The 72,089-nt window shown below is 45.1% G+C and overlaps 1 protein-coding gene across 1 annotated transcript; it reads right to left on the bottom strand.

The window, feature by feature from the left end:
- Positions 1-35,460: 35,460 nt before the first annotated feature.
- Positions 35,461-65,498, bottom strand: RRM1 (ribonucleotide reductase catalytic subunit M1). The gene is made up of 19 exons (XM_086933772.1): positions 65,185-65,498; positions 61,667-61,755; positions 60,234-60,411; positions 59,200-59,300; positions 54,513-54,572; positions 51,031-51,070; positions 50,213-50,375; positions 49,429-49,570; positions 49,237-49,320; positions 45,628-45,789; positions 45,453-45,532; positions 44,358-44,559; positions 43,466-43,615; positions 42,570-42,791; positions 41,114-41,190; positions 40,770-40,905; positions 37,827-37,922; positions 37,076-37,264; positions 35,461-35,981 (listed from the first exon to the last, which is right to left on the bottom strand). Exons 1-19 carry the CDS (start codon positions 65,201-65,203, stop codon positions 35,796-35,798), a joined length of 2,376 nt encoding a protein of 791 aa, XP_086789898.1. The 5' UTR covers positions 65,204-65,498; the 3' UTR covers positions 35,461-35,795.
- Between the last annotated feature and the right edge of the window lie 6,591 nt (positions 65,499-72,089).

Raw genomic sequence — 72,089 nt, 5'->3', positions numbered from 1 at the left:
GCAGGCACAGACTCCGTGGGATTCGTAATCAAGGGTCTTTATTAACAAGAAAGACGACTATATATATATATCTGTCGACTGCTGTTTGGTTACATTAAAACATCTTGCCTGAGATCAGAAGTGGTTCGTGTCTCTTTCTTCGCCGCCGAGGTTGTCTGGTGGAAGTGGAAGGAGAAATCTGTTCGTAACATATATATATATATATATATATATATATATATACCAGCAATCGTTAAAAAAAACGCACTCCCAAACACAGGAATCTTTCTTTGAAGCTTGTTTTAATTCGTAGAAACCGCCACTATCACCCACCAACGTTTCGAACAAGAAATGTTCTTTATCATGGTATCGTGAGTCCTTTTTTTGTTTTTCCTTTTTATAGTGTTCATTAAAAAACCAGAGTGATGCATTCTGGTAACAGTAGTTTCTTCAAGTTACACAGTTCTTTAATTGTCGATTTTTCTTTGTAAATAGAGTGGCCGTTAATTATTGCTAGCTATATGATTGAATAGCTATCTGGACAAGATGTATATTGTTTTGTAACGTTGTCTTCTTTGATTATCTATTGAACGCCTAGTACTCTTGGTATAGTACCCTTAACCCCTTGGGTGCTCATGACGAGGTCAGCTCGTCATGAGCTACGGCGCTCCAGTGCTCATGACGAGCTGAGCTCGTCATGACCTCGCCCGTTCCGTGGAATGCTCGCATGCTGGGCTGATTCCCCTGCTGTGCTGAACGATCCATTGAAACGGGTGTGGCCATGACGAGCTCAGCTCGTCATGAGCACCGGAGTGCCGTAGCTCATGACGAGCTGACCTCGTCATGAGCACCGGGGCGCTGTACGCGCCCCCCATCCCCCAGCTCAGCTGGGGAAACAGCCCCGCACGGAAGGGGTTAAGTCCCGGGTTCATATGGTCATCAAATTCATGATTATTGTGAAGAGTCACAATTGGTATAGTACCGTCACTTTGAATTTTTCTATTTTTCTCTATTTTCCAGAAATCAGATGGTTATAGCTAAGCTTTTTCTTTATTGTCCAATAATTACGTTGTATCATTGCCACTTAAAATTATAGATGGACATGCATTTCTTCGTCCCCATTTGAGCCCATATGGGGTCTTTGTTTTAAATCGAATGATCAGACGCTGTGAGAAGTTGGCCTGGTATATAATGCTCACTAATTCTAGTGATCACTTTGTACCATGCCAAGCAACCCTTATGATGATGGTTGTAATTCAACCTTGTAGACCAGTTATCCTAGTGGTAACGTGGACAAAGCAGTCTTAGGCTAAACTCTGAAAGGCATGTGAAGCCAGCTGTTATACCATACACAACCCCCTTGAATACCAAATGAAAGGGACACCACACAGATATATATTGAAAATATATATTGATTTATTAACTATAAAATCCCCTGGACTCTTTATGAGCACAGAAGCACAAGCGTAAAATCACAAGACAGTTTAAAATACACAAAAGTTGCACAATATGGATGAGCCCTAGGGGCCACCTAAACCATATACTAAATAAGTGGTATAAGAGATACCAGGAGGAAAGTGAAGAGGCCTAGGGCCTTGGGAATCGCTGGAGCTATTCGAGACTGGAAATAACTAAGTCGGGAAAGGCCCACGGGACTCGGGTGCAGTGTTCAAAGTGCACGCACTTCTCAATACAAAGTCTATGGTGCGTAAAAAGCACAAAGTTAGAAAGTTAGGAACCTTCCGAGTGACCTACGGAGCTGAAACTTAAAACACAGGCCCTTGGGATGTGTACCAGTGCAGGAGCACCGGCGGAGCTGAGTTACCTCACCCACAGGAAGCGGGTGCACAGGGTCGAAGATGTGTCGGGTTTCGTCACGCTGGTCGATGGTGCTTGGAGCAGGAGATGCTGCAGGCGGCTCGATGAGAAGAGTTCCGGTGGATCCAAGGGTGGATCTGTAGATGTGAAGACCTGAAAGCAGAGGGGACAGTGTTCAAAGTCACTAGCCAGTGACTGCCGTGGAACCAGAGTGGAACCAGGTGATGTCGGGTGCAAACAGGCGTTGTCGGGTAGCTTCTTTCTGCAGCCACGTGGATACCCGGGGTCGAGGACGTCCAGGAGTCGGTCACGAGCTGTCCCACGTAGGCTTCTCGCTGTTGGCGGTGTCGGCGACCTGATCGGAGCAAACAGGCCTTGGCAAATGCAAGCCACGCAGAAGTTGAAAGATGCTGTTCACTCGGACCAGCAAGGTCAGAGCGGGTGCTCCTTTTCACAGGAGCTTGGGTAGGTCTGGAGCAACCAGACCTGCTGTTTAAATCTTCGGGTTCGTCGCCAAGATGGCCGCTGGCCGCGTGGCTAGTGGCCGGGATGGCGCGTCGAGTGGCACAATGCAAAAGGGCCCCACGCAGATCGTGGAGATGCTGGAGGGCTGATCTTCGGTGCAAGGGCTGCTCGGTGGTGGGGGTTCTCAATCCCCAAAGCACAACGTCGAGGATGCCTCAGAAGCTGCGCAGTCAGCTTTACGAGTGTCTTCCAAGAGGTCCGGTCCCACGTCACTCGGTGCCTCCACGGGTCCCTTCTTTGCAGGGACTGTGGATCGGGCTCTGAGAGGTCTGGGAATCTGGTTCTTGTCGGGCTCTGGGCTCGGGCTCCGGCGGGAGGCGGCGGCAAAGCAGACGTCGAGTTGCTGGTTGGTACCTGTGTTCACAGGGTGGTCACTCCTTGGCCACAAGGGAGATTCTTCTTCAGTCTTCTGTGCAGCAGAATGTCGAAGTCCAGTCTTCTTCTTAGTTTAAGTTGATTTCGGGATGATCTGCTGTGCAATGGCACTGCTCCCCCTCTTATTCCAATCTAGGGGGTGGATCACCTACTAGGTCCCTCCTCTGGGAGGAACCAGGAAGGGGGGCGGTTACACCCCCTTTCCTTTGTCCAGCTCCGCGCCAGGACTGGGGCTGGAAGGCCCCAGAACCGGTTTGGGCTGGCCTATGCACGGGGACACCTTGTGTGCCCCGGGCATGTCTGATTCTTTTCAGCCCTGTCCTACCTAATACACAAAATCCTGTCTGGGGTGGTGCTCGCACCTCCCAAGGCAGGAAACCCTTTGTCCAGGCCACCATCTGCCGAGTTTCGGTCAGCAGCAGGAGGCCAGACTTGTGTCTGTGGTGGCAGCGTCCATTTTGTGGAGCTGAGGCTCTGTTTAACTTTAACCGGGGTTAAGGCTACACACATGTCGTGTCCCTCTAGAAGGGTGGAATGCTATCCCCGTCGCCAGAACTGGCGAGGGGATAGTATTCCAATTCGTATGACACCTTACTCGACATGTTTTGATAAAGCCAAACCAAAGATAGCATTTAACCGCGAGGATTATAATGCACTTAAGAGTATATGGTATGGCAATATCCCGGAACAGCTTAGGGAGTGGTTCCCGACAGCTGCAGACAGGCTCAGCTCATGCTAGAGCACCATCTCACATATTTCCAAGCACTCTGCCTCCAGGATTGATGAGGCCTTCCATAGGAGTGGCTGATAGGAACATATGTGTCCAGTTTAGGGTTAGGCACAGGCATACTGTACCTAAGTAAGAGGTGGTTACACCGACTTACCCCAGCTGAGTGTTCAGCCAGTTGTGTCAAAGATGGAGGCCAGGCCAGGGGTGGCACAATACGTGCTGCAGCCCCTGGTAGGCCTTGGATACACCTATGCCCTGGGCACCTAGGGTGCACTATTACAGGGGCTCATAAGGTGAACCAGTTCCAATTCGTAATGCACCTAGAGTGCATTGGCATCAATTTAGAGAGAGAACAGCAGGCTGTGGGTCTGATTAGCAGGCCCACAGCCACATTAAGTCAGAAACCAGTGAAGCAAAAAGCAAAAATTTGGGGTGACCATAGGATAGCAGACCCTACTCTCCTACATAACCCCCCCCCAAACGCAGGGACATTAGACTAACCTTGACCAGTTGTGTCTTCATGTTCTAAGTGGAAGTACCTGGAGAGACCATCTGCGTTGCCATGGTCAGTCCCTGGGCGGTGCTCCACTGTAAAGTCCATCCCCTGTAGGGAAATGGACCACCTGAGTAGTTTGGGGTTTTCACCCTTCATCTGATTAAGCCATAGGAGGGGCTTATGGTCGGTCTGAATCTTGAAGTGAGTGCCAAATAAGTATGGTCTCAACTTCTTCAGGGCCCACACCACAGCAAAGGCCTCCCTCTCTATAGCTGACCAACGTTTCTCTCTGGGGGTCAGCCTTCTGCTAATGAAAGCAATGGGCTGGTCCTGGCCATCTACATTAAGCTGTGAAAGCACTGCTCCCACTCCCAACTCAGAAGCATCTGTTTGGACAATGAACTCTCTTGAGTAGTCAGGACTCTTCAGGATAGGTGCAGAGCACATGGCCTTCTTCAGGTCATCAAATGCCTTTTGACAGATTTCTGTCCACTGAACCTTTTTGGGCATCTTCTTGGATGTCAGATCATTAAGAGGAGTCACAATGGACCCATAGTTCTTAACAAACTTCCTGTAGTACCCAGTCAGGCCCAAGAAAGCTCTGACCTGAGTCTGGGTAGTTGGAGGGGACCAGTCCTTGATGGTCTGGATCTTACTCTCCAGTGGTTGAACTTGGCCTCCACCTACAAGGTGGCCCAGGTATACAACCTTGCTCTGCCCTATCTGGCACTTTGTTGCCTTGATAGTGAGGCCTGCCTTCTGCAGAGCCTCAAGCACTTCCTTCAGGTGGATCAGGTGATCCTCCCAGGTGGAGCTAAAGACAGCAATATCGTCCAGATAAGCTGCACAAAAGTCATCCAACCCAGTGAGGACTTGGTTCACCAACCTTTGGAAGGTGGCAGGTGCATTTTTCAAACCAAAGGGCATCACCACAAACTGATAATGCCCACTAGGGGTAGAAAATGCTGTCTTGGCTTTAGACTCCTCAGCTAACCTGATTTGCCAGTAGCCAGCTGTTAAGTCAAATGTGCTCAAATATTTGGCAGAAGCCAACTTGTCAATGAGCTCATCTGCCCTTGGAATAGGGTGTGCATCTGTCCTGGTGACAGCATTGAGTCCTCTGTAATCCACACAGAACCTCATCTCTCTCTTGCCATCTTTGGTGTGAGGTTTGGGGACCAGAACCACTGGGCTAGCCCAGGGGCTCTCTGAAGGCTCAATGACACCTAATTCCAGCATCTTTTGCACCTCAGTCTTTATACAGTCCCTGACGTGGTCAGGTTGCCTGTAAATCTTGCTCTTTACAGGAAGACTGTCACCAGTGTCCACCACATGGGTACACCAGTTAGTCTGACTGGGGGTCAAGGAGAACATATGCCTGTATGCCTGTAGAACTTGTCTGCAGTCATGTTGCTGATGTTCAGTGAGGCTGCCACCTAAGGCCACACCATCAACTGAGCCATCCTCAGGGTTCTGAGTGAGCAGGTCTGGGAGAGGGTCACTCTCTTCCTCCTGTCCCTCATCTGTAGCCATGAGCAAGCCCATGTCTGCCCTGCTGACATATGCCTTCAATCTGTTCACATGGAGCACCCTGTGGGGGCTCCTGGGAGTTCCTAGGTCCACCAAGTAGGTAACCTCTCCCTTCTTTTCCAGAATTGTATGGGGTCCAGACCATTTGTCTTGGAGTGCTGCTGGGGCCACTGGCTCCAACACCCATACCTTCTGTCCAGGCTGAAATTCAACAAGGACAGCCTTTTGGTCATGCCAAGCTTTTTGTAATTCTTGGCTAGCCTCAAGGTTTTTGGATGCCTTTTCCATGTACTCTGCCATCCTGGAGCGGAGACCAAGTACATAGTCCACTATGTCCTGTTTAGGCTTTTTGAGAGGTAACTCCCATCCTTCCTTCACAAGACACAGGGGTCCTCTTACAGGGTGCCCAAACAACAATTCAAAGGGGCTGAATCCAACCCCCTTTTGAGGGACCTCTCTGTAAGCGAACAAAAGGCAGGGCAGAAGGATGTCCCATCTTCGCCTGAGCTTTTCAGGTAATCCTTTAATCATGCCCTTTAGGGTCTTGTTAAATCTCTCAACAAGCCCATTGCATTGTGGGTGATAAGGAGTGGTGAACTTGTAGTTTACACCACATTCCTTCCACATAGCTGTCAAATATCCAGACATGAAGTTGGTACCTCTATCTGATATTACCTCCTTAGGAAACCCCACTCTGGAGAAAACTCCAAGTAAGGCCCTGGCCACAACAGGAGCTGTTGTGGTCCTAAGGGGAATTGCCTCTGGGTACCTGGTGGCATGATCCACTACCACCAGTATGAATCTGTGCCCAGATGCTGTAGGGGGATCCATTGGACCAACAATATCAATCCCCACTCTCTCAAAGGGAACCCCCACCACAGGTAGTGGTATCAGGGGGGCCTTTGTTGTTCCACCTGCTTTACCACTGGCTTGGCAGGTTTCACAGGAGCGACAAAACTCCTTGGTGTCTTCAGACATGTGAGGCCAGTGAAAGTGAGGGACAAGCCTGTCCCAAGTCTTGTTCTGGCCTAGGTGTCCTGCTAAAGGAATATCATGGGCCAAGGTGAGTAGGAAGCCCCTAAATTGCAGAGGTATAACCAACCTCCTGGTAGCACCAGGCTTGGGGTCTCTAGCCTCTGAATAAAGGAGTCCATCGTCCCAATATACTTTATGGGCACCTTGAGCATTCCCAGCAGCCTCAGCAGCAGCCTGCTGTCTGAGGGGTTCAAGAGAAGGACAGGTTAACTGAGCCTGCCCCAAGTCTGCCCTAGAAGGTCCCCCTGTCCCCAGAAACTCAACCTGATCAGGTTCAAGTTCTTCAGGGACAGTTCCTTCAGGGGTCTCTAGATCAGTTTCCTGTGAAGCCTGATCCTCACTTGTAGGCAGTTGGGAAGGCACAGCCTTAACCCTCCTGTTCTTCTTCTTGGGAGGTACTTGGTCCATTGTTCCAGGATCCAAGACCTGAGGTTCAGAGAGGCACTTTTTGGCCTGTGACCTGGTCACAGCAAGGACATGTGATGATATCCCTAACATCTCTGCATGAGTCCTGTACTCAACTTCTGACCATAGAGAGTTCTCCAGGTCATTGCCCAACAAACATTCTACTGGGAGATCAGCACTAACCACAACTTTCTTTAGGCCAGTTACCCCTCCCCAGGAAAAGTTAACAAGTGCCACACTATGTGTAGTAGTGACATTGCTGGCATTGGTCACCAGGTAATCATCGCCTGGCATGTATTGTCCAGGGTCCACAAAGTTAGGTGTCACCATAGTGACACTGGCACATGTGTCCCTGTAAGCTTGAGCCACTTTGTTGTTAATCAAAGGTGTCTGTCTGTATTTGCCCAGGTTACTGGGACTTATGTCAGGGGTCAAATCTATGTCCCCTTCACAAACCAGAACAGCCTGTGTAAGGGTTCTGACTAGGTCAGAATCTCCTTCAGTTCCCAAAGTGATTCCCACTAAACCCTTGGCTTGAGGACCAACACTGCTAACTGTACTAGTGGGTGCAGGTGCCTTAGGGGCTGCAGTGTTGGGGGCTCCACCCTTTTTACACTCACTTGTCCAGTGAGAGGTGTTCTTACAAGTTTTACACCAGGGTTTCTTCTGACCTTCTTTCTTCTTCTTCTTGGAAGTTTGGGACCCACCCTCTGTCTCAGTTTGGGGCCCTGTTGAAGACTTCTGGTCTTTAGCTTTCTGCTCCCCACCCTTCTGGTCTGTTTTCTTCTGGTCACCACCCTGGTTCTGGTTCTGGTTCTTTTGCTTAACTCTGGTTCTTACCCATTTATCTGCCCTCTTTCCCAATTCTTGGGGAGAGGTCAAATCTGAGTCAACCAAATGTTGATGCAACTGCTGGTTCTGACAATTATTTAAAATTTGTTCTCTCATCAGCAAATTGTACAATCCTTCATAGTCTGTAACCTTGCTTCCCAGCAACCATCCCTCCAGAGCCTTAGTGGCACACTCAACAAATTCAGACCAGTCCTGAGTCTGTGTCTTCTGGGTATCTCTGAACATTAACCTGTACTGTTCAGTGGTTAAGCCTAACCCATCAATCAGAGCACTCTTCAGGACCAGGTAGTTTCTAGAATCCCCATCACTAACTGTGAGGAGTCTGTCTCGGCCTCTACCTTCAAAGGAGAGCCACAAGATTGCTGCCCACTGCTCCTGAGGGATCTGCTGTACTCTGCAGGCTCTCTCCATTGCAGTAATCCATTTATGGATGTCATCCCCAGCTTTGTAGGGGGGCACAATCTTACTCAGGTTTCTATTATCAAAAGACCTGTCTTTATCCTTGTGGATATTGCTGCCACCAGTGGGTTCTATTACCCCACTCTCTCTAGGCTGTCTTGCTCTAGCAAGTTTCTCCTTAGCCAGGGCAACCTCTAACTCTTGCCTCTGGATCCTAAGCTCAGCCTCTCTCATCTTGGCCTCATGTTCCCTTCTCTGAGGGCTAGTCATCTCCTTTCTGGAGTGACCATGAGAGCCTCTAGAGACATGGGAGGTATTGGATTCACCTGAGTGATGCCTTCTCCTCCTATGGCCCTGGTTAAGTCCACCTGAGGGTCTGAATGGGTTGTTACCTGATTCATTCCCAAGTTGACTTAAGTTAGCCTGGTTCAGTCTACTGACCAGCACCTGACTATCTCTGTCATCATCTGACTCACTGCTTTCCACCTCCTCCTCCTCTTCTTCTTCTTCCTCTTCATCTACCTGAGGAGCTCCAGTGGTGGAGGCTTCCTCATCTACTAGGATGATAGGGGTAGGGGTGTCTACAGTGTCATCCTCTGAAGGATGGCCTCCTTCAGCATTCCCTGTGGGGTTTGCTTTAGAGGTCTTTAGAGCCTCAGACTGATCCAAGAGCTCTCTTAGGTGGTCTGTAGTAGGGGTAGGCCCTGTCTTCAGACCCCTTAAGACACAAAGCTGTCTTAATTCCTTAAAGGGAAAAATAGCAAACTGGGATGGTGCCCTTGGAGGGTCACTCTCAACAGGAGTAAGTCCACTGGACCCCTCTGTTCCAGACATTGCTCTAGTGTGGGTGGATGTGTTGCAATCTACCTATACTGGTGTTTACCTACTGAACCTATCTAGTAGTTGTAGCTAGGGTGTGCTACTCCCTTTGCTCTACAACAACTAAGTTCAGTAGAACTTAAGTATACTAGTCTTGTTTTATATGTACCTAGCAGGTACCTGTATGATCTTTCAAATGATAATCTCAAAGATTGTAATGGTAAAACAACAGCAAGCTCAGATCCCACCGCTGCCACCAATGTGAGAAGTTGGCCTGGTATATAATGCTCACTAATTCTAGTGATCACTTTGTACCATGCCAAGCAACCCTTATGATGATGGTTGTAATTCAACCTTGTAGACCAGTTATCCTAGTGGTAACGTGGACAAAGCAGTCTTAGGCTAAACTCTGAAAGGCATGTGAAGCCAGCTGTTATACCATACACAACCCCCTTGAATACCAAATGAAAGGGACACCACACAGATATATATTGAAAATATATATTGATTTATTAACTATAAAATCCCCTGGACTCTTTATGAGCACAGAAGCACAAGCGTAAAATCACAAGACAGTTTAAAATACACAAAAGTTGCACAATATGGATGAGCCCTAGGGGCCACCTAAACCATATACTAAATAAGTGGTATAAGAGATACCAGGAGGAAAGTGAAGAGGCCTAGGGCCTTGGGAATCGCTGGAGCTATTCGAGACTGGAAATAACTAAGTCGGGAAAGGCCCACGGGACTCGGGTGCAGTGTTCAAAGTGCACGCACTTCTCAATACAAAGTCTATGGTGCGTAAAAAGCACAAAGTTAGAAAGTTAGGAACCTTCCGAGTGACCTACGGAGCTGAAACTTAAAACACAGGCCCTTGGGATGTGTACCAGTGCAGGAGCACCGGCGGAGCTGAGTTACCTCACCCACAGGAAGCGGGTGCACAGGGTCGAAGATGTGTCGGGTTTCGTCACGCTGGTCGATGGTGCTTGGAGCAGGAGATGCTGCAGGCGGCTCGATGAGAAGAGTTCCGGTGGATCCAAGGGTGGATCTGTAGATGTGAAGACCTGAAAGCAGAGGGGACAGTGTTCAAAGTCACTAGCCAGTGACTGCCGTGGAACCAGAGTGGAACCAGGTGATGTCGGGTGCAAACAGGCGTTGTCGGGTAGCTTCTTTCTGCAGCCACGTGGATACCCGGGGTCGAGGACGTCCAGGAGTCGGTCACGAGCTGTCCCACGTAGGCTTCTCGCTGTTGGCGGTGTCGGCGACCTGATCGGAGCAAACAGGCCTTGGCAAATGCAAGCCACGCAGAAGTTGAAAGATGCTGTTCACTCGGACCAGCAAGGTCAGAGCGGGTGCTCCTTTTCACAGGAGCTTGGGTAGGTCTGGAGCAACCAGACCTGCTGTTTAAATCTTCGGGTTCGTCGCCAAGATGGCCGCTGGCCGCGTGGCTAGTGGCCGGGATGGCGCGTCGAGTGGCACAATGCAAAAGGGCCCCACGCAGATCGTGGAGATGCTGGAGGGCTGATCTTCGGTGCAAGGGCTGCTCGGTGGTGGGGGTTCTCAATCCCCAAAGCACAACGTCGAGGATGCCTCAGAAGCTGCGCAGTCAGCTTTACGAGTGTCTTCCAAGAGGTCCGGTCCCACGTCACTCGGTGCCTCCACGGGTCCCTTCTTTGCAGGGACTGTGGATCGGGCTCTGAGAGGTCTGGGAATCTGGTTCTTGTCGGGCTCTGGGCTCGGGCTCCGGCGGGAGGCGGCGGCAAAGCAGACGTCGAGTTGCTGGTTGGTACCTGTGTTCACAGGGTGGTCACTCCTTGGCCACAAGGGAGATTCTTCTTCAGTCTTCTGTGCAGCAGAATGTCGAAGTCCAGTCTTCTTCTTAGTTTAAGTTGATTTCGGGATGATCTGCTGTGCAATGGCACTGCTCCCCCTCTTATTCCAATCTAGGGGGTGGATCACCTACTAGGTCCCTCCTCTGGGAGGAACCAGGAAGGGGGGCGGTTACACCCCCTTTCCTTTGTCCAGCTCCGCGCCAGGACTGGGGCTGGAAGGCCCCAGAACCGGTTTGGGCTGGCCTATGCACGGGGACACCTTGTGTGCCCCGGGCATGTCTGATTCTTTTCAGCCCTGTCCTACCTAATACACAAAATCCTGTCTGGGGTGGTGCTCGCACCTCCCAAGGCAGGAAACCCTTTGTCCAGGCCACCATCTGCCGAGTTTCGGTCAGCAGCAGGAGGCCAGACTTGTGTCTGTGGTGGCAGCGTCCATTTTGTGGAGCTGAGGCTCTGTTTAACTTTAACCGGGGTTAAGGCTACACACATGTCGTGTCCCTCTAGAAGGGTGGAATGCTATCCCCGTCGCCAGAACTGGCGAGGGGATAGTATTCCAATTCGTATGACACCTTACTCGACATGTTTTGATAAAGCCAAACCAAAGATAGCATTTAACCGCGAGGATTATAATGCACTTAAGAGTATATGGTATGGCAATATCCCGGAACAGCTTAGGGAGTGGTTCCCGACAGCTGCAGACAGGCTCAGCTCATGCTAGAGCACCATCTCACATATTTCCAAGCACTCTGCCTCCAGGATTGATGAGGCCTTCCATAGGAGTGGCTGATAGGAACATATGTGTCCAGTTTAGGGTTAGGCACAGGCATACTGTACCTAAGTAAGAGGTGGTTACACCGACTTACCCCAGCTGAGTGTTCAGCCAGTTGTGTCAAAGATGGAGGCCAGGCCAGGGGTGGCACAATACGTGCTGCAGCCCCTGGTAGGCCTTGGATACACCTATGCCCTGGGCACCTAGGGTGCACTATTACAGGGGCTCATAAGGTGAACCAGTTCCAATTCGTAATGCACCTAGAGTGCATTGGCATCAATTTAGAGAGAGAACAGCAGGCTGTGGGTCTGATTAGCAGGCCCACAGCCACATTAAGTCAGAAACCAGTGAAGCAAAAAGCAAAAATTTGGGGTGACCATAGGATAGCAGACCCTACTCTCCTACAGACGCGATTCCAGCTTTCTCAATTTTAAGGTGCGGTTGCCACCTCTTTCATTCGCAGGTACAGTTGCAATACCAAAATAACGTATATCTTCCCAGTTTGTTTGATGTTGTAAATGAAGATGCTTGGAGATTGCATATGACATGTCTTTGTTATGGATTGACCTTAGATGTTCTAGAATGTGCTTTTTCAGCGGGCAGATTGTGCTGCCAATATAGCACAATCCGCATGTGCACTCCAACATATAGACTACATATGATGTATCACATGTGATTTTTTCTGAAATTTCTAAGACTTTCCCTCTTGCATCTTTTGTTTTTGATATGGCTTTACCGATTTTACAGGCTTTACACTCATTGCAATATGTAAATCCCATTAGTTTTTGTGTTAGCCATGTAGTTTTCTTTGGTGGTAAAAAGTGGCTTCTCACAAGTTTCTCCTTTAATGAGGGAGCTTTTCGATATGTGATCTGTGGATAATTTCCAATCATTGTCCCAATGTCAGGATCCTTTTCCAAGACTTTCCAATATTTGTTTAAGATTTTCCTGATCTTATAACTTTCTTTACTGTATGTCAAAATTAGTCTTGTAGTGTCTTCATTGGTTGGTTTAGTTTTATTGATCAAAGTTTCTTCCCTGGGAATTTGTTTAGCTCGTGACAAGCTTGTTTCCACATCACTATGTTTGTATCCTCTTTTCAGAAAACAACTTTAACTGTCCGCAAGGCTTTTTTGCATCATTACATCAGTAGAACAATTTCTTCGCATCCTAATGAATTCACCGTATGGAATACTTTTGATTAATTTCGATGGATAGAAGCTTGATCCGTGGAGGATACTGTTGGTCGATGTTTGTTTTCGATAAAGTTTTGTTTGTATTTGTTCGTCTTCTATGTATACCTCGACGTCCAGATATTGTACTCTTTTTTGGCTGATGCTGTAGGTGAATTTTAATCCTACTTCATTGTTATTCAGAATTTCAAAATATTCTTTGAAGTCACTTTGGCTCCCATTCCAGATTATAAAAAAAGATAGTCGATGTATCTCAACCAGAGTTCTATTTTGGTTGTATATCTTTCATTTGTTTCTTGCCATGCCACAAACTTTTCCCACCATCCCATAGTAATATTCGCATAGCTAGGCGAAAATGATATTCCCATGGCTGTGCCACGTTTCTGATTGTAAATTTTGTGGTTGAAAAGGAAAATGTTGTTCTGCAGGCAAATCTTTATCATTTCTAACAGCATTTAAGAATGTTTCAGTTCATGAATGCTTAGTTGACGAAGAAAGTATTCTACAGCTTTGAGGCCAAATTCGTGCTCTATCGATGTATAGAGGGATATAACATCGATGGTTATCAAATGGAAGCCTTTTTGCCATCCCGCGTTGGCCAATATCCTTACAAAGTCTCCAGTATCCTTGATGTAGGAGCCGAGATTTAGCACTATAGGTGCCAAGTACTTGTCTACATATATGGAGACGTTTTCATACAGTGATTCACAACTTGAGACGATTGGTCTTCCTGGTGGATTTATCAATGTTTTGTGTATTTTAAGGAGGAAGTAGATAGTTGGTATCACAGGACTTTCATTTAACAGGAATAGTGCTCCATTGTCATTTAGGAGGCCATCTTGTTTCCATAGTTTGATCTTTCTCGCTAAATCTAAGGTTAGATCATTAATTGGATTTTCTTGCAGTTGAATATAATTGTCTTTGAGCCTCTTCTATGCAGTCCATCGTGTTCATTATTACTACATTTCCCCCTTTGTGAGCAGGCTTAATAGTAATTTTTTCATTTTTTGTCAACTTTGATAGTGCTAAACGTTAATTTTTCATAAGATTCTCTTTTCTGTTAGATGTGGTATTTTCCATTTTATCCAATTCTGTCATCATAAGTTCATGAAACTGATCAATTCTATTGCCAGGGCTCAAGATTGGACAGAATTTAGACTTTGGTTTTAAATCCGATGGTACAGGTTTGTCTGTTCATATGTCTAAATCTGCCAAAATTAAGTTTTTTTTATATATATATATATATATATATATATATAATAATAATAAAAAGCAAATGCAGCCTAACACACCAGAGCTGAATAATGTTGTTAGGACTCCCCATTATATAAGTATAAGAAACCATTAGAAACGGGAAAAACAGCAGTACATGTTTTAAAACTGTTTTAATGCTTAGCAGTCAGCACAAACTCTCACATAGGACTGAAAGCATATACAGCTCCCAGGCTGCATTGCAGAAACATAGCCTAAAATGGCTGAAAAGCTAACTCATAGAGAAACTGGCACCCTGCCTTTAAGGAAGTCATGATCCCCAGCTTCCCATCATGCCTATGGGGTGACAGTTCGGTCAGTTCTTTGCGGGGACTCGAAAAGCCATAACACAAAGAGTTGACATTACCTTTTTCTTAAAAATAGTGCTCCATTGCCCGGGGGGTTGCCTACGACTGAGGAGGATATCCCTAGAAGAGAACTAGGATTACAGATAAGTAACTAATCGTTCTCTTCCAGGGGATCCTCATCAATAGTCATAAGCACTAGAATTGAAAAGCAAGCCTCACCTCATCCCCCTGCGGGCAAAGGAAACAGAACGGTAACTTATCCAACCAGCTCAGATAACTAAGCCTGGATAGGTACATTGCTATCCTAATAGATTCCTCAAGGAGGCCAGGCCCACTTGAGTATCTGACCTGGAATCGGATTCTAGACAATAATGCCTTGTGAAAGTGTGAACAGATCTCCAGGTTGCTGCCTTGCACATTTCTGACAGGAACATCATGCAAGAAAGCTACTGTGGCTGCCTTTCCCCTAGTAGAATGTGCTTTAGGAGACAACAAAAGGGATTTATGTGCCAACTGGTAGGCCAATTTTATACAGGACACTATCCAACTTGAAATTGATCTTGGAGGCTGGGAAACCTGTTCTCACGGCACCATCATTCAGAAACAATTGATCTGATTTCCTTATGATCTTTGTACACTCCAAACAGAATTTGAGCACTCTTAATGTCCAAAGAGTGGAGCGACCTCTCTGCAGGAATTGCGGGATTGGGAAAAAAGGACAGTAGGGGGATTGACTGGTTAATATGGAAATCAGATATAACCTTTGGCAAAAAAGCAGGGTGAGCCCTTAACAGTACCCTGTTGTGGTGAAACACAGTAAATGGTTTTTTTGTACACAGCGCCTGGATTTCACTTACTCTGCACGCTGATGTTATTGCTACCAGAAACGCTGTTTTCCACATCAGGTGTTGCAATGTGGCTTTATGAATGGGCTCAAAAGGAGGACCCATTAATCTAGACAGCACCAGATTCAATTCCCAAGAAGGAGAAGGACTTTTAACCGGGGATACACTTTCTTCAACCCCTGTAGGAAATCCTTGACCACCTGCATGTGGAAAAAAGGTTGACTGGTTGATTTTCCATATGCCGTAATGGCTGACAAATGAACCCTGATCGAGGCATATGTCAAACCCGCTTTAGCCAAATAAAGTAGGTATGGAAGAATCACATCCTCCTGCCCCTTTGTAGGGTCAAAATGATTCGCAACACACCATAGGAAGAATCTTTTCCACTTGAAAGTGAACGACTCTTGTGGAAGGCCTCTTAGCCTCTTTCAGAATGTGCATGCAGTCCTGCGGCAGATTCAAGTGTCCGTAATGTAGGACCTCAGGAGCCATGCTGCCAAGTTCAGAGAAGGAAGGTTGGGATGGAGAATCTTCCCGTCCATCTTGGTCAGCAGGTCCGCTCTGTAAGGTAGTCTTGTGTGGGGAAGTACCGACATCTGCAGAAGGTCCGGGTACCACCACGGACGTGGCCAGTCCGGAGCTATCAGAATCATCCTCATGTTAGATCTGATGAGCTTGGACACCACCTTCGGGATAAGAGGCAGAGGAGGAAAGGCGTTTGCAAATGTCTGACCAATCCATCAAAAGCGCATTCCCCCTTCTCCCTGGATGGTGGAATCTGGATGCGAAGGCGCTGCATTTTTTGTTTGTCGTCTGAACAAATTTATTGACGGAAGACCCCACTGTTGGAAAATATCCGCCACCACCTCGTCGTGCAGCACACAGTCTGGCTGATCTTCGAAGTGCCGACTGAGCGAGTCTGCTCTCGCCTCTATGGCAAGTGGTTCTGAGCCAGCAGCCAGATAGCTTGAGCCTCCAGGGAGAGAGGGCGAGAGCGCGTACCACCCTGTTTAGATAATACATGGTGGTCGTGTTGTCTGTTTGGATCAGGATCGAGTTGGACGTGATCAAGGGCCAAAAAGCCTTCAGAGCAAGATGGAGTGCCCGTAACCCCAACATGTTTATGTGGTAGATCTGCTCTTTTGTGGTCCAGCGGCCTTGCATTTGAAAGCACCCCATGTGTGCTCCCCATCCTTGCAGAGATGCATCAGTTATCAACAATTGCACTGGAACTGGCTGATGGAAAGGGACTCCCACCAACAGGTTTTGCTGTAGAGTTCACCACATGGACGATTTTGCTGCTTGGGAGAGAACAATCCGGTACTCTCAGCGACCCGTTGCTTGGTCCCATTTGTTTTCAAGATCTTGCTGCAACAGTCTCATTCCGAGCCTGGCGGGAGTGAGAAATATGCAGGAGGCCATAGACCCCAGCAGAGAAGACGCCCGTCGGACTGCTGGGCGATCGGTCTGAAGCAGAGCTCTGAATTTCTGCTGCATTGAGGAAGAAGGAAATGCTCTTTGTTTGAATCCAGAGTCTCTCCCAAATAATGTATTATCTGGGTAGGCTGTTGGACTGATTTCTCCATGTCCACATGAAGACCCAGTCTGTGGAGCAAATGTAGACAGACTTGGAAATCCTTCCTTCCTTTGAGGTGCACCACTGCCATGCACTTGGTAAAGACTCGTAAGGCAGATTTCAGTCCGAAGGGTAAGACCTTGTACTGATCGTGTTTGCTGCCGACCACGAATCGAAGGTATCTGCGATGACGTGGAATGATAGGTATGTGGAAGTGCACATCTTGGAGGTCCACCGAACACATCCAATCTCCTGCTTGTAGATGTGGACATATTTGATTAAGGGCCAACATGCAAAACTTCTCCTTGACAATGACTTTGATCAGCAAGCGAAGGTCCAGGATCAGTCTGAACTTGTGCTCCTGATCTTTTTGGGGCACAAGAAGGTACCTGGAGTAGACTCCCTTCCCTCGCTGCGCGGAAGGAACCTCTTCTATAGCCTTTTCTCGCAGAAGTGTTATCACTTCCTGCTGAAGCAACTTTAACTGGTGAGGACGAGATCTTTTCGGAGGGATGTCCTCTGGAAGCACAAGAAAACGTAGTGCGTATCCATTGCGCAGTATACTTAGCACCCAACGATCTTTTGTGATGTTGCACCACTCTTCCAGATGATGTGAAGCACTTCCTCCCACTGGAGTGGGCAACGGCGTTAGGGGAAGCTGCTGCTGCTCATGGCTTCCGTGCCGATCTGGCCGCGTTAGACTGCTGCTGCTGGTGACCTCCTCTACCTCTGTTGGATTTACGGCCTTGATACGGAGAGTTGCCTTGGCCTTTACTCTGGGACCATTGAGGGGTTTGAACCCTCTGTTGGTAGCCCTTGCGATGGTTGTGTCTGTTGCGACGCTTAAACTCCTTTTCCAATCCAACGGCTTTGAGGGTGTCAAGCTCCGCCTTCATCCTACCAATCTCCTCATCGGTATGAGTGCCAAACAGGGAGGAACCGGAAAAAGGGAGTCAGGATTCTCTGTTGGGCATCTGGTTTGAGAGCTGTCAGCCTCAAGCAGGAAGATCTCCTGGCGCAAATCCCACAGGCATAAGAGTGCGCCAACAGTGTAGCACCACCCGCTGCCGTGCTGATCACTTGGTTGGCCACAAGCAACCCTTCCGTGATGACCTCCTCAAAGTCTCGGATCCTCTTTTGGCAACTTCTCTTTGAAGCGGTCCAAGGAGTCCCACAAGGCCCAGTCATAGCGACCTAATAAGGCTGCTGCACAGGAGACTTTCAGTGACGATGCCGCAGAACCGCACACTTTCTGTCCCCAAGAGTCCTGGGACCAACTTTCTTTATTGGGTGGGACCGATGAAGATGCAGCCACAGCATGAGTTTTCCTCGCTGCCGTAATTATAACAGAATCCGCAGGCGGATCGGTCTTCAAGAACACAGAGTCAGTGGAGTCAGGCTTTTACTTCTGAATCCTAGCCGGAGCGGCTTTAATCGCAGCTGGAGTCAGGAAAAGGTCCATTACGGGCTACAGGAACCAGGGGAAGTGACGGACGAGAGGCTGCTCTCTGATGCAGTCTCAAAGATAACCGTTGCTGCCACCTGAGGTTTTGACATCTCAATGTTTAGCTTCTGAGCCCTGTTGGAAATGGGATTTCCGGTTGGCTAAGGCTTGCACCAGAGCCAGGCAGAAACCACCATTCCCAAGGTAGGGTAAGGAAGTCACCCGCCAAGACAACCCCTGCTCACCCCCTTAGTAGCTTGGCACGAGCAGTCAGGCCTATCTCGGAGGCATGTGTAAAGCATTTGCGCACACACCCCCAGCAACAACCTCCAGGGCCTCCCACAAAAGGAACTCCACACAAGGTATATATGAAAATAGCCTTTGTATTAAAAATAACATTAGATAGGATCACACACTTTACAAGATGCCAGAGGCACAGGCAGAATTTACAGGGGACTATGTACAGGATAGGGCCAGGGCACCACTGCCAGGAATATGCACTTGGTGGAATTGGCATTAGAACATATAACAACTGGGAGCTTCATAGAACTAGCATTAGAACTCACTCTAACCAGAAGCAACATACATGAGGCCTCGGATATTCAGGAGGGAAGAAATGACAAGGCACATAACACAACAGGAGCACCTTCCGAGGTGCAACACATAAGAACTCTCAGGGAATCATTAACATTAGCTCGTAACTTTCAACAGGCCAACTGGCCTTTCTGGGGCTAGGATGCCAAAAGTCACAATGTCAGGACAGGCTGCAGATAGCCATGAACAAACCTACACGTGGCAGCTGCCCACGTTGTGCTGGGCAGCCGTAGATGATGCGGCCAACTTTGGAGTCCTGTAGGACTCGATTTTACTAGGGGACATCTTGGAGCCGTGGGGCTCCGTGGACAATTAGCGCTTTGAGCCCCTCGTGGCTCTTCAAATAATTGCAGCGCTGCTGAGCCTATTGGGGCTCACTCAAAATACGGGGGCATCGTTGGAGTCCTTCCCGTACTCGAGAACAAAGGTGGGGGCCCTCGGGAACCTCGCCGGCACACGGCACTTCCCTGCGCAGAGGAGCGACCCCGAGCCCGCCCGCACTCACCGGCTGACGGAGGCGGCAGCCCCTTGTGACATCCGCTCCTTTCTGCTGGGCTCCTTTGCGTGGTGGTGGCGGGGCTCTCTCCTCGGGGGAGCCTCGCCGGAGGACAGTTCTTTCTTCACGGCAGGCAGTGCAGGGCTCCGACGAGACGGCAGAGCTCCCAGGACTTCCGGGTGCGCGTGGGGAAGCCCTCAGGGTCGGGCCAATCCCTGCGCGGCCCAGGAATGATGCAATAGGAGTCCCGGCGGCCGGGGCCAATGAAACTGCGGCAATGCTTTCTCCGGGGCCACCAATAGCAGCGCGGCCCTGGATAGGGAGGCGGGCGCAGCGCGTCTCCAGCTGACACCGGGCTGCGGCGTGACGGGGACAATCTCAGGGCAATGCCGGGTGGGCACAGGTTGGTTTTGAAGTGACCATAAATCGAGGTGGGCACTCAATGGGAATCCGCAACAGAGCAGGGTAGGCACCTGTCAGGGGATGTTACGATCGGCAAGCAGCAGCGTGGGCAGCCACGAGAGGGAAAATAAAGCGCTTCCCAAGCGCTAGGCAGAAAGTAAAGCGCTTCCCAAGCGCTAGGCAAAAAGTAAAGCGCTAGGCAGAAAGTAAAGCGCTAGGCAGAAAGTAAAGCGCTTGCAGGCGCTAGGGTCTCAAAAAGCAGCAGAGTCTTGGTAGAGTCCAGGACAGCAGTGGTTCAGGGGCTGGGCAGGGCCCAGGGAGGCAAGCCATACCCCGGGCCCAAGCAGCACGCCCCTGGTAGATTCGAGTTGAGAACAAGAAAATTTTTAGAGTGTCACAGCACCCTTTTTATACCCAAAATCCTTGGTCTAAAGGGGCAGGCAGTGGGAGAACCAGCTAGAACCGGTTAAAGGGAATTACTTTCACTGGCCAGGCTAGGGACATCAGGCACACCCCAGGGGGTGGAGCCAGCATTGTGTGGGGAAAACCCAGCCTCATTCAGGACCCTCAAACCAGACAGTCAATCCACAAGCAGGCCCAGGCTCACTCCTCCCCTCACATCTGCATGCTAAACACTCCATTCACCACCGGGGCAGACCCTCCCAGACTCTTGGAGCTAGGCTCACCAGCCAGCCTCAGCCAATCACACGCCAGACACAAATTACACAAATATGCCACCTTCTAAAAGTGGCGCTTCTACACTAGACACAATCATACCGCACATACCATTGCACAGCATTCAATCGCACGAGTTCGCACATACTAGACTCGACCCTGCACACCCCACGCATCAGGAACTACCAGGGACACATACATTCCCCATGCATTCCTATGGGAGGGCAGGCCTCTCACCACACGCACTCAGAGTGGGAATCACTATCCCCAGGTTACATATAACAAGCAAAAACTTCAGGGATGAACCTGCCAGAAGGGCCAAGTCCAACAAGCCCCTCTCTGAAGCACATCTTAGTAGGTGTTGATGTCATGTATCGGAGACACTCTAGACAGAGGGCTGTCCAAAAGGGTGGAGAATAGTCCCTCTTCGAGGATCAAGTTGAGGAAGACCACATAGGTGACCGCCTTCTCTTGCGATGGGAACTATGTCTGCGCTCCCAGGAACTATGTCTGCGCTCCCGTGATCTGCCCCTTCGCGCCTCACGCCAGGGCAAATGCGATCTGTCCACTTCCTGTACCAGTCTCTGTAGAGGTGACCTATGAAGAGGACTGGCGTACTCTTGCATCTGCTGTGTTGCTCCTGTATCCTTACTCAAGTGATGCAGGGGAAAGAGAAAACTTTGAGACAAGCGCCCAGCAGGGGAAGCTTCCCTGCGCTGTGAAGGAGACCTACGAGTCGGTATGTTTGAACGCCTTTCTGGAGAGGCAGATCTTGCTGAAGGATGTCCAGATGAATGAGAGGAAGAATGGCGTGATGCTGGTTCTATTACAGGAACCACCGATCCTCCTCCAGACCTTACTGAAGCAGGTCTTTACGTCTGGCGTGTGCCTCTAGACGCTGACCTGGACCTACTTCTCAATGTCGACCTCCGGTCTGTTGGACCCCGGTCTCGACGACGTTTCCCTATTCCTCGACGTAGAGTGCCTCGCAGACTACGCCTGAACATCCCTTCGTCTCGACATCGAACTGCGATGAGCCAGCGGAGGGGTTCCGCTCCTCGACTTCGATAGTCGCCGTGTTGACGCCAGCGGAGGGCTCTTCCTCATCGCCAATAGTCATTGAGACGGCAGAGGGCTGCGAATCCTCGACGCAGAGTCGTCGAGACGACTGCAGAGGGGTCCAGATTCTAGACGTCAATCCTCGAAGAGTCGACGATGGCGGAGGACTCCTGACCCTCGACATTGATCGACTGACTACGACGGATGGGTACCTGTCCTAGACACCAAACGTCGAGCCGACGGCGGGGGGACTTCTACTCGGACACCGATCGTCGCCGAGTTGACGACAGCGGAGAGCTGACACTCCTCGACGCAGAGTTGACGATGGCGGAGGGCTTCTGCTACTCAACGCAGATGGTCGCCGGGTTGAAGACGGCAGAGGATCACGATTCTACTATGTACCCGAATGTTGATGCCTTCGACGGCGAGCCCGCAGTCTATGGCCTTTTCTTGGACAAATGGCCCACCAGTGGTAAATTTTTCAGCGCTAAGCCTGACGATGTAGTAGAAGGGCGAGAGACCTTGCTTCTGGATGTAGATCTCGGCCTCTAGGAGCACTTCTTAGCCGGTGACTTGTCTATGGAAGTCTTTTCTGCCCGCCCATGAAGATGGATCCTTTCTCTGTCCTTTAAAGTTCTTTTGGACAGGGTCTGGCAATGAGAACAAGCCTTAGGGTCATGCTCCTGCTCATTCCCCACTTGACCAGGGCGCATTCACGCTCATAACTTCACCGCGCAGCGGTGTTTATCGCTGTCGCAGGACCTGGACATTGCTGCCATCAGTGATGCCCACACAGGCCACGCCCCTCGCTTGACAGGCCACGCCCCCCACCGTAACTATATCTGGCGCTGAATACAAGCGCTCAGTCGATAGTGATTTCCTCCTGAGGCGGAAGCCGGGAGTAGGCCTGTCTGTTTTAATATTGGAGTGTCACTTACTTACAAATCTGCTTTTTTTAACTGCTCATTCCCCACTTGACCAGGGCGCATTCACGCTCATAACTTCACCGCGCAGCGGAGTTTATCGCTGTCGCGGGACCTGGACATTGCCACCATCAGCGACGACCACAGAGGCCACGCCCCTCGCTCGAGAAGCCACGCCCCCTACCGTAATTTCCTCCCCCCTTTAAAATGTGCAATCCTCGTACGCGCAGCGGGCGCGCCGATTGCGCGCCTAAGGCAAGCCCGTCTGTGCCCGTCCGCGCCAGACCGGGCCACGGGACACAACACTCTGCTCAACCCCTTATGTATACTTCTGACCAGCTGCGCTCTTTAAATGCCAATTGGCAACTGAATCAGGCTACTCTGTCTTATGCCCATAAACTCTGCATTGCTGTACCTTTGTCCATTACACAAACTCTCCCTCCCCCTACTACCACTACCGCCCTCTTCCTTAACACGAGATCGGCTGTGTAACACCAGACTGAAATTTACGACCTTCTCAATTCAAATTTCCCAGATCTTCTGTTTAACAGAAACCTGGTACAGGCCCGACTACTTGCCTAGCGTCCTTGCCTCCCTCCTACCCGAAAACTCCATGCTCCGTGCCGATCGACCTGGAAGCAAAGGGGGCGTAGCTCTGATTGCCCGCAAGGAGTTCCATTTTCAGATTCTGGCTTCGCCCACACTACCAGCAGCTGACGGCCTTGTAATGCGTTCCACTTTTCTTAAGACCCCAGTCACTTGCGTATTAACGTAGCGACCTCCCCAGTCGTCCCCTGACTTCCTTCTTGCCTTTCAAAACCTACTGGCCACCTTGGTGATTAACAACGCCTCTGTCATAGTTCTGGACGATTTTAACTACTGGCCTACTGATCCCGCCGAGGATTCCACTTCTAAAGATTTTACTCAATCACTCCTCAGTTTTAATTTTATCCAACACCCTACTCACATCTGCGGCCACATCTTAGACCAGATATGGACACTTAATATCCCAACGTCCACCCCCATTATCTCGTCTTGTTCCTGGTCGGATCATTCCCTGCTTGCCTTCTCTATGGATTTGAATCAAAAAACGCCCCTTCCTGTTCTTAAAAACATCTGGGTTAGGAACTGGAATAAAGTGGACATTCCTACTCTCTGCAACTCGCTAGCTGCCAATGTCCCGACCTTATGGGCTCTGACCCTCACTCCCAGGCTGACACACTCGACCGATGGCTCACCACCGCCTGCGATCCTGTGGCCCCTTTGAAGCGAACGGCTATCAACCGCTCTCATAAGGCCAATAAATGGTTTAGTAAAACTGCTAAGGGGTTTTTGAAAAGCTTCGGTATCAAGGGCGCACTGCCTCAATTTCTACGTTACTGTGTGTAATTCAAAAAGGTTGCTGTGTAGTGCGTAAAGAGCTGGCGGAAAAACACCCTTAACCGTCTAAAAAGTCACAGACTAAACAACAAATATACAGCTGTGCTCTCGCAACTACATTACGGTGTCACAAAATTCAGTACAATAACAGGTATGATCAAATGAACAGAAGCAGATTCTTTAGTGTGTTTCTTGTCCCAGCAAGGAGATGATTTATTGCATCCAGACTTGAGAAATGTCACAATATGCCGACACGTGTTTCGTCGTGTGCCGTTGAGTCAACACGACTCTTCAGGGCTTTGGACTCAACACCTGGATATGGGTCGAGGATAGTCTGGAACTTATGGTAATGTTCTATGTGGGTAGATTAGAGAGATACACTGATTAGTTCAGATATAGGTGAGTAAAGGTGGAATATCCAGTGAAGTCAAATTCTGTTCTATCAGCTAAGTTCCGCCCTATTGAGTGTCAGAATCTCCAAAATTATAGCGCTGGAAAACAGGTGTGCTTCAGGCATTGGAGGCAGATTCTGTTTAATCCGCTGTGTTCCGCCCTATTAGGATGACGGAATATCCAACATTCTAGCGCTGGAAACGTGTATGTTTCAGGCAGTGACCGGGAGGGGATCCATCAATCAAAAAGCATCCAAAAACGTGTTCGTTTTCTTGGTAAGCGGCATGTCGTAGTCTGGTATCCCTCCTCCTTTGGTTCCCGGTGGCCGTCTATCGTGAACGGACATTTCTCAAGTCTGGATGCAATAAATCATCTCCTTGCTGGGACAAGAAACACAATAAATGGTTTAGCCCTGACCTCAAAACTAAGAAATTAGAGGTTAGACAGGCTGAACGAGCCTGGAGACGAGCTTATTCCCCCATTTGTCGGAAATATTTTGTCACCGTACTCAACGAATATAAAACCTCCATACTCAACGAATATAAAACCTCCATACTGACTGCTAAGACCGAGTATTTTTCCAGACGCATCTTAGCGGCAGAATGCCAATCCCGCGAGATATTCTCCACTGTCCACGAGCTGGCATCGTCGGACAGAGCTTCACACAAGATCCCCCCCTCTCAGGTTTTATGTGATTCGCTCAATGAATTTTTCATTGATAAGATAACTCATCAAAGCCAACATCCCCCCCTCCTCCCATCTTCACTGCTACTCAACCCCCTGAAAATCATTGTTCCCTCACTATTATTCCTCCACTCACCAGAGAATCGTTGCCCCCTCTACTTAGCCGTGTCAAGTCGGGTTCCCCAGCCGATATTGCCCCGGCACACATTCTTAGCCAGTTCTTTCTGGCATGCCCATCTCCTGCCTTGGCCCTATTGAACAACTGCTTCATGTCGGGTCTTGTTCCGGCCTCCCTGAAGACCGCCACAATTTTCCCAATATTAAAAAAACATGGTGCCGACCCCTCTCCCCCCTCTAACTACCGTCCCATAACCCTTCTCCCTTATTTGGGAAAAGTAGCAGAGTCCCATGTTACTCGGGCGCTCAGCTCCTTTATTGAGAGTAGCAGCTATCTTGCACCTTGCCAGGCGGGCTTTCACCCCCGGCACTCCACAGAGAAGGTGGTCATCTCAGTTATGGACCAACTTAGGGAAGGTCTTGATACCAACATCCCCCAAGCCCTGGTCCTTTTGGACCTATCCACCGCTTTTGACACGGTGGACCATTCCATTCTTTTGTCCCGTGTCAAGACGGCGGGCATAGGGGGACAGGCTCTTGCCTGGATAGGATCTTTCCTGGAGGGGCGCACACAGGCGGTTCATCTGGCTGAATTCCCAGCCTCACCTAGCAGGGTGAAACGCGGGGTTCCCAAGGGCTCTTCTCTCTCCCCTCTTATTTAACCTTTATATTTTCCCTCTTATTTTTGCACTCCAACAAATGGAGGTCGTCAGCATAATTATAGACTGTGACCTCCAACTTATTTTTAATTTTTCCCCTTCCTCACCAGGAGCCTCTAGCTTCCAGTCGGTTTTACTGTTTATCAGAGGTTGGATGAATGCTAACCATCTCAAACTCAACCCCGAATAAGACAGAGTTGATCCCGACTGGGGCAGTGGTAATCCCTGGTCACCATCCTTTTGGCCCACTTCTTTTGGCCCCCCCTTCTCCCTCTCACTCTGTCAAAACCCTTGGGATCATGCTCAATCACCACCTGACACTTCACACCCATATAAGTTCCGTTGTTTCCTCTTTTTTTACTTTACGCATCATTAGGAAAGTATCTCGGTTCTTTTCTCCCTCTGCACTAAAATTGATCGTCATGGCCATGATTCTGTCTAAAATAGACTATGGCAACATCATCTACAACGGCGCCCCGGCCTATGCACTTCAACGTCTCCAGTTGGTGCAGAACCAGGCAGCTCGCCTGGAATACGGCCTACCAAAATTCCACCACACCTCCCCCCTTCTTATGGCCCTCCACTGGCTCCCAATCAAGCAAAGAGCCCTTTTTAAACTTGGCTGCCTCACCTTCCAAGCTCGGGCTGGTACTGCCCCCACTTTCATCAATTCTGCCATCACCAATTATAACCCCGTCAGAGACTTGCGCTCTTCCTCCAAATCCCTGCTAGTCATTCCCCGGTTCAAGAAGAGTCGAGCCGGCGGCCAGAAATTCTCGGTGCTGGCCCCCACCTTCTGGAACTCACTCCCCCCCACTTACTTAGATCTTCTCCCTCCTATACAGAGTTTCGTAAAGATCAAGACTTTTCTGGTTCAGCAAGCTTTCAGCCCATAACTCTCCTCCCCACAGTATGAAATCCTATAGCGCCAAGAAACTGCCAAGTGAATGTGCGCTTTATAAATAACTCAAAAATTCAAATTCAAACAAAGAATACAGACCTCATGAGTCTGACCTGGCCTTTTTTCCACAAGGGCAGGGGTCAAAAAGGAGGCATTCGGAGTGGAAAAAATGCCCAAAAACTGTCAAAAAAGACAGAACCTTACCTCAGGAGTAGAAAAACGTTGAAGTAAAGAAATTCCTAAAAAGTGAAGATTATTGCTGACTAATATCAGAAAAAAGTGGAGCTGTTTAACCAGGATCCTTCCTGAAAGCCGGAAATAACAACTGACCTGACACCCCTGAGGCATGATGGGAAGCTGGGGGTCATGACTGCCTTAAAGGCACGGTGCCAGTTTCTCGGTTGCTAGGAGTTAGCTGGTCAGCCTTTTTAGGCTAGGTTTCTGCAATGCAGCCTGGGAGCTGTATATGCTTTCAGTCGTGTGTGAGAGTTTGTGCTGACTGCTAAGCATTAAAACATGTTCTGTTTTTCCCCGTTTCTAATGTATTCTTTTATGATATAAGGGGGGGGGGGGGTCCTTACAGCATTATTCAGCTCTGGTGTGGGTAAGGCTGCATTTGATATATGTGGAGCACATATAGGATTGTGTTTCCGGGGTCCCGCGCATGGGCCGGAATACTCTAGTGCTTATGACTATTGAGGAGGATCCCCTGGAAGAGAAACTGGATCCAGAGGAAATAAGGGCTATCAAAACAATCTTGTTGGATAACGTTCTAGAAGGCTTGAAAGATAGTCAAACGTCAGTCACGGATTTGGAGACACTGAAGATCTTGAAGAGCATTTGGAGAGAAGGGGCCCATGGACTAAATGGCTTACCTGGGAGCATTTTCAAAGAAGATTGCTTTTGTGGGACTCCACTGATGTTCAACGAATGCCTTGCTACATCAATCATCCCGGAAGCTTGTAAAGACTCCATTTAGCATCAAATGCAAATAAAGAGGCATCCAACATAACCTGAGAATTACAGGCTAATAGCCTTATTGTAGGTCGATGGTAAAGCCTTTGCAATAGTGCTCCAGTTCGAAGACTGGATCCACGCAATCAACATTCCAAACTAGCACAGGGTTCAGGCCTAACTACTCTACAATGGCCAACATGATTGCTTACTCGTACCGGAGCCTGTAAAACTACTATGCCACCAGTATGCTCATTTTGTAGATTACAGCACCATGTTTGAGGTCATCAATCGCAACATCCTCTGGTAAAAAACTGGCAGGATGGTGCAAACAGAGGCAACTGTTTGTGGCAATAATTGCCCCACATTGTTTAACTTACACACAGCAGATCTAGGGGGAGGGGGATGGGGACTGATGAAAGGGCAAACCTTCTCTCCCAAATTGAGCCAGATGAAACTTTTAATAATACTGTACACGGATGATCTGGTACTACTGGATCAAACCCATATTGGGAAGAAGGCGGCCCTGGACATACATCTTTCATAATACAAGGAATGCTCTGCAAGTGAACACCCAAAAAACGTAAGTCCTGATTTTCCGCTGAGGAATCCCCGAAAAATGTAGTAATTTGAATGGCAACTAAGCCGCTGAAAACAGACAACTAGTAAATAAAATTACCTTGGAGTCTGGGTGTCAGACACTGGAAAATCCACACTGCAGGCAATTGCGCTAGCAGGAAAAGCAGCCAAAACCACATATGCCTCATCTAAAGATACTACAAACGAAACAGTCATTCAGCAGAACTATCCAAAGAGTCATGGGGCAAAATTACCACCAACAATAAATTATAGCCACCTTGCTTTCCCTGGCAGGCTTACTGAGCCACTAGAGTGCCCCAGCATAGCATCATACAGGAAAATATTCAGTATCCAAGAACAACCAGCGCACATTGATCAGACTGGAGTTTAATCTGGTGAACACAGACAGAGTGCAAAAAAACACCAGACAGATCCAGAGTGCTTGCGAGTAGCACCAAACACAATTTTTCTGGGCAAAGAAAAAACACAATTGGACAAAGTACCTTGGCTCGGCCAGAACTACATTAAATCTGGATTCAGTATATTTCAACCGAATGAAGGCAGATGCTGAGATTCACTCAGTTTGCCCAGTACTTAGACCACGATTGCAGCTCCTAACCATGGTGCCGATCCTGGCATTTTTTTTAACATTAAGGCTTGCCCAGCATTGTGATCACGAACACGGTCTCCCCCATCTTTGTGCCGATTTCGGCCTTCTATTGACTACGGCTCCACTCTCGACTGGCAGTTAACCAGTGTGCTGCTCCAATTACTCTACATGCTGCACCTGGCAATTCCCTTCGAATGTTTATTAAATACGCACAAGTTACTACTTGTGTAACGATATATCTGTAAGAGACATTAGTGATAGATTCCTTACCTTAGATAGATTCCTTACCTTAGAATACCCCCAGGTGTCAGACTGGATCCAGAAATTTTTGCGAGCAATACCCCTGCGCGTCGGTAGGCGTCTGCGGCTCCGCGTCAGTCGTCGGCATCGTTAGCGCGGGAATGACGTCGGAGTACTTAGACGCCGCCCATGCGCGCTGACGTCAGTTCTGATAAACAGCTTTTCCGCGCCAGATACGCAGAGCCATGATAGAACCAACACTGGTGCCATGAAACTAAGGCCCTGAAAGGGGATGACCTTAACCCTAGATATCGGTTCGCAGAACGGGGAGGATGGGTGGGTCGGTAAGGAATCTATCACTAACTAATGTCTCTACAGATATAACGTTACACAAGACACGTTAGTGATAGATTCCTTACCTTAGAATAGATACACCAGAAATACCAACCCCGGTGGTGGGTCCGCGAACCAATAATCACACCAGAAAGTCCTGGAGGACGGAACGGCCAAAGAAGCCATCCCTCCGGACTGGACTGTCCAGGCAGTCCTGCCCACGTAGCTGCCTGGCAAATGTCCTGTAAGGGGACTCCTCGGCCCAGGGCAGTTGTTATCGCCGTGGCTCGAGTGGAATGAGCCCGCAATCCAGCAGGGGGCTCCTTTATGGCCATGGAGTAACATGCCTGAATACACAAGATGTTCCACCGCGAAATGGTCCTCTTGTGTACCGCCTTTCCCTTCTTCGCACCCATGTAATCAACAAAGAGTTGGTCATCCACCCGGAACTGGCGTGTGCGATCTAGGTAATAAGAGCGCACGTTTTGGGTCCAGACAGTGGAGCCTCCTCCTCTTTCGAGGGATGCGGAGGCAGAAAGAAGGTGGGCAAGGTAATGGACTGCCCGATGTGGAAGGCCGTGACAACCTTGGGCAGAAAAGAAGGTCTTGTCCGCAACACAACCTTGTCCGGATGAACAGAGAGGAAAGGTGGAGTAGAAGAAAGAGCCTCGAGCTCACTCACTCTCCTGGCAGAGGGGATGGCAACCAGGAAAGCAGTCTTCTGGGTAAGAAGACAGAGAGGACAGTTATGGAGCGGCTCAAAGGGAGCACACATTAGATAAGTGAGTACAAGATTCAAGTCCCACTGGGGCATCACGAAGGGAACGTGTGTGTGATGCCCTTCAGAAACCTATTTACAATGGGGGACTTTAATAAGGAAGGCTGATCAGGTAGCCGTAAGAAGGCAGAAAGAGCAGAAAGGTACCCCTTAAGAGTGCCCAGAGCAGAGCCCTGCTGGGCTAGGGAAAGAAGGAAGAGTAGAACTTCAGAAAGGGGTGCAGAGAGTGGGTCCACAGCCTTTGCGGTGCACCATGCCACAAATCTGTTCCACCTGCAGGCGTATACCGACTTTGTGGAGGGACACCTGGCTGCCAGAATGATATCACAGACTTCGGGAGGCAAGTCAAATGGCCTCAACTGCCGCCGCTCAATCTCAAAGTTTGTAGGTGGAGACTGGACAGGTTCGGGTGCAGGACCGTCCCCTGCTGCTGCGACAGAAGGTCCTCCCGAATAGGCTGACGAAATCGGGAGATCAACTGACATGCTGAGTAGCTTGGGATACCAGTATCTTCGTGCCCAGTCCGGAGCCACAAGGATAACCTGGGCCTAGTCGCGCCTGATCTTCAACACTCTGGGCAGAAGTGGTATAGGCGGAAAGGCGTACAATAGACCGCAACTCCACTCGCGACGAAAATAGTCTCCGAGCGAGTGCCGCCTTTGAAATTCCAACGCGCAGAACTGATGACATTGCGCACTCTCTTCTGTGGCAAATCGATCTAACCAAGGCTCTCCCCATTGCTGAAAGAGGCCTTGCGCCACGTCATTCGTGATCCAGAATGCACAGACGGCTGAGTTTGTCCGCCCTGGCATTCAGAGAGCCTGCCAGGAGTAGAACCACCAGGGTCACGCCCCGACGTTCCCGCCACTGCCAGAGGCACAGAGCCTCCTGGCATAGGGTCCACGACCCCACCCCGCCCGTTGCAGTACCACATGGCGGTGGTGTTGTCCGTGAACACCTGCACTACACTCCCCCGGACAGAGGGGAGGAATGCCCTTCAGTGCTAGACGAATCGCCCGCAGCTCCAAAAGGTTGATATGGATAAGTCATCGAGAAGACCGTCAACAAGCAGATGGCCGCTTTCCTCGAGACGAACGGATCCCTCGACCCCTCACAGTCCGGCTTCCGAGCCAACCACAGCACCGAGACCGCCCTCATCGCCGCCACCGACGACATCCGAGCCCTGATGGACAATGGAGAAACAGCGGCCCTCATCCTCCTAGACCTCTCCGCGGCATTCGACACGGTCTGCCACCGCACCCTAGTACGGCGCCTCAGCAACGTCGGAATCCAGGACAAGGCGCTGGAGTGGATCACCTCCTTCCTCGACGGGAGAACACAGAGAGTCCGCCTACCACCGTACAAATCAGAGGCCACCGAAGTCATCTGCGGCGTCCCCCAAGGATCATCTCTGAGCCCCACCCTCTTCAACGTCTACATGAGCCCCCTCGCGGCCATCGTACGCAAACACAACCTCAGCATAATCTCCTACGCCGACGACACCCAGCTGATCCTCTCCCTGACCAACGACCCCGCCGCCGCCAGAGCCAACCTGCACGAAGGGATGAAAGAGGTAGCCGAGTGGATGACGACCAGCCGCCTGAAACTGAACTCGGACAAGACGGAGGTCCTCATCCTGGGCTCCTCTCCCTCCGCCTGGGACGACTCCTGGTGGCCTCCCGCCCTGGGCACCGCACCCAAACCGACAGACCATGCACGCAACCTGGGCTTCATCCTGGACTCCTCCCTCTCCATGACCAGGCAAGTCAACAACGTCTCCTCGGCATGCTTCAACATCCTACGCATGCTACGGAAGATCTTCTGGTGGATCCCCACCGAGACCAGGAAGACCGTCACCCAGGCCCTCGTCACCAGCCGACTGGACTACGGCAACGCCCTCTACGCCGGGATCACCGCCAAGCTCCAGAAGAGACTCCAGCGGATCCAGAACGCCTCAGCCAGACTCATCCTCGACATCCCACGAACCAGCCACATCTCCGGACATCTGCGAGACCTTCACTGGCTCCCCGTCAACAAAAGAATCACCTTCCGCCTCCTCACCCACGCACACAAAGCCCTACACGACCAAGGCCCGAGCTACCTCAACAGCCGAGTCAACTTCTACGCTCCCAAACGCCACCTCCGATCAGCCAACCACGCCCTCGCCGCCGTCCCCCGCATCCGAAGAGCGACTACAGGAGGAAGGTCCTTCTCCCACCTGGCCGCCAAGACCTGGAACTCCCTCCCGACCGACCTGCGCCTGACCCAAGACCACCTCTCCTTCAGGAAGAAGCTGAAGACCTGGCTGTTCGAGCAGTAGCGGCTCCCCCCCCCCCCAGCACCTTGAGACCCCACGGGTATGTAGCGCGCTTTATAAGTGTCACTGATTGATTGATTGATTATGGAGCTGGGACTCCGCCGGAGACCAGAGGCCTCTGATCTCCGGCTCTCCCATGTGGCCACCCCAGCACTGGTCGAGGTCTAGGTCTAAGCACTTCAGGCACCGGCGATGGGGGTCTGTAACCGACACCAGTCGGTCGCACTTAGAGCAGAGTTTGAACCCGGGCATCCCTACCGGCACCGATCGAGTCGAAGACTCGAAGAAAGAAATGGTCAAAAGATCAAAAGTTTAGTCAAAAAATGACTAGGGGTAGCGCTTCTCTGGATCTGCGCTAGCTGGCACAGAGAAAAGAACTGACGTCAGAGCGCATGGGCGGCGTCTAAGTACTCCGACAACGTCATTCCGGTGCTAACGACGACGGACGCGGAGCCGCAGAAGACGCCTACCGACGCGCAGGGGTATTGCTACGCCAACATTTGCGGATCCAGTCTGACGCCTGGGGATATTCTAAGGTAAGGAATCTATCACTAACTGGTCTCTTTCAGATAGGCATATTACCTTAATGTCCTGAAGATGATCCCACTATTCAATTAAGGGATCGAAACGCCGGACACAATGTACACCATATACGTTCACTAAACTGTTATGTTCAACATGTACAGTGTCAATGATATTCTGTCTGTTCCATTTGTAATGTGCTCATCAACACATGCTTTTTTGCCTGAACCCTTTAATTAATGTAGTTTGTCTGTTTGTGTTAGGACGCAGGCTGTGTCCCACTTAGATTGTTTCCCCTATTTTGTGTTATACTCTTATTGCATATTAAATACCAGTCCGGCTGGACAGAGAAATATAGTACTGATTGAGTATTAATTTGTTATGTACTAGATTGTCTAGGAACCACGGTCTTTAGAAATATATGGGAATAAAGGGCCCATTAGAAGAACATGGCCAAGGGGCATGTGCAATGTAGGCTGTATCAATACCACTCCGAATCAGCTGTTCACATTGCATGTTGCGCTGGCCTGTTACGGAGGCAAATGAAGCCAAGCACAATTTTCGTGCTGCATGGGACACAAATGCAATGAAGCACTGCTGCTAATCTGTATCACATTCCAAAGGAACTAGCTCAGTTTTGGCAAAATTTTTTCGGATGCTGGAAGACTTCTACAAGAGGCCAGCCTAACAACGTGGGCTGGTATTCACAGACAGAGCCAACTGCAATGAGGAATATATGGACTGACTGCATGCTTGCACAGCTTAAAAAGATTACAATTGTCTAGTGAATATGTATGGTTAACAGGACACTGGCATGTTCTTGGAGTACATTCATTTGCAGTGAGACCTCAGCATGTGCCGCTCTAGAATCGGCTAGTGTTGTTTGCTTAGTCTTATACACCATGGCACTTTGCCGGTCAAACCACATAAGTAGCAGGCACATTTTTAGAGTAGACTGTCTGGTTAACAAGGCACGCTCACATGCTCCGAGCACTCACATTTGCTTCAAGATACCATTACGTGGTGCACTAGAATAATGTGTTAGCGTGGTTTGTTCAGCCCTATACATCATAGCACTTCGCACCATTACAGCCAGCCCTATGAGTAGCATGAGACTTCCTAGAATATTGCTTCAGATTGTTTGCAAAAGCCTGCAAATTCTCTTTCACGTCCGACTTGTATTTGAACTAAGCACTTTAGAGCATCCCTTAACATTGTAGGTCCACGGTCCCCTACTATGACCTTCTATAATATTGCACGTTGTTATACAAGTAGAGGCATTTGCACTGATACATGGCGGATTTTGCACATTCAATGAAATAAATGGTGTGGTACATTGCCCTGGATACCCAAGACCTAACCAGAGCTCATTTTAACTTGCATGTGGCAGTTAGACCATTAACTGGATAATGTAGCCCGAAATTGACGTGGTAAGCAAAGCTCACATTAGTCTGCAACAACACGGTAGCGAGACCTTTTGACTTTAGAAACTGAATACTATGGCACACTGCAGAGCTGTTCTAGACTACCTAAAATAACATGCGTTGTAGATTAACTTTACGCCATCCTTATGAAATAAGTTATTGATGCGCAAGTCGTTAAGCCTTTCTGGCACCAAGATAAGGCTAGATTTTAGTTGCATTCTCGGGTGGAATTTTATGTTCATTTTTAAAACAATGTATTTTAATGCAAACTTGTTTTGCAAACATTAAGTAATCACATGTTTTATACATACTAACCTTATTGTGAAGATCTTGGTCTTAAAATAAAATATAAGCTTATTTTTTTTATAAAATTTGTGCAGAACTCCTTGGAGTCGTGTATCCTTAAAGGGTCAATGTTGTGCAATAAATGTCTTACACTGCTGAGTTAGGCCAAAGACTACTCGCTAATACTATAGAGCATTTTGGGTTTACATTGAGCTCTGTACACTTCAGGTTAATCTCTGAACTCAGGGCATTGCATAACCACTTGGTGGCATACCACATACAGAGCCAGCACCACATACCAGGAAGTGAGTGGCATTGCAAAGTACCCACATCCAGTCTGGCGCCTCTGGATATTAAACTGGTGATTAATCTACAGGTGGAAGTACCAGACACCTGGATTTATCAAGTGCATCACCACTTACTTTAGAAGGGTAAAGGTTTCAACGCATGTTCTTGATTCAAGGACTCCATCTTTTAGTCTATGCTATGAAAGGAGGATTCAACCCACAAGCTTAAACATGTATTCTTAGCCTGAACTGTAGTGTTTGACAGGCCAACGGAAGAGCACTGAAGTTTAGCATTTGGTAGTTTAGACTAAAATAGGAAAAGTAAAAAAAAAAAAAAAAAATTAATGAGCGAGGCAGTGTCAAAGTCAGGTAACACCTCCAGCCCCCCTAAAAGGAAAATCCAAAATAGTAATTCAATGGGGACCGGCAAGAAAGGCTGAAATCTAAAAGAAATACTATGGAAATTTGCACTTTGGTTGTTTTCAGAGCCAGTAATTGAAAGCCTATTTAAAGAAAGGCAGTAGAACTAAGCCACACGGTTCAGACTAAGACGGATGTGAGATGCCTGACAAATTAGATTCCACCACAGCCTGTATACCTAATCGAATTGCCCTAATAACTGCAGCAAAAATTAAACAAATTTGCCAAAGAAGTTAATTGCCACAAGTTTGATTCTGTACAGGTTTATTTGCAACAACGGTGCGAACAGTGAATACTCGATTAGCAATACAAAATTCCCCTTTTCTAGGAGATTCAAGCAGTATATGTACAAAGTTCGTGTAAAAAAAATATTCCTTGTATATTCATTTTGAAGCTGATCTTGCAGAGAGCAGACAGTAACCACATAGCTCTCACAGGAAGGACTGCATCATTAGTTGGCTCACTAGTCCCAACTACACTACAAACACTTCCAGAAGGAGTGACTTGGTTTCTTTGTGACGTTTAACACCTTCGCTCAGGATCTATGCATGCTCAGATTAGGATCCACACCTTCGCTCAGGATTAGGATCCACACATCAGGCACTCATCTCTGTTTTCCAAGGAACACACCATGGCTGCAGTGTTTCTTTCCTTCTCTTCTTTCTCCTCCGTTGCTACAGTCTCCTTCAGCTTCTCTTTGTTGAGAGTGAACTGAATTGGGTTGGCAGCTGGCTTGGTTCTCAGGTAGTACATACCAGTCTTTAGGCCCTGTAAGCACAAAAGCAAGTGAAAAAACTTAAGGCGCCAATACTAACAATGTATTACATTTCAAGGGATTCATGTAAAACACTGCCAATACCAGTGATCATTTAAACAGTATCAGACTGGTGGTCAAAATTGGCCTATTTTCATGCGAGACAAATACAGGTTTATTTACATTAGTTTGCTAATGCGTTTAATGGTTCCATCGGTAATATATCTAGTCAATAGCTTATGTTTTAATAATATTGGTCAGTGAATTTACATTGGTATGGATATATTTATGTGAAGTCTACAGCATCGATAATAAAAAATGGTGTCTGGAAGGGAGTAAATAATCTGTTTAAACAGTCACCGAATATATTTATGAAAAAATAAAACTCAGAAAATGTACTACTAAGAATTGGCCGACATTCACTAACTCAGATGGTGGGTGGGCTTCTGATCATGAACTGTAATGACATTTGGTCATGGTCTATTAGTCATAGCATTTGATGACCGCCCCTTTGGTCTAGCTATCCTCCTTACAACATTTGGGCCCATAAACAATACAAATAAAAATTATCCATTTCATGCAGATTGCAACAGTGCAAAGATCCTCAAAAACAGTTTAACAGAAGAGGGTTAAGCTACAAAACAGATACTGTTAAAGATGAAAACCTGAACTGGTCTACAATTCAATGTTATGTTGTGGGTTCTCTCCAACCGGTTTACAAGTTTTTACCTATACTACGCACTGCTCAGTAACTACTTGGGTACAGGTCACATTTTGAGCCTCAGCAGTTAACTGTGGGACAGATTATATAATGAAGAAATGATTCTCTTTAGTGCAGAGCTTGCCGACAGTGCACATGTTCAGGGAGGGCTGATGTCATGAGTCAGAACAATGCTTTTTATCTTGCCACAGAATGTTCTGTTAACCCAAGCCCAAAACTACTGTCAGTAAAAGGTTATTCTGCCAAGGCATTTAAATGGGTAAGGAGTGACCATGCCACTTATCACAACTCGCTTGTATTGGTTTTCCCAAAGCCCCCCCCCCCCCCCCCCCCCCCCCCCACCCCAAGAATTTTTGTAAATAGCCAGCCCCCTTCCGCGACAGTTACCTGCTTCCAGCCAAAAAAGTGCATGCTAGTAAGCTTTCCGTAGTTTGGCTCTGCAACATGGATGTTTAGAGATTGGCTCTGATCGATGAAAGCGCCTCGATCTGCTGCCATAGTAATGATTGTTTTCTGTGAAATTTCCCACACTGTTTTGTAAAGCTCCTTAATGTCTGCAGGAATCTCTGGAATACTCTAAAAAAGAATTTAAGCACAGAAACTTACTAAACATACTTTGATACAGGCTATGAGAAATTAAAGCCAGAAAAAATAGCAAGTTTATACAGTCCAACAACTTCCAAAAAAGCCTTGAGTGTTAAGTATTATCAACTTGTTAAAATTGGGACATAATCAAAGTCATCCTCCCAAGAACTTAGAGGTGATCAGGAGATATCCCACTAGGATTATAGGAAACGTTAAACTCCAGATTGACCAAGGAAAAACCAAAAATAATCTGCGCTAGGCTACCTGTACCAGTTACTGCAAGCATACAAGACAATAAGCCAGAATCACAGAAGACAAACCAATAATATGTTCATAAATTAGTTACCTAAGCAACCACAGACACTCAGCCAGAGATCTCAAAGTTCAGTGGAAATTAAAAAATACTAGGTTTGAGGAATCACAAACTAATCGAGTCACTCAGGTAAAAAAAAAAAAAAAAAAAAAAAAAAAGTACTTTAGACTTCAAAAAACTATGAGAGATTCTACATTCTTGCATAGGGGATGTGAAGGATATAAACCTGCACCAACCTACCTGAATAGAGCCGTTGCAGCCTATGATTTGGTTTTTCATTTCTTCATTCCATAAGCTTTTTTCAGTCAGATCTTTTAGCAAGTGGGGGTTTACAATCTAAAAAAGGCAGTACACATGTCAAGTAAAATAAAAATGTTAATGCAAACATCGCCAGAAAATGTGGCTCTCAATGCATCCTTCAAGGGCATAGTTTGTATTTTTTTTTTTAAAACGTACATATATTTTTTTATATGTGCAACAGCCCTCATTAGGAGGCCCCTGCAGCGTGCACCACCCATTGCCCCGTCACACAAACAACTACTGACCATCAGACTGACATTTCAGAATAATCCTTGACTCCAAAACTATATGTAGGGCTTGGGAAGTAGGCATTAGTAGTTTTTAATATATATAAAATGAAAAAACGTGTTGTGCTCATATCTAAGACAGACATTAATACCGGTTACGGTTTGTATAAGCTTTATTCGAGACAGTTCTCATAAAAGCACATAAGTTAAAACAATTACACAATAAAACATAATTATAGATATAAATTCATTAAACATTCTGTGCAGCTCATACAGTATTTGCATACAAAAACCATTTTTGATAGATAGTTTTACATAAGTCGTGATTAAAAGGAAAACCTGATTACCTAATTCCCCCCAGAGATCATCGTCTAATTGCCCAAACCCAGCCCAGGTATTTGGCTACCCCTATGACTATCGTATCCTGGGTTGTTGTACATAAGATTCTTAAAGCCACTGCGCTGTCGCGTGTCCCCAGGTTTTTGCATACAGGCGTAAGCCATTTTCTCCTCGGTACTGAATAAGCTTGACATACAAATAGGAAATGGCCTACACTCTCCTCGGCATTTTCACATGCTGGACATAAGTTATTGGTTGGTCTATGCCAACCAGCTGTCAGTTTCTTTAGGGGGATAGATCCGGATCTTAACTGAAAGACGAGTTTCCTATCCATTGGTACCGTAATGGTATCCCAATAGTTTTCTAGGATAGGAAAGATTTGTCTCCAGGAAGCGACCAGCCATAGAGTCGGCCCTAGCGTCTTTCAGCAGATTACCACCCACCCAATCCCAATATTGTTCTTTGAGGGCTTCTTTACTTGGGAAGATTTCTCCCACAGGGTTATTCCAGAGATTTGAAAACCCTAAGTTAGTCAACATGGCCTTCAGGTTTTTTAGCCATTTTATCTTGTGGAAGATGTCTTCCTTGATTATCCAAAGAAAACCCTCCGCATATTGTCTGATTTCTGGAATCGTCCAGAGACGTCTCCAGTAGAGGACTGGGCGCAATCGGGCTCTGTCGGCAATAGAACGCCTACCCAGCTCCAAAAACAATGGGATTAAGGGGGTGCTATGTGGAAGTCCTGTGATCCCTCGCAAGAACTTGTTCTCAGAAGTCTGTAGAGCCACAAGATTGTCCCAAGCCCATAACTCCGCACCATATAATGTAGCACCCAAGACCTTCGCATCGTACACTATAAGTGCGGGTTTAATAGGTTTTGTCTTGGATTTACGGTGTTCCCCCCTTAAAGCACCTGAGAGCTGTTGGTGTTTTAAGACCACTTTATCCAAATGATGCGTCCAGCCAACGCCCTCTGCAATCTGTACTCCCAAATACGTGAATTCTGCGACAGTATCTAACCTGCAGTTTAAGGTTACCTTGGGGTAATTTCTGCGACGTGGGGAGAAGGCCATCAATTTTGTTTTTCCCACGTTCACTTCTAGCCCATGCTCTGTGCAAAAAGCATCGAAAATGTTTAGTGCACGTTGTAGCCCTGCAGGGGTCTTAGACAAGGTAAGGGTGTCAGCGAACATCAGGATCGGAACCCTGGTGTCCGCTAACGATGGGGCGCCTACACTAGCCTTCAACATTCTCTCAACAATCCCGTTAATAAATAACGAGAAGAGTAAAGGAGCCATGGAACAGCCTTGTCAGACACCCCTTTCCACTGGGAAGTCCGGGGTTGTCTCCCAGTTTCCACCCCACTGGACTCTTGCAAAGTTGGATTCATGCAATCGCATGATTAGTGTAAGCAGATCGGCGGAATCCCCAACTTTTGCAGAACCAACCATAACTTGAACCGGGGGACTAGGTCGAATGCCGCCCGCAGGTCGACAAACGCGACATACAGACAGCCCCTTCCCAGTACAACAGTCTTCCACCGCAATATAGTGAAGCGGAAGAACTGGTCAATGGTACTGGTTGCTCGCCTGAATCCAGCTTGGTATGGAGAAAGGGCGTTGTCGTCATCAACCCAGTCCATAAGCTGGTTTGTTACCATTCTCCCAACTACTTTCTGCATGGTAGCTATTAGGCTTATAGGCCTATAGTTGGCAGGCAGTGAACGATCACCCTTCTTGTGAACGGGGATAATAGTTGCGCCTTTCCAAAGGTCTGGGACCGCTTCCCCCTTTGCTAGGGCATTTGCTACTAGGAAAGAATACCTCGCCCATCTAGTCATTTCGTATTTAAAAATATCCGGGGGAATCCCGTCTGGCCCTGGCGCCCTCCCACATTTCACGGAACTAATCGCAATTTCCACTTCTCTAAGGGAAAACAAATTATCGGTTGCATAGACTGGTGTTATGCCGTCGGCCACCCCAGGATGGTTGACTTCAACATACTGTGGTCTAAAATAGTCAACCCAAGCATCTTCTGCTACATTATCTGGCTTTGCAGGGCCAGCTCCTCTACCCCACTTGATAATTTTCCAAAATGTTCTAGAGTCTTTGATACCTGAAGCCTCTTAATACCATGTGGCAGACTGTCACAGGCGCCCGTGCTGAGCACAGGAAACCACCAGTTCAAATTAAGCACTGCAGTAACATCCAACTAGACCCTTCAATGCCAGAGACCAGATGAACATAGCCCAAAGCAAAAATATCTAGCACCAATACACTGCAATGGGTGTTTAATGGCCAGCATATTATGTCATTACCTGGAACTCCCCAGAAAGAACTCTGCGTGTGTAGATGTTGCTGGTGTATGGCTCGATGGATTCATTATTACCCAATATCTGAGCTGTAGAGGCTGTTGGCATTGGTGCGAGAAGTAGACTGTTTCTAATGCCATGTCTGGGGAGTGTGAAGAGACAAGGTCACAAATGAAAAAAGGTTAAAATGTGTGCTTAAAAAATGAGGCAAACTAAATTAGGAGAACAGAAAAGGAACTCATTTTTGTGCTCTGATGAAGACATTTTGGGGCATGGCCTGCATAACATTGGGCACATATCAAATGCGTGCAGAACGGGTTCAAGGCTGAAAGAATGTGAAAACTACTCACTTGGCAATCTTCTCCTTTAAAGCTTTCCAATCCCACAAACTGGTAGGTGTGACGTTCCACATGTCATACTGCAAGATCTGAAATGGAACATAAAATTACCCACAGCCAAACTGCACTCACATGAAACTTGCATCTGTGGGTCTATGAAAACACATTCTTTTACTCAGCTCTTAGCACAAATCCATGCCAAATAAATGCATATCCACTGCACTACCACAAAATGTTCATAATCTAATTCCACCCCAAGTGCACTTTAAACCCATTCACAACCAGAACACATTTCACTTTCAGCTCTGTGCCCAGTTCAAGTTATGTATGCCCTTAACTCTGATAACACCACAGCCTTGGTTTAAAGCGTTCTCTGCAATGCAGATTTTAGTATCCAACTGCTATCACCACGACGTACACAACTAACCACAGTTCTGTGTGCGTCATCATAGTATAAGTTGAATACAAAATTCTGAGTGGAACTATTTCTAGGTTGCTTTTCTGCCATAGCCAGTTACTGATTAACTGTATTGAACACTAAAGAAACTGAACAAACGATAAGGAGCCACATCACACCTCCCCTACCAAGTGAATTTATGGTCCCGACACTACAACTACAAAAACTAGAAGGAAGGAGGTTCATCTTTTCCATCCCAGATGCAACAGCCTATCCAGACAAGCAGAAAGCAATCCATAAACACCCGCTACAGCAAAATGCATTTCAGGTGGCCTCTACTGGATACTAACAGGATTATCCTCCTGTGGAGGATGAAATATCGAAAAGCACATTAATCTGCTAAAATTCATTACTCAGACCTTGCAAAGCATCTATTGTGTGCAGCGCACTAATTTGAGACAAAAAAAAATACAATGCCACAGAGAAAAAGCGATAACTAAAAATGACAGGTATATCATAGGTTTAAACTTTGGCAACCATCTGGCACACCACAAATCATTGCAAGGGTATTTCTAGAGCAAAGCTATCCTAAGTGAACCCCTCCTACTACCCATAAAAAAATAGAGAAAAAAAACCAACCATCCAGCCATTAAAGCACAGACCCATGCACAGTGCAAGCTCTATAGTTGCACACGATTTATTTCTTGACACTTTTACAGCACTCTGTTACCCGTAGGTGTCCTGGCGCTAATGCAATCAATAGTAAAAATGTCCCTTCACCCTCCAAACTTACTCTGCAGTGCAGCAACTCCTAGAGAAGCAAAAGACTACATTTCTTTAAAGTTTAAATCCACAACAAAATCTACAGGATTATTAAAACATACATGTTTCAACTATCCTGTTGGATAGTTTTTGGCTTTCTTACCCATCTCTGAAACCCTCATTTGACAAAAAAAGTTTAACATTGGCACCCAAATAATAATCCAAAACCCCACTGCATGTGAACCAGGTTTCAGTCCTCAAAAGCCTTGCAATCAAGCACAGGGCCTTTTGGTAAAGGTAAGAACTTACTCCTTTGCTGACTGGAGATCCCTCATACGTATCATAGGGTCCTAGTTCTTTTGCTAGTTCACAACTGGATTCCAACGCTCCATAGTAAATGGTCTCAAAGATCTGCTTGTTCAGCAGCTGGGCTTCCGGGCTCTCAAACGGATACCTCATCAGTATAAAGGCATCAGCCAGGCCCTGAACACCAATGCCAATGGGACGATGGCGCTTGTTAGAGGACTCCGCCTTAAAAAAATATATATATGAGCAAATTAGTTTGTACTTAAAAGTCCTTGTACAAGAGTAGTGGTTACAGCAGGAATGTAATATTGAGCCACAGGGAAAAGTCATGGTGGGTTTCGAAGTGTTACTAAATTCCAGAGTAAAGGAATAAAATGATGAAGACATCCAAGAATAAAGAAAGGTTAAAAGCAATGCTACAATCACATGCTCCTCAGCAAGCTACCAAAATAAAAGCATGAGATAAATACTCTCAACCCCCAGTCCAAAGATCACTGATAAAATAAAGCAAAACAAATCAGGTAGGTGACTAGCATGTCAAAGTTCCCCAGAGCATCAACCAGAAAGGGAGATTTACAGCAGATCTTTAGCAAAACAAAGGTTTGTGTACCAGGAAAATAACCTTAGGAAAAATGATACCTAAAGTACCAGTGTACTGTATAGAAACGTTTACATTCCAATCTGTCAGCATAACTATACCATAAGGCGTACATTTATTTTCTACAACCGCAACTGACAAAACAGCCAACTTGCTCTGTTCCTTAGATCATTTTATACAGAAGGCATTTCTGCAACAATCACAGCAAGAGGAAAGGCAGAATACTGCTTCATAGAAAGTTATGATAACGGAGAAGACGTACACTTTTTTACTCAAGCTTCACACTTGGCGTCCATCTTACCTCAGGCACAGGGTAAAAGTTGATGTCAATGATTTTGTTTAGATTACGGACTATCACTTTGGTGACTTCAGCCAGCTTCTTGAAGTCAAAAGTGCGATCAGATGTCACATACATGTTGAGTGCAAGGGAAGCCAAGTTACATACAGCAACCTGAAAGAGATGAACAGCCGTGTTTAGGATGGAGGATACTTTACGGACAGCTGACAATAAAAGCAATGTCAACTATTCTAAACAGTATCTTTGGAACCATACGTTCAAATGTCACCGAATTTAAAACTCAAATCCACCCCCAAGGCAAAGGAAACCAGTACTGCAAAACCATCAGGTTTGGTGTTTGTAAGACGAATGCATGTCCCTTCACACATCATACAATAAAATCTACTGTGCTAAAGTGTAGACAAAAGCATTTGAAAATGGAAGGTCCAGTCCCGCTGCTGTTAACATTCACAGTACCTCCCCCTATCTGCCTCAAGTCTGTCAATCTGTAGGATGAAATTTTTACTGAAGATGGGATCACTGTTCCCACAGCATATGCTAGCCTCCTTTTAGATGACTCCTGCCCAGTGGCACTTTCATAAATGTCCTAGGCTCATTCTGTTTCCACCACCCATATACGCTGCTGGCACCTAAAACGCTACGCTAAAGCTCTGGATCCGTTTAGCATACTTTAATTTCAAGTTGTCCAATAGACAAACCAGACATTAAAAGGTCTTGTCCCCAACAGAAATTAAGTTTCAGACATTATTGAAATTCCACACTCCAAGAATTGAACAGCTCTACACTAGCAGTTCCTAAGTTGGCAAGAGTAACTATGGACAATCATGGGCTATTACGCAAAGAGAAAATTAGTCAATGGGGCTTTAAAAAGTGGCAGACCAAATCATGTTCCCACCTCATCGCCGTTGGTGTACTCCACAATCTCTGTGCACAGGTTGCTAGATTTAATCGTTCCCAAGTTCTGCTGGTTGGTCTTTCGGTTGCAGGCATCCTTGTAGAGCATGTAGGGAGTGCCCGTTTCAGTCTGAGACTCAATGATGGCATACCAGAGCTGTTGTGCCTTCACTACTTTGCGAGCACGGCCTTCTTTCTCATACCTAGACCGGAATAATAGATCAAAAGAACAAATACGCTATAGGACAGGTTTTGATTAAAGCAATCACATAATTACTGTAATAAAAACCTCACAAAACCCAAGGATAACTAACCTACTCCTATTACATCTAAACCAAGATTTTAAAATTAAATGCCACATTACAAATAAGCAGGGGCACTCACACGCAGGTGCCTAACAAATTATAACAAATTTCAGTCTAGGGTTGCAAAAAGATAGCAACCTGTCTTAGAAAAATAGAAAGCTTGGGTGGTCAGAACATAAGTTGAGTGCTTTATAAGCAGATCATGCTTGCCTTGGTCACAAGTCCATCTGCACAGCTTAAAGGAAGCCTAGAGAGGTTTGGATGTGTAGGAATAATCCTACATAATTTAAAGACTCCCTCATTCACACTTCAGGCCTGATGCCTCTTGATCGGGTGACTTAATTCAGTTTCAAACATCACAACATGGAAAGGAAACAAACTAGAAAGCTATTTTCAGTAAAGGTTAGTTACAATTATGACAGTGACCAGCCAGAAGCCTAAGAAGTTTATACACATGGTCATTAGAGGGTTTTTACCCAGAAAAACGTCCATATTAAGGGCAATTACAATCAGCTGGTAAGAAATAGGATTTAATAAAATGACTGATATCAGCTTTCTTATATCAGTTACTAAATTAGCTAACATTCATAGGTTGTATATTCAATGATGACATGTTCGAATTCATCTCATATTTCCACCCAACAGTAGCAATCACCTCCATGATTCATTCCTTAGATCACAATTGCAACAAAAGTAGAATTACACCGATACCCTTAACCAGCCGCCCAAATACCATTTAAGCAACAAAATTAAATGTGGATGGACGTGCCAACCAAACTAGAGACCCATACCTTTCATATAGTTCCTCAAACTTCTCTCCCCAAACATCATCTAGGCCTGGGCACTCACTCGGGCACATCAGGGACCAATCCTAAGAGAGAAGGGCAAGTTGAATGACCCAATTTATTCTGCAGACAAGTAAGCACTGGGACTAGAGCAAACAGCATTGCACAGAAGGTAGTTCACCTCATTGTTTTCGACTCGTTTCATGAAGAGATCTGGAATCCAGAGAGCAAAGAAGAGATCTCGAGCACGCTGTTCCTCCTTCCCAGTGTTCTTTTTCAGGTCAAGAAACTCAAAGACATCAAAGTGCCAGGGCTCCAAGTAGATGGCAAATGCACCAGGCCTCTGACAAAATAAGAAAATAAATTACCTCAAACAGGTAGCAAAAAAGGGAGGGAGGTTACAGGGTGTAAACATTGTTATGTTGCATGTATCTAGCCTTATATTCTACTGCAATTATCTGGTGTAAGGGTGGTGAGAGCTGTGCTAGAAGATTAGGTCAAATAATGGGCAATAGGGAATGTAAGATTCCATTGCAACACAAGATTACTTACCTTGCAATGGGCCGCGCATAAACTAAGATTCATGCATGACATAAGCAAATTCTAATGTGAATACCTTCAAAGGAGGGAACCCTATCAAAGGACAAGGAAGGAGGAGTCAAGACAGATTTTCAGGCTAACCAACTACATAAACAAATTAAGTAGGCTAAATATCTATTATATATGTATTAAGAAAAGCTTCCTCTCTCCAAGATTAACACAAATGTTAGGGTAAGATGCAGAGAAAAAAATGCTTCCAGCAATAAAGACCTCTAATCAGCTGCATAGAAGAACACAAAAAACTGTTCCTCCCACTCCAATACCAAGTGGCACAAAACTGCTTTATAATGGATCTGTAAACCTCTCTGGCTGAGAAGTCACTGCCACTACATTACACACAGGTCAGTTTTTTCAAATCCAACAAAAATGGGACTATGAGACAACTGGATATACTATGGAATTTGCAGGAAATCATACTTCCATTAAAATGACCAATTCCGTAGCCAATTTGTTTTTCTGATGGATACAGCTGCAGTTTCCACATCCAAATCACTCCCAAAGCAGTACTCATAGGAAGGTGTGAATTAAGCACAAGTCCTACAACAGGAAGTTTTAAAGCTCTGCTTTTCAAAACTCAGCCAAATTCTTCAAGCAAGTAGGAAACACTAATGCTTCAAGGATGAATGCAAGGACCATCAAGTACTAGCCTGAACAAGCTCTACAGTAGTGCATGCAACATGGCATAAGTCACTTCCATCCCCTTAGCCAAATTAGCTGTAAAAGCATGGGGGGCCTTTTATAGCTACCGTATCACAGTTTCACCACTGTGGAACTACAGGGAGATACTCGCCATGACCATCACAACAAACCTAAGAAACATTTATTACTATTTATGCTATTGGGATCAAGCATATGCAGCATCTTCTGTCATCCTTGTATCCATCTACCCACAAACAGCATTTTGAGCCAGACGAAACGCCAAAGTGATCAAAACACCTAACGGACAAACAACCCCTATCCTTGGGGAGGAACATTGAAAAGTTAGTCAAACCTGAAATTAACAGACCCTTCTAGTTCAGGTTCAAATAGAAACAATGTGTCTCAAATGGTAAGTCCATAAAAAAGGACCAAGCTTACATTACATTGTGGAGCCACAAACTAAATAAGATTTGACAACCCATTTCATAACCCTTTCTACTACCATCATGAGACAATAGGCAGACACTGCCACCTAATAACCCTTAACAGCACCTAAACTGATGCATCAGCTGAAAAACAAATTGCTAAACATTTAAGTGGGTTAAGCTTTTAACCTCACTTTGTAAAACACACACAAAAAAAGAAAATTTAGACCAACAACTGTACAACAAAGTCTTAATCGAAGGTATCTTAGTGTTAATCCTAAGGCCATACATCCTCAAAAGTGAGACATGTGAGGTATACCTGTTAAGACCCAAAAAAAAGTGTATTTGACATTTGGATGTAGCCATCCATTTTGCGGAGAACGCTCATCTGACTGGGACAAGCCATGCACATGAATTCCAACACATCTGGATACCATGGAGACAATTCTGCAACATCAGAAGAGCCATATGCCTTTTGCACTACTCCCTGGCAGCTCAACACCCCCTTTCTGCACACCCTCCCATTCCCCAAGGGATTACCATTACGAGATAAGCAATTCCTCAAGTTGTTAACAAATGCCTTTTTACTCAGCTCTAGATTTGCAAAAAGGTTGCCTGAGAAAGTTCATTTGGCAGATACCCATACAACTCTGCTGTCTGATTCGATTTGTGACATACAACTGCTTGCTTAACAAATTCGCTCATGTGCCCAGGTATTTCAAAAGAGGAACGTAGACAATCCAATCTGCCAGTTTATGGTTCACAGGTATGGATATACAGTCTTTGTAAGGGAGCCAAACTCCTTCCATTTCAACATAACACAGTTGTGTTTGTCAAACTGATTCTGCTGCCACAAATCCTTTGAAGAAAAAAAAAAAGCCAGTTTGCCTGATAAAACCACTTTGCATCAACCTGCACTTGGTGAAATAATTACACAAACCTGGCAACGGACCAGCCACTCTAGAAACCAAATAGGATTCTGAATAGCTGACCCAGTAGCACATTGTTCTATGTCCCGAAAGAAACTCAGTCTAACTAGTCACATGATTAATCATGGTCATCCAGAGACATGCAGAATGGGTTCCAATGCACTTCATGAAGTGTACCCTGAACATGGGTTAATCAGGTCAGACATCGTACCAAATGTTAAGGCACTTCACTCCCAGCACAGATTAATCAGAAGGAGACCCCTCCAACTTCTGGTTTTTAAGCTAACCCAAAGTCTAGACCAGGGTTCTCCAATCTTTTCACTAATAAGGGCTACTTATGTTCAATAGAAATCATTCGGAGCTAGTAATATTTAGTATAGTAACACTTCAAACTAGATTATATTAGTGACAACACTATGCACGTTTGCAAGCAGTAAATATGTCCCTGCATGTGGCAGAGTTGCTAGTACTAATGTAAAAAAGGCTTTGCACATTTGGGATGCCTGGTCATGGGTAATATAGAACTGCCATAGCTGCAGTGCTCCTGGCATCAAGGTAATGTTAGTAATACGTCTCCCCCAATGCCAAATGAATTATTAATCAATAACAGATTTTTTTAAATTTATTTTGGAAAATCAAACCACTTGACCTGACATCCGGATATAAGTTATACAAATACACACATTTTCACCTCATACACTTTCAATCTTGGTACACATTAATCCACGCAAAGGTTTCTGATTAACAAGGCTGGACTGCACACAGGAGAGCTACTTAAAGGTAGTTCATGGGCTACCGGCTGGAGAAGCCTGGTCTAGACAGAAGCAGAAACTAGATATTTTGCCAACACAAAGTTGAAAAATTACAGCTCCATCCCTGCCAACATTGGTAGTGGGAAAAAATGCAATGTGATTAGTGACAAAGACCACGAAGCTTTGCAAATCCAGTGAGCCTGTCTAGTGTGAGCTTGTACCAGAAGGAAGGTAGTGGATGTACTTTCCTTGTATAACAGCCATGCTTGGTATGTGCACTGTTCACATGAGCCCACAGAAGTAAAGATAGCCATTATAAATAGGACATGCTCGTTTTGTGTTTCACCTATACAACAGCTTTAATACGGGTAATGTTACCCAATTCTGTATATGCCAGAATCAAGGTGTCTATGAACTGATGTTACAGCTGTACTATGTCACTTACCTTATTACCACCTTGATCCACATAGCGAGCTGTATTGTTGTACACTCTCAACATTGGGACAAGGCCATTGGAGTTCCCATTGGTCTGTAATCAGGAGAAACAGTGGTCAAAATATAACATTCCAGTACAGGAACAGCATTACAGTCTTTCATGGCGGAAGTAGTTTATAGAGGCAATGCAAACCACACTTACCCCTGCAATATAGCTGCCGGTGGCTCGAATACAACTCACAGCTACACCAATGCCGCCAGCAGACTTCGAAATCAAAGCACACTGTTTCAGGGTGTCGTAGATCCCCTCAATACTGTCATCCTTCATGCAGAGCAAGAAACAACTTGGAAAAAAAAGTGCAATAGTTTACTTTCCCCGAAAAGAGGAAGAGAACAGTCACTAGGGGATATCCATGCACTGTCCAAGTTTTAACATGGTGTGACTAGACTCTGCTTATAGTCTTCAGTGGAAAGAATGTGCCCTGCTACTGTCTCCAGATGAGAAAGATCTCTGAAAATTAAGCCACAGAAGCCCTCGTGCTAATACACATGGATACTTTGAGATAATGGAGCTATGATGGTGGAACCCTCCAGCTGGGAGGAGCAACGCTCCTTTGTACTGCTCCTGGCTTTATTACTGCTTGTTAAAACAGGGTTAACACAAACATAAAAGCCTCTGTGACATCTTATGGTCCTTTAAGTAGGATAGGCATTCAGCCTTTAGCTAAAACGCTCTTAAGCTTCTGTAAACAGTTGCAAGTAACTTTTCACTGCACTTTAGAACAGTGCACCAGATCTTCCTTTCCATAGGCATGTTAATTACTTTGTTTTGGATCTGTATTTTCTGTCTCACAGATCATTCACTGCAAACTAGCTTGCAGAGTGCTCTAAAATTGTGCAGATTTAAACAGTTCCCTTCCAAAAGACTGCCCAACTGACAACAAATCTACAGATACACACCACATTGCATAAAGTCTAAAGCACACCTGGAGAGCTGAGGTCGATTGGTTCCAGCATTGAAGAGAGTGGGCGATGCATGAGTAAACCATTTCTCTGACAGCAGGTTATAGGTTTCAATTGCAGAATCAATGTCATTCTTGTGGATCCCAACAGACACCCTCATAAGCATGTGCTGAGGACGCTCTGCAACTGGGGACAGGAAAGAGGAAGTTTACCTTTAAGACCTAGAACTGGCTTGAAGTCAGTAAGAGATTATGGGGAACACAATCCTAAATCTAGGACACCAAGTACTAAACATAACAAGGGTTTCTAGGATTACTGTACTTGAGTGGAGTATTAATAAGGTAAAGCACAGCTAACATGCCAACATGGAAAAATACAAACAAAAATACCATTCTATTGTTTTGAAAAGGAAATACATTTAAAATTATACGGTTAAGACTGATTACATTTTCCACAAATCAAATTATTGTTCGACAATTTTAAGTATTCAATTGATATCCTATTTAAACTATCATAAAATTTATTTGGGATCTTAACTAATCTAGTTTTTTGCAGCCAAAAAACCACTATATTATTTTTTCAAATGTTTGTTACGAAATCTCCCTTCATAGTTACGTTCCAAATGCATGAACAACATTCATGGCCGGCTATTTGTTATGAAATAGACATACAACCTATGCCTTCAAGTGAACTTGTCAGAATAAAAATGTGTGACATTTGCAATGCTATGCACCATTAAATCTTGTATTACATTCACCACGGCTTCAGTGTTTAAAATGTACTTAATCTGAGCTGCTCACGGTTGTGGACCACTATTGCACGTCTCATCGTAAAAACATACCTTTTCCAGAAGCTTTTAGCAGATATGACCGTTCTAAAGTCTGAAACAAAAATAAAACGGATTGTTGGATATCATAAATGACAAGACCAAACACTGCACCCAGTGAGTTTCCATAACCAAGGAAATGACCATAATGTATCTAGTAGTTATACATAGTCTAGCTGGGATGTTCAATTTAAAGCGAATAGAGGAAGTGGCTTTGGTAGGGAGGCAGAGATGATCATCAGTACGGTCTTTGGGACGAAATGGGTGGTCTTTCAAGAGTAGACTTTAGGGTATTGGAACAGTACTTTAAGGCTAAACTAACATTGGCAAAGCAAACATGTCGTGCCTTGGCAAGTTGGTGAAACAAATAATTCTCCCCTTTCTTAATGCAAGGAAGTGCCACTGAGGAAGAAAAAAAAATTAAGCTAACACCTAAACGTGCAGGTCAGTCTTGAAATAACTTTTTTTTAAATCTAATTAAAAAAAAAATCTATCATTTTAAAACAAGAAAGATGTTACACATGAAGTAAAGTGCACTCGAAATGTTCAATACTACTGCCCCCATGCTATGTTGGGTGCAAACAAATTGTGAATAACTAGGCAGCCCAATGGATTTAGAAAGCAGACTAGATCATGTATATTTATATGAATTGGTTTGATTACATGTAGCTTAGACAATGTGGACTCTAGTCCATATGAAAAAAAAAATTGTAGACCTCATTTTCAGGCATGACATTATATAGAACCTTTTGGTTTTACTAAATGTATATACTGTATTCGTGGGGGTTTTAGCCAGTCCTCCTCATACACTGGTTTGCTATTGTGTTATTCACATTTTTCTTCAATCCACTTCAGCAACTGGCCAAGTTCTCCGATTTGTGGCATGTTGTCATGCCACAAAGAGCCCATCCACAGACACAAAGTAGTTCCTTCAAAGACAAGAATTAATAAGGCAATGTGTGCGTGGAGACATTTTCTTAAGCTGGACAACGGCCAAGAAACAAGGTGTAAAAATAAAGTCAGAAGGCCTGCAGCTACCGCCAGATCCAATTACTTTGCCAATACTAGTTTTAAATGTCCTAACTGTTGCACGGAGTAATGATTGAAAAGCATCCTATAACAATTCCTCACATTGGAAGATGCTTCGTTTTACTTGAAATAGGCATTAGATAGAGAGGGAATCTGCTGCCTTGGTCAATTAGTTACAATTAAATGTACTGGTATGATCCCATTAATCCATTCTGAATTGCATGACATTGCTAACTTACAAATACCCTTACAGATCAACTCAGGAGGCCAACGCCATTAGAAACCAGAAGAGCACCATCAAAAATCACCAACCACAAAAGAACCATCATCTCAAAAGCAGGCTCAACTCAGTGAATCTATTCAGCGTGAAACCAGTCGGTAGGGCACAACACATTTTTGAAAATGGTGTACAAATAATTCTGCATCTTTGTACAATAAACTTGCCCTCAGACTAGTGCGACTAGAAAGTTGAGGTTGTGAACCCCTCAGGAAGTTGGATTTGAAGTGAATTCTTACCGTTGAGAATGCTAATAAAGAAGCTCATACTCAAATAACTAAATCTAGTTCTTATATCCAACCTTCCACCCCTCCAGTCCAATATTTGGATTATACTTAACGTTATTTATATAATCTGCACCATGTACTGTGCATAACTACTTTCCTTTTTTTAAACAAATTAATTCTTAACGGCCGACAATTGCAATTAACCCCTTCACTGCGGCGGCTATTCCGCCGCAGTGCTAAGGGGTCGGGGTGGCCGCATGCTGGTGACGGAACCGCTCCGTCACCAGCGTCGGTTGCGCTGTGCTTATGACGGAGCGGTTCCGTCATGGCCCCGCCCGCTCAATGGAACACTCAGCGCAGGCGCGGAATTCGCGCAGGAGCGCCGGGCGGGCCATGACGGAACCGCTCCGTCATCAGCACAGCGCCACCGCAGCTGATGATGGAGCGGTTCCGTCATCAGCAGGCAAGGGGTTAATAACACAAACCATTCACAAGGTATCGCAGTGGTCACTTAAGCAAATAGACTAAGTTAGCAACGTTTAATTTCATTTGTGTAATTTAACTATTAGAAGTATTTGGACATGCAATGGCCAATCTAATATTAATCACCCTAGAAGGATTCTACAAGCAAAAAGTGTGCATCTTCAGGACAAATTTCCATATCTTCTGGTTCGTGACTTTATTTAGCATGAAGAAACATGAATAAAGCAAGTAGTTTCATGAACCAGTACCTGTATGTAGTTTTCGGCTTTCAATGAAAATTACTGTTTGAAACAGGGGTTTTAGATTTTGGCAGAATAGTAGATTATGGTAGACTGTTCACTTTGTTGCTATATCAACTCCACACCTGACCGACAGCCCAATTTTGTTAACTTTAGAACAGTCACTACGCTTCCACAAATAGAGACTAAGGGCCAGATGTAGGTAGGCTTTTACCGGGTGGTAACGGCCGAATTCGGCCGTTACCACCCGGAAAAAGCAATTTGACATGTAGGTCCCTGTAATTTACAGACTCGGTAAATTTACCGATAGGTAAATTTACCGAGTATGTAAAATACCGAGTCGGTAACATTATGGATACCGGTAAATTGGTATGTAGGTGGGACTCTTCTGAGTCCCACAAGCAGTACAAAATCGGTATTTTACCATCAAATAATACTTGATGGTAAAATACCGTTTCAGGTGTGCATGCACATGTGTGCATGCACACCTATGCCATATGACAGGCAGACCTGCCCTTAGGGCAGGTATGCCTGCCACATGGCACCCGAGCCTCTTTTGGGGGTGCCAGAGGGTGTCAAAGTGACACCCCCTGCACCCTTGTGGCTATCGGTATTTACCGATGTGGTAAATACCGACCGGTAAATGCCCGTTCATTCCTATGGGCTTCAAAGCCCATAGGAATGCATGGGCATCAACTGGTCGGTATTTACCGCATCGGAAATTACCGACTGTTTCCGATTCGGTAATTGCACATCTGCAATTACCTACATCTCGGTATTTTTATTTTCCGACCTCTGAAATACCGAGTCGGTATGACTCGGTATTTAAGAGGTCGGAAAATAAAAATTACCTACATCTGGCCCTAAATGACTCCTACCAGCAGAACTTGGATATGATCTTGGTGCTAGCCTGTATTGCACAAGCCAAAAAATATAAATAAATTAAGCCACAGTATTAAAACATTGGGATTTTCCATTTAGCCTACCTTGATGAATTTAGTGTCCGACAGCATTGATATAGATACTATGGCCTCAAACGTACACAGAGAATACACGAGTGTACATTATTTTCCAATTCTTATCACAGAAAGCTCAAATGGCAGGTGGTAAATCCCCACTGAGAGGCACCATAGCAAAACGTAATATTTTCCATGACAATTTACAATCATTTTCCGCCTCCCTCACATTAAACAGCTTCAGAGGATGGGTTATAAGTTTAACAGGCATTGAGCTGTTCCTTACCTTAAATCCAAAGTAATTGTAGGAAAAATCCCGATCATAGATTATGGCAGAATTCAGTCGCTGAATAAAAAAATAAGAATAAACTGTTGCATCTGCACTGTATGGACAATTGCAAACCAATAAGACACTAAAATACTCTTAAACCTTTGCACCACAAAGTGTTCAGAAAGAAAACACAACCAGCAGGAGCACCATTTACCTTGGATGGGACAATGGTGGGGAGGGGGGGCATAATGGCATGCAAGTTGTGTGCACCTTTAAGCATAATTATTTACATTTTTCAGTTACCTCCCATCTATTCACTTAGCTGATTTCAAAACTATTCTACAGGTAAAGTGGTAGATTAGGAGTTGATCCTGTGGCCGGTTGTACGATATTGGTCAAAACATTCTGTGACCTGGTTCATTGTAGGCCCTTTCTAGTGGATATGCATTCATAAGTCTTATCACTTAAACAAAACAAAGGGAATCCAATAAGCCTCGTCTTGGGGACCTCGGTTATTAGATCTCAGCCTGCGCTTGCACAGTCTTGCTCCGAGACTTTGTGTTTTAGAATGGGGCTTGAACCCGCCCCTTTTCTCCATTGGCTGGCTTCCTAAACAGAGGCCAGCCATTGGAGAGGGGAGTCGGTCCTTTTAAGCCCCGTGTTTTTGGGATTGAGGGGCATGTTTTTATAGGTTCTCCCCTCTTCACATTGGCTGGAATATAAAATTCCAGCCAATGGGAAGGAGAACGAAAAACACGCCCCTCAATCCCGAAAATGACGGTGCCTTTCTCCTAGGGATTTCTGCGTTACCTCGGAGAAAGATGGTGTCCTCTGTTCCCTGCTTGTGCGCGATTCACCCGTGGCCTCTAGTCCTGCCGCCTCAGTAAATACTGGGTTTTGCAAATGTAGTGCCGTTTAAGTCACTCAAGCGTCGCTCTTCTTTGAAGTTAACGTTTAGCACGTCCCACACTTGATTTTAATCGCCACGGTGAGTTAGAGATCAGCTGCCACCCACTCCCAATCTCTTAAACCTGCAGAAATGCGCCGTGCCCTTCAGTCATGCGAAATACAAGTTGATTCCTAGAAGTTGCACTTCAGGAAACTGCATGGGGGCGAAAACCTGTTTTCTACAATATTTATTCAGGATTTTAAAGGAACACAATACTGCAGTCGCCAGAATATTTGTTTCTTGTCAGTCTTTCCTTCCTCCGGGCACTATCTTTAAGCAATAATATTTCCAGAGTGTCTTGTGTACTGTTGTATGCTGCGCCGTTTGCAGGAGAACTGGGCCCCTGGTTGGTATGTGCTATTTTTTCATGACCAGCCCTGCTTTGTCAGTGCTCGTTTTTGTGTTAACAGAACGTTTGTTGGTTTAGCGTGGCCCTAACAGTGTGTGTCGAAATGCTCTCGTTTGCTTGATCCGTGTGTTTATTTTAACCGCTTCTTCTAGTTTATTTTGTATGGCAGTCAATTTATACTCCAATGTTATAGAAAGATTTAAAGTTGCTTAGCTATCTGCAAAGTACTTAAAAGCACACAAATAGCGTTTCAGTTGTTGAATGGAGCGTCTGCGGAATAGTATTGAATTTATCAATCACACTACTACTGGGGATATTCTAGGCATGGCTGACTATACGAATTTTCATAGCTACATATTCGAAGCTGACTTGTAGAGGAAGTCTAACCCCTCAAAACTAAAACAGAAGTGCTGATGGGTCTCAAGCCACCATATGACACCCTCTTTGGTGGCCTTCTGAGCTAGCCTGGGTGTTGCTCCTACACTGTCAAATTAATTGGTTCTGTTTTGATCAAGGGCAGTTCTTCACTTATCAAATTAATGGTTAGTTGTGGTTCAGGCACGTGTTTTTTTTACTTCTGCATCTGCCTGACCCAGAAAATACAAGTGATGGAACATTGTTTTGAAGCCAGTTTTTCATTTTTGAGCCTATTATTGCAGTATGGTGTATCTGGGCCTCCTTGTCTTATCCATAGTTTCCAAATCATCCAGAACGCAACCACCCAGCTCAATCTTGTTAAATGTTGCATTCAGGACACGGTTTGTCTGAGACAGCTTCTCTGTTACCCACTAGGTTCCCTGGTTGTGATCGCTTTTTCTTGCCTCTGTTCCCTGGGGTGTTACTGGGCAGAGGTGGGCGTGTGGTGAGGGGCAGTGGGTGCCCATGGCATGGATGCCAGCGCACCAGCTGACCTGGACAGAGGGAAGCAACGGGTGAGCTCTGGGAGTTGGTGGGGGCCTCGAATAACCCATTTGAAAATAAGGGGGAGTCCCCGTGGTGTGTGTGTTTATGTGTGTGTGTGGCTGTCTCAGTGTGTGTGCGTGGGTGGCTGTGTCTGCTAATACTATACTACTCCCCTATTGCCATTGCAAATGACAATACCATTTATGTTTTGTTTTTTTTAAAAGCCATTTGCAATGCCAATAGCTCTAACTTTAACAAAGACGAGACCATTGCATTGTAAATGCTTGTTTTTGTGTGATGTGCCTGAACGGTACACTTACCACAGTTACTATTTTGACACCACTCTAGAGTCCAGCCAAGTTGATAAATGAAGACTTACTGGAGGAGACAGATTACAAACTACATTACATATAACAGTTAATAAACAAAAGTATCTAGCCATTGGCCCTATCACTAACAAAACATTGAAATTTGGAAGACCTAAGATACACAAACACAAGGGACCAGTTAACCTCTTCCAGAGCAAAAAGGAGGGCCTTGAGTGAATTTATAGCACCAAATAAGTATAGGGCTGAAAGATGAAGTTAGTTTTCTAAGCACACAGTCCTCATGATGTTAAGGTTCACACCAGTGAGGGCCCTGTAAACTGGCCAATGGGGCAGGTCAGCTTATGAACCCAGATCAACCTACGAGCCCAGGTAAGGACAAAAGTGTCTTAACAATTAAGATACGGAGGGAGAAATAAAGACCGTTGTTAGTACCAACAAAGATGTTCTCCAGGGATGCAAAATTTTAAAGGTCCATTGGTTGAAGCGTGAGAATGGACATCCATCGATTAAACCAGTCCCTGTTGAGAACTAGGATTTAAGCTATGGTGCTAGAAGCCTTTAAAGACAATATAGAAAACAGTCCCATCTAGACGGTTATCCAAATTGTCTTGATTCAGGGTGAACAGCTCCCATGAACCAAACGGCTGGAAACCCCATATAGTCTGTGGTGCTAGGTGAAGTCACATACAGGCTTCCTAATAAACTAGGGAAAGACCAATTGAATCTTCCTGGAATCATCTTTACAGTTCTTAACCTCTGGCGATGCATTGTTGGTCAGACTAGGAGGTATTCTGGTCGCAGGGTTTGTGACTCCTGGACAACTTAGCTAAAGCAGACTTCTGCAAGTCTTCCGGACAGGGTCATGCTCCTTTCTGGGTAGTTTTCCCTTTCTTCTAGTCAGGGAACCGGAGCAAAGACTTCCGCACAGTCCATGGCTGATCGCGAACATGAAGGGAAAAAGGGACCAGCAAATTACCCTTAACTGGCAAATATCTACAATGGGGCATAGATACTAAAGTTAACATTAAGTAGAATTTTAGAGCCGAGGGTCTAAATTTATTTTGGGGGTCTTTCTGGAACCACACGCCGTACTGCAGCTTTGTTCACAATTTCAAATCTACCTCCAATCAAGAGAAACCGTAACATGGGCCTTTCGTCCTCTTACACTCCAGGCTTTTGCAGTGGTAGCCAGAATGGCTGCTCAGAAACAACCAGGTTGTGTTCTGCAGCCTCAATGCTCCTATTGCTAGGCAATTGACTTTCCATTTCCTGCACTGCAAAAATAATTTCAGTTAAAAGAGCTTGAACTGACTGGGAGCAGAAGACTTACACCCCAGCTATAACTAGCAAATACAATTCTCGGGAGGGGTGGAAAAATTACAGGCAGGAATATCACATCCACTGTAGGCTAAGAAGTTCCATAGAAAACATCTTTTGCATCTTACTGTACCCCAAACTGGCATATTTACCCTATGTACAAAATTACTGTGAAATTACATGAAACTAAATACAATGCATGCTAAATATTCAATAAAAGTAAAGGCAACCCATTTACATCTGGAAAAATTCTGATGGTAAAGGAGCAGTCACCAGTTTTCACTCCAGTAAGGTAAAAAGCATGTATCCCTGAAACTGAGCTGTAGCCAGTGTATGCCTATCAGGGTTCAAGTGGGCGGAACAATTTCAACTAGAGGGGGGTGGAGGTACACTTCCCGAGTGTGCCCCGACAACCCTCTCTCCCCCCCTTAATCGCTGAAACGTTGCTGCCCATCTGGTGCACTTCCTGGGCGCAGAGGTACACAGATGTTCCAAGCTATACTCAGAAATTCTAGCTGTCTGATCAGAGCAGAAACTCCAAACAAGAATGATTCTGTCATGCAAGGTATGTGCTATGGTGCACAGCTACCATTTGTAGGGCACTAGATTTTTCAGAGTCTGAACTGTTTTGCGATTTTCACCAAACCAATGTGTTAATGAGGATTCGTACTTTGCGCACAATCCCACCAAAACGGTAGAGGATGCCCTAAGGTCAGTCTAATAAGTCCAGGGGGGTCAGAAAAAAACATATGCGAGAAGGCCTTTAGCATATACTGTTGGGCACTTTTTTGTCTGTTATGATAGTTTGTGATGGGTATTAACAATGTCTCACATACACCCAATGGTTCAACCTACATCTTTGTTGGCTAAGACAATGTCAAGAGTCTCTTTGGAAATCATTGGAGAGTGGCGTGCATTGAGGGGGTTGATGTAGTTGTACAGGTCTTCCATCACATCTAAAAAGAAAGTACAAAACAAAAATCAGACCCTGCATTTCTAGGCAACAATGTATCTATAAAACAGTTGTGTTTTAACAAAAATGAATAGTCAAAAGCTCAACTGGGAAGAGTGGCAGGTGCATAAGAGGAGCACTGAAGCTGCAAGACAATTTGTAAACGTCTCTAAAAGAACAAGCCATATGAAAAGGAAATTGTTTAGAACTAAATAAAATTAGCTATCCTTCACAATTTTCCTCCAACCCTATTACCAATGCTCCTCAAACAACGATCCATAGTTAACTTAACTGCTAATGATTTGCCCTCAAGTTGTGAAACCACAATCTAATCTGGTTACTACAAAAAGGCAGAGGCTTAACTGGAAATGTATATACACCGTGTCACAGCACTGGGTAGGATTCACTTCTCTCCATTACAGACCAAGAGTACCCTCAGGACTCCCAAGCCTCTTAAGCAAACAAGTGGCAATGTGCAGAGAGATCGCACTCATTCTGGGTTATAGCTACTAATAACAAACTGGCCCTCAACTAATTGATACTATTCCAGACAGATCGAGAACTGATGCCGCACTGTCAGATGAAGCAAGAGGCTCTGTATAAGCAACATAAAGCAGACCAAAAACTGAATTTGCCAAGCACTTAAATCACAGGTGTTATACAACCTGAATGGTATAACGACTGCCTCTAGCAGACAAGTCAGAATGGAGAGATCGGGGGCAAGCAAAACTGCAGCACAAACAACTCTCGCTTTAGAGCCATGGCTCAAAAGCAGGTGTCCCCTTTATTGAATTATTGAGAACAATCACTCCTCAGCAACATCAGCCTGTGTACTGAAGAACTCACAATAGAGTAGCTAGCCCCCCAAAAAAATGTAAGCCAACTAGCGTCCAATACTTTACACTTTCATGTCATAACATTTGAATGAGCATCTTACCGCTGAATATTTTTTTAGTTTCCTTATGCAAATTGGAAACTGCAATCCTCGCCGCCAAGATGGCATAGTCTGGGTGTTTGGTAGTAAGAGTGGCAGCGGTCTCTGCTGCAAGAGTGTCCAGTTCCACAGTGGTGACACCACTGTATAGACCTTGGATTACTTTCATCGTTATCTGCGTCTAAATAAGAAAAAGTTCTACACGTTATCTATAATGGCCAATGTCAGCATTTTAATGCATTGGTGTATTTGGAGAGCCATTTTCATGCAGGGTTAATTGAACCTAACCCGTCTTGGCCCCTGACTCCCCCCACCCCCCCCCTTCCCCTTCCCCCCCTCCCTCCTTCCCCCCCTTGCAAAAGATGAATAAGCACATCATGGAGCACATGATCAGATTGTCTTATGTCTGGGAGGCTACTGAGTACAAGTAGTATGCAGTAAAAACTTTAATGAGCTGTATATCAGATACCCAATTTTCTAAGAGCAGTCAACCTGAAAAGGTCCTGCTTCCTCAATCTTGTTTTCCTGGTCTCTTTACGTAATGATGCTCACAACATTTGTTTATTTTATGTTCACTACTCTCCAGTACGTTCATGTCCCATTTTGTCAAACGGGACTCATTGTATGCATTTTTTTTAAGCAATCAACTCACGGGTGTAGTGATCAATCCATAAGCAGATTGTAATTTACATACACTAGTTCAAGAACTAAAGAATGTTAGTGTTGAAATGAAATGCACAACATGGGAAAAATGTAAAAACTGCTAAGAGTGCTTCCCGTGTAATCATTGCTCAAACGGAAATGTTGGAATCCGTATAACATGTTGTGATTTGGTTAAAATGCAATTTCGTGAATAATGAACGCCCAGCTATAACTCAAATTCCCGAGCAGGGATGTTGTACTATCTGTTGGGAGTCGACAACTGCTGCTTTTAAAACCGGAATTGCTCCATTGCCGACTGTGTTACAATTTATTCTTTTGAGGATATTAGTTTGTTTTAATTGAAATGCCATGTTTTTTTTACATGTTTGTAGCGAAATAAGTATCCTAAGTTAATAATTCATGCTTCTTGAATTTTACACCATCGCGGATTCATCTATAACTCGCAGACCATGTGTGAATAAATGCATAATGCACTGATTCCAGAGAACAATGGGCAACAGGGTGGTTAGAGCCAACCCCTTTCTATCAGTGTGTTATATTACAAGGGCATTTCTATAGTGCAAGACATGGCAATGTGCTGGATCGAACAGCAAATCTTAACCAACCGATAACTAGCTATAACCCCAGCCTCTATGAAGAGCCTATTCTTCAAGCTCTGCTTGAGGAGGTGTGTGCTTTAGGTGGCGTGGGCAGGGCGGCAGAACTACGCTAAATTAGGCATTCGGGTAAGAGCAACTCCACCAAGATAGACCCTTAGAAGACATTCAACTTACTGGGTCAACAAAGTCAAGGTTAAGTCCATAGCAGAGCTTCTGGATACGGGAAGTAATTTTGTCAAACATGACACGCTCCTCACGCCCATCTAGAAAATAGAAGTGGTTAGTGTTTAGTATGAGAAGTAAACTGCAAATTGTAAACAATGCACACGATATTTACCATAGATATCGGGGGAAATGAACGCAGTTATTTAAAGAAATCTCGTGTATTTAAGACTGGACTCATTTTTACTGCTCGTATAGCTTTAATGCATAAAGTCTCAAGAGACATTAGGGCTCTTCAGTTTGTAGACAGGGCAGTTGTGGTTATGAGATTCAGTGAAGTTTTCCAGATAAGTATTTGCCACAATCCATCTTCTGCATAATTGGCAGGGGGAAAAAGTTTACTTGCTCAAACAGATCAAAAGTTAATAAAAACACAAATCACATGTTGCCATGCAGTGGCAGGCCCTTTGTTATGCAGAGACTAGTTACCTTTAGTTTGTCCATAGCTGTTTATTGTGTGCAACTGATTAATAAGTCGACATTTTCTCATCCATATAGTTTTAACATTTATAAAAATGACAACATAGCCAATACAGCTTCACAATGTGCTGCATAAGCTGCCATTTCTTGACGCAAAGTTTAGTTAGCCCTACTGCTTAATATTGTTATGTCCTGTCACACAATTCCACTCTTCCTGGTAAGAGAAATTTAGGCTGCGCCAACCACAAGTACAATTAACAGGATGGAGTTAGTTTAGGCAGTGTATTTATGAGGAGCTTAAATTTTGTAAAATGTCACAATCACCTCTTTGGTGAACACAGATTAATGTATAATCATCAAGACTATGGTAGACAACTATCTAAGGCTCTTAATACGCCATAAGTAGTGTCTACACCATTGATCTACTGCTTGTAAGAATTTTTATGGGTTTAGCCATATATACAAAGTGTTACTTACAGCAACGAAATTCAAAAAGTGCATTTCACAATTAAAACGTGAAAACGACCCTCCGTAGGAGTTTGATGTTCCTGGATGCAGTCACTCAAGGCTTGCTGGACTCAAAACCCAAGAACAAACATCAACTGGGCAAAGTTTACCACAAGCCTCACCTCTGCCCTTCGTTAATCTTCCAAATTGTTATTCGGGCTTAAGTAAACAAGTCAGTTATCTTTCAAGTTAAGCAGGGGCAGCCTTGAGTTCAGCATTATACCAGAACAAGCTCAGGCCATATAGAAAAACATTTCCATGGTAGAGGTTACGAACCTTTCAGAGTACAAGTCAGGATGACCATGGGCAGGCAGATAGCAAGAATTCATTTATGTAACCGTATCCTTGAAACAAGGTTACATCAATGATCCTTGGTCATAGGATGACAAAGCAGCTTGACTAAGTACTCTATATTCAGGTCAGAGGGCTTACATCATCACAAAGCAATGTCCCCTAAACCATGACCCGAACCAGGGATTCATGACAAAATGGCCGCTCCAAAGAATGGGTGTATTGAATATGCAGCCAACAAGCCCTTCCAACAGCAACATTATTTTTTCAAATAGGACCGGCAGTTGCAGAAACGCTTAAAAAGAGCTTGAAGAAATAGAGGGAAGTACTACTTACAAAAATCTACATTTACAGGACTAGAGGTCCATCAATTAAGTTGATTAGTCGCTTCATTCCAACTGCAAAAAAAGTAGTTCTGAACAAAGCAGCAATTGTTCTTGATCGCTGAACTGAATTCAACTGTCCAACATTTCAGGAGACCCGAGTGATTATCTTGTGTGCCACCCCTATAATTTGTCAATATATAAGCTCAAAAGAGATGAAGAGCAGTAGTTCTTTGTGGAGCATATTGTCCATTGGTCTCCTACTGAAGTGGGGGACCAAGACCAATTGAGTTTCAGGATCTAATGTTACTTGGGACAGATCGTTAGTTACTGAGTCAAAGATAGGCCCAGATTGTAGTGCCCCGACGGGCTAAATATAATTCTCTTCCCCACAAGAACCAAATAGTAGTGAGGTTTTTGATGAGTCGTATGCCACTGGATTTTTTTCTGCTGAATGACATCTGGAGGGTCCCCCACATAAAAAGTGGAATACACATACCGCCGAGTCCATCATTTCTAGAGGATGGAAAGAAGGTGATGAAAAAAAATGCTATTTGAGCCAGTGAAGGGCAAATCTTGTTTTGCAGACTTAGCCTAAAATCATTTAGTTGTTTTGGTCGAGCAGTGTGTTGTTTTGGTCGAGCAGTGTGACCCCCCCCACTGCACAGGGCGAGAGCCAACTTGGGGGGTCTCCAAAGGCCCCCTGTAAGTTGGTAAACAGCAGAATGTGGAATATGAACATGAAAAGGTAAACTGAATAATATTCATGGTGCTACTGCTTGTCCGACTTAGACTGTCTGTTGTAAGCCAGTCAAACCTTAGGTTAGTTGAAACCCGAATATTTATAGGGTTCTCTGATCAGGAGCAGGTACTTAAAAGTAATTGGGGTAAAACCAATATCTTGCAATTTTGTCCCCAACTTCCAACAAAAGTAGGACTAGATCTAGAATATACAATACTGGGACTTCCTTTCTCAGTTCCCCCTAAATAAAACAAAACGTTCGTCATAGCCGATGTGACCACTCCAGTGATCACTGTGTATGGCTGCTTCTGGCGGGGCAGGGAGGATGCAGGAGCTCATCCTGGAGGTTGAATAATGAGCGGCGCGGGATTGTGAGCCGCTCCACAAAAGGACAAAGAAGCAATCCGTCGCCAGTCAGTAGCATGGCAAATTTATCAAAAAAACGTTATTGTAGTTATGCAATAATCTAGAAATATGATATTGTTATATAATTAATACGTTTAGTTGATAGTGGACCATGAACATTTCTAAAGGTGAAATGGAGCAAGTGTTGTGTAAATGTTTGTTCTCTGCATGTGATCTTGCCCACCCTTCCCGAGAATCCGCTGTTGTCGCCTGTCAAGCTAGCGCGCCAAACAGGACAAAGCCAGAGTCTGCAGAGCTGCGAATCGCAGGGCTACAACCCCCAACCTTATAGTGGCATTACTTTTCTTAAGGGGGGGGGGGTCGTGGAGGTCCTTCCATGCAATAATGGGTCAATAACTTCAAAAACAGAGTAGCATTTCGGGGCGTCTATTGAAATAAGGCACTGGACCAGATAAATATGTTCTATACCCATGGAAAGAGCATATTGGGGGTGGGTTCTAAACAAATAGGGGTCGGTAGCTGAAAACTAAAAAACAAGTCCATTTAAACTAGAGAGGACACATCACAGGAACAATGTGGGGGGAGGGAGGGTCTTAAAAATATGTTTCCCAGTGGGAGAGTTATGCAACTTGCGCCCCCTGCGAAGCCTTGGCGGGAACCAGGTTGGCTTTTGAATCAAAGAGACGGTTGGCTTCGCGCGCCCCTCCCTGCGGCTTGCGACTGAAAGGGCGGGAAACCCTGCAGCTGCGGCAGGGTAAGGGCTGTTGCTGCTCTGCCCCTGCATGGGTTGGGTTACAAGAGGGGACCAGGCGCCCGCTCACCTCTCTTGATGACATGCATGTCGGCGGCGACTGGGGTGGGCTGCTCGGCCTGGGGAGGCGAAGTGGCGGCGGCGGTGAGCTGGTGCTCGGTCTCGGCACGGGTCTCCCTCTGGTAGCAGTGGAGTGACTCGGCCTGCTCAGGCGGTGGCGGTGCTATGGCGTCTGTCGCACAGGCTGTCCTTCGGGAACTGACTTGCCGGCTCCCGCTCAGCTGTCACCGCTCGCCTGACAACAAGTGACTGAAGCCGACTCCCGCCAAAGCTCGCACCAAATTGAAAAAGAGAAAAGAAGGCGGGCACCTGCAGACGTCAGCCCCGCGCCACGGGCTGCGTCAGCGAAATACAACCCTGCCAAGACCCTTCACGCGCCGGTGAATGATAAAAGAAACGAGCAGCACGCGAGGCCGCCATCTTGGACTGGAACTTCAACCGCCAAGGTCCCCGTTATATTTAAATTTAAACGGAATGACTGGGAGCGGAAGACAACTTCAGATTTTATACCCAATTTTAGAAAATTCTTTAAACATCGTATTAGTCCGTAGATTTACGCGATTAAATTTTATACTTTTCAAGCACACAAAGGACTAACATGGAAGTAGGATGACCAACTGGCATGAGTGCAAATTCAGGACAGTGAGTGTAAAAATTAAGGACAAAGGGTCAAAATTCAGGAAAAAAATTCAGGACAGGAGGTCAAAATTCAGGACAAAAGGTAAGTTTTACAGACACATCAGAGGAGGTTGAGCAATAGTATTTAAGTAAGTAAATAGACAACCACTTAAGTACAAGTGAAAATAAGTTTATAATAGGTTGAGACAATTGTGCACTTCATGGTTTTTCAGTTTGTGCGCAGCTTTAAGCAAATGTGCAGGTCTTTTTTGTGGTAACAAAACCGCCCCCACATACCCCATCTTTACAGCTCCCAGGGTAACACCCGATGCCCAGTCCGGCCAGCCTGGCCTTGCTACCACCCTCCAAATGGTGCACCTCATCTTCACATAGACCCTCTCTCATGTGTATTTAATTTCTTTTATAGTAAATGTAAATTGATACTTGTAGCGCACTTCTCACCCGCAAGGGTCTCAAGGCGCTTGTACGAATACCGCTGTGGAACCCATCCTGGCTTTCCCTGTGAGGCGTCCACTCCTGGGCACCCCCCAGGTGGAGGCTAGGCATCCTTAGCGTTGTGGGGGCTGTTGTGGAGCTTAAGCAAGCAAGCCCAGAGTTGCAGAGTGGGACTCCATGGTTGGAATAGGCACGAGGCGAGAATTATCAGGTCCGTGGAATTTTGAGCCCAAGACCCGCCGAGGCGGGAAATTGAACCCTGGTCTCGGGCCAGACCTCTGTGCTACTCATCCCAAGTATGTAGGGCAGGGTGTCGGAGTGTGTTACAACACACAGATATTATATAGAGACAATGACACATATAAATGTAAAAGTCAATGTATAGGAAATGTTGCTCAAGATAATGGGGCTTACAAGGTGTAATCATACTTTCATCCATCATTCAGTCTTTCACCATTCAGTCTGTCCTTCCATCTGTGTGCCAATACATGTCCATTTTCAATCATTTACAAACCTATCCATCACGTATCCTTCCATCCATCATTTCACTCATCCATTCCTTCATCCACCCTTTTACTCATCCATCCATTATCCATCCATCCACCCTGTTACATTCTGTTACCATATTATTTGTCCTATAGCTTTAACAAATATGAGCTTATGCTTTGGATTATGTGGTATGTGCTTTGTATACTTTCTTATGTGTTCCATGTTCCATGTAGAGTGTCAGTTTGTAGATTCCAGCTGGGTTTCAGTTGCATCTGGAGCCACAACTGGAGAGATGTATTTTGCCATTCTGTGATTAATAAACCAATTACCAAGCTTAAGAATTTCAGTGGATTATTACAATGGCGACGAGTTAAAGAACAATCCTGTCATCGGAACAGCACAGGTACGGAGTGTTTCCAGAACCTAACAGGAATTTGAGGGAAATTGTAAAATATTATATAAGGAGTATCGGAGCACAAAGGAAATACAAATTGCAAGATCAGCTCCACTGCCTTCTGTGAGGTGAAAATTACGGAGAAACCATATACAGGATATATAGTTTTGGAGAAGAAAGAAGAAGAAACAACAAAGGCATTCAAAAATAAACAAAGTACTGGTGTAACGAAGATCAGTGTGGAACGGTGCAACGAAGAAGAACGTCCATGGTCAGTATCCAAGAAGATCTGCATCGAACAGCAGAAGCGTCAGCAACATTCGGAAGAAACAAGTGCGTTATTTGCTGACATCATGCCGCGCACTTGAGGACGCGCAACGTGGCTGCCATTTTGAGGTTACCATAACAACAAGACACAAGTAGTCGGCGATGTTAACAGAGGTGAAATAATGACATTTAAACGGAATTGTGAGGAGCGCTTCACACGGCAAGTAATTCTGAACATCAAAAGGTTCGGGTGAGTGATCGATAAAAAAAGAAAAGGAGACTATTAATTACAAAAGAGGGAAAATGCGGAGTGTGATATTTATTTGAATATACAAGAAGAGTGTGAGAGAAATATTTGTCAGTTTACACAGTGTAAAGGATTACATGATTACAAAGACAAGTATTAGATACATTCCAAGTACAAAAAATTAACAAAACACTAAGAAATTTGTTGCAATTGGGATTTTACAACCAAAACTAATTTCACGAATAGCAATTTGAACCACCAGGAACAACACAAGGGTGATCCACCCATACAGTGGATAAGATGGAAGGAAGAATTTGTAACATACATGAAAGCCATTGATGGTGAACGCATGGGAGCAGAAAGGAAGAATAGTATTTTCTCACATTGTTTAGGATCAGAAGGGCAGGTAGTGCTTAGAGCCCTACCTCAAGTAACAGCACAAGAGGGAGAAGAAAATATAAATGTGTATGTGGAAGCAATGTTAAGAATGGAGAAGAGATTTAAACCAACAACTAACATCACACTGAACATTTACATTTTATACCAGGGCACAAAAAGAGGAAGACTCTTTTGAAGATTTTTTAACTGATTTGAGATCATTAAGTATGCATTGTAATTTTGGCATAATGGCAGATAAAATGATTAGAGATCAGATCATTGTACATGTAAGAAACAAGAAAATACAGGAAAAGCTTTGGGTTATGGGTGATCCAAAATTAACAGAAGCAATAGCTACAGCAAAAGCACTAGAGCAATCAGAAAAGTGGATGCAAACTGTGAAACAGAATGTTGTTAAGACAGATGGGGTGGAAGAAGTATGTGTGCTAAAAAACAAAAGTGAACACAAGAGCGAGGTACCACATTCAAAATTTAGTGTGGGTAAATACAACAATAGCAATTCTTTTAAATGAAACAATAGTTATGTAAATCAAAATTCATGCTACGGGTGTGGTGGTAGAACCCATATGGCATCATTCATGGGTTGCCCTGCTATTAACAGAGAATGCAGGAAATGTGGTAGAATGGGACATTTTGTTAATGGTTGCAGAGACAATAGAAGGAATTTTACTCAAACACATGGTATGGTTTCTAGCATATCTGAAACTTATATAGTAAATAACGATAGTGAGTACAAGGAAAATTCTGACTGAGAAGGGTTTTGTGGTATCCATTATTAATAATGGAGTAGATTCGAAGGAAGGGGGCATTTTGAGAGCTCCTAAATGTGTTGTATTAGTATTAGGAGCAGGACTAGAGCTTTTGGCTGATTCTGGTTCCCCTTGGACCATGATCACTCAACCGTACTACAATGAAAAAATGAGTGAAATATGTAAGATAGGCAAATACAAGCGACTGATATTGTAGCCGAAAGTTTTAATGGATCAAAAATCGATATGGAGGGATATTTTTATGTTCTATTATAATTTAAAGGAAGATGTGCAGAAGTAAAATTATATATTGCTGTGAAAGGTGTAAACGTACTAGTTTGGCGTGATCAGTGGAAGTTGGGCATCATTTTGAATCCACGATCAAAGGAACCAGTGATGTTAAGTGATGATATGAACCAAGAAAAAATTGCGATTATAAGTAGTGGTGAAAAAGAAACAAAATGAATAAATAATTACAAGAATGTGTTTTGTTACAGGTTGGGAAAACTCAAACATTTTTAACACAGAATTGTTATAAAAGAAAATGCATGTCCTGTAAAACAAAAGTTGAGGGGTGTACCAATCAATGTAAGAGAAGGAGTAAGAGATATGCTTCAGGAACTCGCAAGTGAAGGGATTATTGAAGAAGAAATTAAATCCTCTGAATGGGTTTCCCCCATTGTTTTATTGCACAAATCAGACCAAAGATTGAGGGTATGTGTTGATTTGAGGACATTACATTCAAATATCATTATAGATTGTCACTCTCTTCCCAACATAAATGAAGTGGTGTTAATGTTGGAGAATGCAAACATTTTTTCTATGTTAGACCTAAGATCCGCTTACCACCAGATCAAACTCACGGAAGACTCAAAAAAGCTTACAGCATTCATTACACCTCATGGTTTGTATCAATACACAAGAATGCCTTTTGGTTTGGCATCAGCTGCATCCGTTTTTCAAAGAGCAATGTTTCAGATGTTTAGAGATATTGATCAATATGTAAAATGTTTCCAAGATGATATTTTGATTTTTTCAAAAGATGACACAGAACACGGGAAGCATTTAAATGAAGTTTGCAAGAGGTTAGAAAAACATTGTCTCAACCGCAAGGCACATAAATGCAAATTGTACAGGAAATCTGTTGAATATTTAGGGCATACTTTGTCAAGTGATGGTGTAATTCCCAAATCATCTAATGTAGATGCTATACTAAATGCACCAGCACCAAACAATAAGGATCAATTATTATCATTTGCAGGCATGTGTGAATATTATAGCAAATTTGTGATAAAGATGGAACCTTTGAGAAAACTGTTAAGACAAAATACACCCTATGTGTGGTCAAACGAACAACAAAAAGCTTTTGAGGATATACAATCAGAGATTGTTGGTGCACCCACTTAAAAGCCATTTTGTATGTGGAGGGAATGTGTTATCACAGTAGATGCAAGTTTATATGGCATAGGAGGAGTGTTGTCACAAATAAGTGGTAAAGAGGTGTGTAATGTGGCTTTTGCATCGAGAACACTAAATGAAACTGAGAGCAAGTATGCTCTGATCGAGAGAGAGTTAATTGCATGTGTATGGGCTATTGAACATTATCGATTATATGTGTGGGGCAGCAAATTTACTTTAAGGACAGACCATAAACCATTAGTCAACATTCTGTCTTCAGGTGGTGGTTGGAATTCCACGGCAAGAATCGCTAGGTTAGCATCTAGACTCCAAGAATACAACTTCAAAATTGTGTATGTTCCTGGAAAGAAAAATGTGACAGCAGATTTCTTATCACTGTTACCTTGTGTTCACAATGAGGTGAATGTAGTCAAAGATTCTGATTTTGTGGTCAATATTAATGATGTACCTGTGCAGTTTAATGATATAACTGAGAATGTGTGGGAAGAATGTGTACGCAATGGTAAGGATTGGAAGGATATAAAAACAATTGTAACATAAGGATGGCCAAGGGAGAATGAAATCAGAACAGCATTATTACCTTTATTTAATGTGGCTGAAGAATTGGAGTTTGAGAGTGATCTACTTTTTAAAGGTAGTAAATGTGTTCCTCCGAAAGAAATGTAAGATGCAATTTTAAAAATTGATCACAAAACAAATCCTGGCATTTCATCCATGAAATGGTTGATTAGGAATTATTTCTGGTGGCCCGGTATGGATAGATTTATTGATCACACAGTCAGGGAATGTGAAGTATGTGTTTTTGGTGAAAAAAAAATTGAGAGTGAATATTCCACCTTTAAAAATGGTTGAATGGCCCACAGAACCTTGGTAAAAACTTGCTTTTGATATATCAGAACCTTTTAACATGTTACCAGAAAGTAGCGTTTTGCATTGGTCTTAGTTGTTTACCTTTCAAAGTGGCCTGAGGTGAAATTTGTGTCGCAAGCAACTACATGTGCAGTTATAAGTTTCCTGAAAGAAGTCTTTGCACATGAAGGTTGTCCTTCTACTTTAATTTCTGATAATGGCATGCCATTGACCGTATCAGAAATGAAGTAATTTTTAAACAATTGTGGCATTAAATATATACTTACATCTTTATACCGACCAGTTGAATGCGTTAATCGTGTTTTGAAGAGTTTTGTTGTTGAAGCTGTCAAACAAGGAAGTGTTTGGTTAAGTGTTTTAAGGGGACAACTATGGTTATACCGTATTACTCCACATACCATGACAGAAATTAGTCCTTTCAAGTTGTTGAAAGGAAGAGAACTAGCTTCCAGAATTTGTCCGTGGTAGTTCATATAAGTGTAGGAAGGATGGTTCTGAGAGAGAGTGTGTACAAGACACTGCCTTTTGAGTAAAAAAAAACAAGCAACGTAAAAGTCAGTCATTTTTTTTTTTATTTGTTTTTATTGCAGAATTAGAAACAAGAGCACAAAATAAGGCAACCAGTACACTTATGATATCACAAAGCATACATAAAAATAATAGTAAATTCGCACACAGCCAATTAGCCCACAACCCTGAGGCCGGGCGGCGCATCAAATCGTATGCTCAGCAAAGATGTCACAGTGGTCACCCCATAGGGGTGTCTGGTTAACAACACCATTTAGTATCTGCATTTTACCCCCCTAACCTCCCACCCCCTCTCCACACCAACAAGCATGCCCAGGCGCCCTATGTGGGTGATATCGGAATTTTAACACCTGGTCCTTCTCTTCCCTATCAGTGGACGTCTATGGTGTCTGTTCCAGGGTATTTCTATTGTTGCCCCTCGGCAACCTGCTTAACCCCTCTTGGGGACCCACTGCTGCGTACCCAGCCCTAGGTTTCAA

The sequence above is a fragment of the Lissotriton vulgaris genome, chromosome 8 (assembly GCF_964263255.1).
Source record: "Lissotriton vulgaris chromosome 8, aLisVul1.2, whole genome shotgun sequence".
NCBI lineage: Eukaryota > Metazoa > Chordata > Amphibia > Caudata > Salamandridae > Lissotriton > Lissotriton vulgaris.
The sequence above is the reverse complement of the archived record's forward strand: the minus strand, read 5'-3'. Positions and strand labels throughout refer to the sequence as shown.

What these genes read in the sequence shown, in the direction of transcription:
- RRM1 (XM_086933772.1), bottom strand. An exon ending in GATCTCCAGTCAGCAAAGGA is followed by an intron (nt 41,191 to 42,569) that starts GTAAGTTCTTAC and finishes GTTCCATTTCAG; the next exon opens with ATCTTGCAGTATGACATGTG. An exon ending in ACTTTTTTGGCTGGAAGCAG is followed by an intron (nt 35,982 to 37,075) that starts GTAACTGTCGCG and finishes TTGTGCTTACAG; the next exon opens with GGCCTAAAGACTGGTATGTA.